This window comes from Ostrea edulis, chromosome 1, assembly GCF_947568905.1.
Source record: "Ostrea edulis chromosome 1, xbOstEdul1.1, whole genome shotgun sequence".
NCBI lineage: Eukaryota > Metazoa > Mollusca > Bivalvia > Ostreida > Ostreidae > Ostrea > Ostrea edulis.
Window position 1 is genome coordinate 11,018,716 of NC_079164.1, and position 72,089 is coordinate 11,090,804.

General features: G+C 34.7%; 4 protein-coding genes across 6 annotated transcripts; 3 read left to right on the forward strand and 1 right to left on the reverse strand.

The window, feature by feature from the left end:
* Window positions 1-834: 834 nt before the first annotated feature.
* Window positions 835-3,606, reverse strand: LOC125665480 (uncharacterized). The gene is made up of 2 exons (XM_048898128.2): window positions 3,562-3,606; window positions 835-1,347 (listed from the first exon to the last, which is right to left on the reverse strand). The coding sequence occupies exons 1-2, from the start codon at window positions 3,562-3,564 to the stop codon at window positions 928-930; spliced, it is 423 nt and encodes a 140-aa protein (XP_048754085.1). The 5' UTR covers window positions 3,565-3,606; the 3' UTR covers window positions 835-927.
* Window positions 3,607-24,873: 21,267 nt separating this feature from the next.
* LOC125665467 (uncharacterized) lies at window positions 24,874-26,838 on the forward strand. Of its 3 annotated transcripts, none has more exons than XM_048898108.2 (2): window positions 24,874-24,923; window positions 26,275-26,838. In XM_048898108.2, exons 1-2 carry the CDS (start codon window positions 24,900-24,902, stop codon window positions 26,683-26,685), a joined length of 435 nt encoding a protein of 144 aa, XP_048754065.1. In that variant the 5' UTR covers window positions 24,874-24,899; the 3' UTR covers window positions 26,686-26,838. The 3 variants fall into 3 exon arrangements, 1 of the variants encoding a protein (XP_048754065.1); XR_007366221.2 differs by lacking the exon at window positions 24,874-24,923 and adding an exon at window positions 25,515-25,763; XR_007366223.2 differs by lacking the exon at window positions 24,874-24,923 and adding an exon at window positions 25,515-25,539.
* A 23,638-nt stretch (window positions 26,839-50,476) lies between these two features.
* LOC125665457 (uncharacterized) lies at window positions 50,477-51,796 on the forward strand. Its single transcript, XM_048898097.2, has 2 exons — window positions 50,477-50,575; window positions 50,767-51,796. The coding sequence occupies exons 1-2, from the start codon at window positions 50,570-50,572 to the stop codon at window positions 51,277-51,279; spliced, it is 519 nt and encodes a 172-aa protein (XP_048754054.1). The 5' UTR covers window positions 50,477-50,569; the 3' UTR covers window positions 51,280-51,796.
* Window positions 51,797-58,280: 6,484 nt separating this feature from the next.
* Window positions 58,281-68,117, forward strand: LOC125664112 (uncharacterized). Its single transcript, XM_056152661.1, has 7 exons — window positions 58,281-58,385; window positions 58,915-59,037; window positions 59,143-59,384; window positions 59,575-59,674; window positions 59,765-59,887; window positions 61,159-61,243; window positions 65,881-68,117. Exons 1-7 carry the CDS (start codon window positions 58,283-58,285, stop codon window positions 66,470-66,472), a joined length of 1,368 nt encoding a protein of 455 aa, XP_056008636.1. The 5' UTR covers window positions 58,281-58,282; the 3' UTR covers window positions 66,473-68,117.
* The last annotated feature ends 3,972 nt before the right edge of the window (window positions 68,118-72,089 follow it).

Consider the following 72,089-nt stretch of genomic DNA (forward strand, 5'->3'; position numbering starts at 1 on the left):
TCAAAGGCGGTAAGAGCCGATCATAGGCCTAAATTTTACAGCCCTTTACTGGCAATGGTGACGTTTCCAAAGGAGCAAGAAATTCTCGAGCGCCCCGTGAAACAATATACAATCTATCTATCTATCTATCTATCATGACTTGATTCAAGGTTTCCGTTTAAGAGAGGAGGTGGCGTGGACCAATCTGCAGAGGCAATGGGTCTGAAGAGTTTGCCGTTATGCCTTCAGTGTGTCCATAGTTAAGCTCTGGTGGGGTGTGTGATGAAGCCCCTGATATTACAGAGTTAGACCCCCCCCCCCTCAGTAGGTTCCCAGACCTCCTCCAGAAAATCTACTTTATGCTTGGTTATTTATTTCTTTAGAAGACTTTAGGATAATGGAGGACCCAGAGGGGTATGTACTTATGTACGACCTATGTTGAAAATTCAAATTAATGTTATTCTTTATTCGCTATTTGATGAATCATCTATGATCCCATGAAAGTCCCTTTGTTGCATTGGTATTTACCATTTGTATCAATTTGCTGTGGGACCTGTTAAAATTGTATGCCCTGCTTTTTTGTGTACGGAATTCAATGTCTCCTCTGCGTTTTGCTTTAGCTGTTAATAATTTGCTACTCTGTTAAATGTTTCGTTCATTCTGAACATGTTTAGAACAGCTAGAAATGTTGATTAAGCATTTGTTTAAGGTACGTGTCCATATAAATATGATTACTCGGTAACAACCACACCTTGTTTTATTCATTCCTGCCTACAAGGAATAAAATCAAAAACTTCTAAAATATCAGCAGGGGTAGATATACAGGATAACGTTTAAGTATAAATATTTTTATTGCTTGAAATCAACAGACAAAAAAATGAAAGACAACGGCAAATGCATAACAAATAGTAGGAGTCACTCTACCATGAACAGATATAGAACTGGTGGTTAGCCTGAGTAAATCGCTACACATGCAACTGGGACTCTTTTTTCCACAAAACCTATTCTACATCCATTACTTGAGCAGATTACTTTTTCAAATTTAAGAGATTTATAAGCCTCTTCACACCGGATGTTGTCGTTGGTGACGTAACTGGCGCTTGGTCGGTCACATTGACATTCCGCTTCATAATAAAACTGTCCCCGTTCACTTTTCAGCTTATTTTCCCACGGACATAGACTGGCAAGATTAATGTTGTATCCTGTATCGTGGTACTCCTGTACGTTTTCACATTGCTGATTGTTTCGTTTAACCAGAATTGAAGACAATCGGTTCCCATTTGAACTTAGAATTTTCCCAGCATTCCTTGCAATAATTTCCGATGGAAATATGCACAGTGCTACTGTCATGCAGATCAGAAATTTTCCCTAAAATTAAAGGAAATATGTTATGAGTAGCGCATTACTATTACAGCAATAAGGACCAATTCAGGATAACAATAGGAAAAAATAAACTATTTACCAAGACAAACATATTGGGCCGGATTTGGTTTTAGTCTTTACAAAAAGTTCATCTACATTTGTATATTCGTTCAATTCTAGTTTGTGACTTTAGCCAAAACAAATGCAATAAGCTGTTTTACACATATCGCAATGCCTTTAATATGTAGACATAGCAGGGAAATCTTAACAGATCTCGTACTATGCAGCATGATACAGGAGTACACAGTTTTAGTTCCCTATTACCAAATCATATTTTTATATACTTACATACTTTGATCCCGTGTTTTTGGCAGAGGACATAGCCGATGCATACAATTACCTCTAGCAATATACATCCATTCATCAGTCATTATACAACAACAGAACTCAAGAAGGTTGGCAAACACGGCAATGTTCGCTGGACTTGGATTTTATACGCGGTACATGTACTTACGTCGAGTAACACAGAATCAATTATTATTGTCCTCGGAGCAAAACCTGGTACCTCCAGATATAGTCCCACTTAATTGGTTGCGTTCTTATTCAGAAATTTACCCATTCTCTACCTAGAGTTCCGTGCGCTACTCGCACTATGTAAGTGAAGCCTGCGTAACGCGCCCTCTGGTGAAATAATAGAATTTACCATTTGCTTTCACTTAAATGTCTTATATGAAGCATGATTATGCATTTTAGATTACTGAAATAACATATATACAAAATACAAACGAAAGTGTTGAAAAGGCGAAGTTTTAAAAAACATGTAAAAGTGTGGTGTTAAGTGGATTCGAACTATGACAATTAAAAGGAGCCCGGCGTGTAGCTACAGCGGTGTAGCGCAGCTCCACTTACTTTAAGAGCTAAGGGTATACATATGAACCAAAGTGTCAAAAACAAGTTCCTTTATATCTGGTTTATGACTGTTGTAAACGCTGAAAATAATTATCGATAACTATTTTGCATTAAAGCTACAGTTGTCGGAGCTTTGTCTAGCTGTTCTCTGCAAATCAACTTCTTTGCGTTTATGTGAAGATAACGAAAGATTTACGTTACTATACAGCCATAATGTCCATATCTGCTTGAGTGTAAACGAAAGTGCAAACTTGTTTTTGAAAAAATGGTATGCAGCACAGGTGTGTGATCAGCTCAGTGGGTTTTCCGAAATAGACTAGATGAGGGTTGATCTATCTCTCATCCGGACGAAGCCGCTTGGAGGGAAATGGCTGACAAAGCTCAGTGATTACATGCTAACAAAACCCGAAATCGTCCGAGATAGAGGGAAGCAGGAATATCTTCCAAATTGAGATTTAATTATAATTGCGACAGTAACTCAGAAACAGTGTAAATTGTTTCATTGACTGGATTTTTGCATTTAAAATTAAGAGTTATACGGGCAAATGCTGGCTTTTTTCCGCAATTCCTTCATAAGTTTAAATAATCGTGAATTACATTTTCGCTATGACATTGAAATAGTGAAAATTTTATTCACGTAAATTTAATATGCTGTTTTAGGTTCTGATTCGCGGACGAAAAAAAATCCTGATATACGGTACTTGGTAGGTACAGTGTATTTATTAAATTTTGACCCAAGGACGGAAATACTCCCAAAAATCATGTTGTAAATTTTTCTTAATATTGCTAGTTATCAAAATATCTTGATATCATTTAAAGGACAGGTCTGCTCTGAATCCCAATGCTAAGACATACGGAAACACCGTTAATGTCAACTTTGACGTCAGTATTGAAAATAATAATTTTTAGGCTTAAATTTGTAACAATTCAAACATATACGGCAAAAATGTTGATATTATTACAATGTGACTTTGTTCCGCAATCTAATTAAAATCAGATCCTAGAATACACTCACAATCGCTACAATAGGATCTGACATAACCCCATAGGGGGTCATGTCCGCATGACCTTTCGTTGGGATTATTCATGAGAACTATCAGCAGAGTATACGGCGCAGATCTAAGAAGTTTGATTTTAATTAGATTGCTTTGTTCCGGAAACTTTTTCTCCCTTAGGTCTTTTCTTTTGCTACTCTGAATTGATCTTTTATACTACATGGCTGTTAATAGAATACTATAGACACAAATAACGAAAACAAATTAGATTGTACCTGTCTGATTAAAGGGTTGCGAATATAATAGTAATACCTACCATTCTGACTTTATGCAAATGTTCTGTTGACTGTGTATTTCTAGTAATTAGAATTCCTTGTAAAGACATAACCGACGACTCGCTCTTATATACCCACCCCGTTCTTGAGGGGAGAACTTTATCTTAGTATAAGATACTATCCGGGTACTCTATTGGTTACCTGTGAAGTACTTCCAGTACTTAAAGTTTTACGTGGGGGCACTCGTTGACAATCACTAATACTAACGGGAACTTTTCCGTCTTCCTTGCAATTGTCTTCTTGAATAATAAAGGTATTGAAATAAGTCTTATACAGAGTTTTTAAATAAGAAATAACCCTAATTATTTGATCATAATTAAGTTCTTATCTTTATTCATGGATGAAATGTATCACAGGGCCGGGGTAAGGAGGTGGGGGGTGGGGCAGTCAAACCTTTCTGGACATTTGCACAGATTAGTTTGTACTAACGACCCGTACAATAATGTTTCTAAGCAGAAACGGTTTAAACATGCAGATACGCGTTTCACCTTTTCATGAAAAAAAAACCCTACGAGTGCAATGCTATGAAATTAAAATATGTAACCATGTTTTAATCATTCGTGTTTATATTCTCAATATGTCATGTTAAGATATCACCTAGAAATGTGCACAAATATCCGCAAAACCTCTTGTTTTTAAAAAAGGTTTTATTAAGATGAAATACATAGGATATGAAAAGATAGAAACTGTGTAAAAACGAATTTATACCGCTATAGGTTAATATCATACTGTGATACACGTGGGTTCAACACCATTCGTTGAACACCATTTTTCGTTTTTTTATGAGTAAGGTAAGGACATGCAATGGTAATTTAATATGAAGTATCTTTGGGACAAGGAAGACATCAATTGTAAATTTCAGGACTCCTGTACCCCTGGTATCATAGGGGCGGGGCAAAACTGTCACAAATATATACATACGGTAAGATAATTGAAGTTTTAAAAAGGCTGCTTGTCAACAAATTTACCTACCTATGAAATAATTCTGGAAAACCATGAAATGTGATGCAACCTATTTATGGGACCAATTTATTCGTAATTGGGTTTGGATGTTGTTGTTTTTTTTCATTACGACTGGCAATGGCTGTGGAAACATTCTCAATTGGGGAGCTGCATTAAACCTACGACATTTATAATAGTAAATGACTGTACACCTAATGCTAGTGACGACTCTGCATGAATGAAAGAAATCCTGAATGGGAGGAAAAGCAAAAAAAAAAAAAAAAGAGAGATAATAAAACAAGCATTCTGAGTGTATTACATGGCAATACATAGTCCCGATAGGGCAAAAAAAAATTGGTCCCATAAATAGGTTGCATCACATTTCATGGTTTTCCAGAATTATTTCATAGGTAGGTAAATTTGTTGACAAGCAGTCTTTTTAAAACTTCAATTATCTTACCGTATGTATATATTTGTGACAGTTTAGCCCCGCCCCTATGATTCCAGGGGTACAGGAGTCCTGAAATTTACAATTAATGTCTTCCTTGTCCCAAAGATACTTCATATTAAATTACCATTGCATGTCCTTACCTTACTCATAAAAAAAAAAATACCGTACCACAACAATATTCAACGTTCATCATATAGGTTATGGTAAAAGGGAAAATTGGGGAACCAGGATAGGAATGGGTGGAAATCAACTACTATTCGAGTAGAGACTAGACCAGGAAAAAAGACAAATTTATAATTAGGTTTAGGTCTTTAACCAAATCAATAAACTGTGACATGTACGTGATCATGAATAATTTAGCTATATTGATGCATTACTATGCTAGAAGTTTTAATGAGTGTAGTACTATTATTTACAAAGATAAGATACTTGCTAAGTCCAAGTGCCATAAATTAGTGAAAAATCAACGGACCGAGACGAAATTCGAACTTGATCTGTACCTTGGTATGGCAAAGCAACGTACCAAATATCATATAAATATCTGCAAGAACAGAAAAAAAGTGCGGAAAACTGAACTGACGAACAGACGGACGGAGCGCAAACCTAAAGTCCCCTTCGTCGGTAGGGGACTACTAACCATAAAATAAAATATTGAATAGGAGGTAAGGTAATAAAAAATAAACATTATTGAATGGAATGTAAAGCAATAAACAACAACAACAACAAGACCAAACAAACAAATACAACAACAGCATATTTTAACCCCCCCCCCCCCCCCACACACACACACAAAACCCCAAAATATTGAATGGGATGTAAAGTAATGAATAATGATATTTATATAATGCCTTATAGAAAACAAATTACTCTAAGGTAAGGAGAGCCACAATAAAACACAATTAAATGAAACAAAGAACATTATAACATAAGATCTTATATCTGTAAAATTTAAAACAATATAATTAAGATCGATTACTTAAAGGTTTTTTCCCCCGAATATATAGGAGAATTAAAGACAAGATATGCGTCTAATCATTTTTTCTCTGTTGATACAGCAGTGGAAATAACGTTAACAGAACATTTGAATTCATGGAATAACCTTCTTTTTTCGAGGCTTTACCTATGAAATGGCGAAGATAACACAAAGTGATCGTTGTCAGTACTCCTGTAGGGAATACAGAATACTGTGTATTGCAGTGGATATCTAACGAATCAGCACGACAGGAGTTATCGCATTAACTTGTTTTATCATAAGATGCTGATAAATTTCCCCCCTACCTCAAAGCGGGAATGTATGTCACATTTTATAGTCACGTGATTTGACCAGCAAACTTACAACTTCTACATCCTTGTGCATGATAATGACCAATTATGACAATAAACGTGGTACAAGTAAATTAATGCAAAACAAAAGGCAAACTTTACCATTTGTATAGGTTTTGGAATGTGTGTAATTCTCAACCATATTTATGCAACGTGTTCCTTGTTTTAACATTACCATATAACATTGCATGTTCCAGCAATCGCAATTTCATTGTTCCTATTTTGCATGCAGAAAGGTATAAATAAGTACTGCCGTTGCTGAAATTAATTTTTCTGAATAAGATAGTGTTCAGTATTAAGGTGGACCGATCCTCATGTGATGTCATAGGTTTTTGCAAAATCTTCATTTCATTAAATTTTGCACATGATACATGTAGAAATATATCTTCCAGAGGAATTTTATTCACTAGATAAAATATAAAAATTGCTAAACTATTGATACTGAAAAAGTTTATATTTTTCATAGATAATTAATTATCTATAATAAAAAAATATTGTCATGGTCAATAACTCCTCTGTTGGAATTTCCTCTAGTGCATGTCTGTTATACGATGATTTCCCTAATATCCACAATTAATTCTTATATATTCATGAAAGCATATTTTAAACTGTTGACATTTAAAATTTGTCATTTCAACAACTTTTTATCAATTTTTACTCTGTTTAACGAAAATGTGTGATTATATACTTCTGTTTTTGCATGTCTGACATCTTTAAAGAGGTAGCAACATATACTGAAGAGACATTATTTGTCGAAATGCGCATCTGGTGCATCAAAATTGGTACCGTATAAGTTTTACATTATGACCCCTGGGTCGAGGCCTCTGCTGGTGGACTGTTAGTCCCCGAGGGTCTCTACAGCCCAGTAGCTAAGTACTTCGTTACTAGCTTGAAAATACGGATGTATATTTAATTGCTGTTATAAAATTTAGAAATTCATTTCAAAATTAAGGATTATCTCCCTCATGCATAGCTCTTATCCTTGGACGAATTTGGCTCCACTTGTTTGGCACGCTGTTTTTGGCTATATTTAGATCTAAAACTTCATAGTTATTTCGGATTTCAAACATTTCGGTTGAGCATCACTGAAGAGACATTATTTGTCGAAATGCGCATCTGGTGCATCAAAATTGGTACCGTATAAGTTTTACATACATCTTCTTTGGTTATTGATTAAATTAAACTATATTAAGTGGAAATTAATACAGGGTTTTCACTTTCAACCATTGATATTGATAAGTCACATGAGGATCGATCCACCTTAAGTTGAAGTACGTAAGGATATGAACTACGGCGCTTCACGCCAGGATACTTCGTGAAGCGCGTTACCGCGTTCTGAAAAGTAGGCCGGTATGAAGCTTTGCAGTTCATACCTCATGTAATTTCAGAAATGAAGTTTATTTTGTATATTTACATTCTACTTTTATTTTTGTCGGAATTTCCATACCTTAGATTATACTTACTATATTTATCTGTATTCCTGCGCGCATATTTTACAACTACAATGCATTAGTTTAAACAATATTTATTCGTAAATAATTAGATAATGTTTACAAACAATGTCTTATACATGAAATAGATTGAGAAACAAGCCAAAAGGCTTATATTAATCTCGCTCTAAACAATGCATTCACGAGGAGGTGGCTATCACTATTATTTGTAGAGATATCAAGGATAAAACATTGGAAACGTAAATCTATCAAATTATGATGTGTTCAGTGAATCGCTTTATATTCTGAATAAACTTCCCAAAATAAGATTACCAAGGATGTATATTGATGTAAGTAATGAGAGCTTGATCCTAGATGAACAATTTTATACTTAAAGATTTGTCAGTCTTAATTCTTATTCATCAATCTACAAAAAGTACGATTGAGTACTAACAGTATTGATTATGTTAAACTGAAGGTGACTGTGTGATTTATATGTATATTTCAGAGTTAAATGTTATCTTTGTAATCTCTTACTACAGCCGCCAATGGAGCTCGTACAACCATTATAGTTCCTTAAACACAAAAAAACGACATCTATTTCACGGGAAAGAATCTACACATCAAAGAAAATAACCTTGATTAGAGTTAAATATCCAGATAAATTATCAGCATATTGACTGACTGAAATATGTTGCATTCATTGTTGCTTTTTGATCACCTCTCTTGGTTGTAAGTGATGGTGTATATCACAATGCATGTTAGATTTACATTCACGGTGTATATTTCCGAACCAAACACACTTAATAGATAATGCAGGTGGGATTTCAGAAGTAAAGTTGTTCCTATTGGTTTAGAAAATTATTTGTATCTAATACAATCCAAATAGAGCAGCCTGATTGGCTGAAAGAGCAAACAATGTTTACTAACAACAATATTATCTACGAAGCTCTTGTCTATCAACCGCTAAACCATCTTTTATCAGAAGTTTGTTTGCTAGCTTCCTTTTCAGATTACTTTGTGTAGTTTGATTGTTTTTATATTCTTCGCATTCTTACTTCCTAGTTTTTGATTTAACGGAAATGATACCGACTGTGATACCAGTGACTATTTTTAAGATGAGTTTATCGTTTTGTATTTATGCTGGTAAATTCGAGGGAATTTTATAAGATCAACGAAATCATATAAGTATGTCTATCTTCACTTTCACTTAAGTATTTCACTTGAAAATCAAGCATGGTTAGTACAATATGTTAAAAGAGAAATTACCCCAGTCTTAAATTTTACCTTTACACTACTTCATTAAAGCTACCATGCATACAGTTTTTAAATATCAATGAAATAATAATTGCTTCCTATGTTAATATTTTCTTATTTTATTTCTTTTGTGTATTTCAGAAGTCTGCAATTTCATTTCACATTGCTTTCATCCTGTTATGGATAACATTGGTTTGCAATGCTATGACTTTGCCGTCAACAAAGAGGAATATCAAAGAGGTCATATTTCACCACGTGCAGCACGATTCAAATCACACAATAGAAAAAAGAAATGCTCAGAGAATGTGCAGTCCATTTCAGGGGAATTGCAACACCGTGGACATAAACAAACTGTCTATCTGTCCGTGGACATTGCGGACAAATGTGAATAGAATGCGGAGACCAAAGAGAATCAAGGAAGCAGTATGTGACTGCGAAAGACCAAGAATATCAAGCCCTGTCCCTTTAGTATGCCGTCCAGTTTACAGAACCTTCTCCGTGAAGTTGATGGATAGAAAAACACGACGTTACAAACGCAAACTTCAGCGAGTGGCCGTGGCTTGTACGGCCATTCCCAACTGCTCACAGTCTTAACAACTGAGTAGTGTTAAGAATATCAAAATATCCAACAATACTCAATGTGTCACGGACATCTGGTTTTTTAAAAGTATTTTTATGACGATTTTATTTCATTTTTACATCCTTATTGGAAACTATTATTTATGTATTTGATGATTTCTCTATTTTTTGTTTTTATTTATACATATGTATTATGTATTGATTTTTTGCCTTTGTTTATTAATAAAGTTTTGAAATAAGATAAAATGTGATTTTCGTGGACTAGAGTACCTAGAAAATGATTATTTCTCTTTTACCGATCATTGGAAATAATTGGTGGAGGTGATAAGAGTGGTGTAGTCTTTCGAGAAATACTAAAAGCATATATTCCCTAGGAATATTAAAAATGATTTTGTAAAGTTATATGCTCTGCATACAATATCTAAGACAAATGAAAACAAATGGCAGACTACTTATATTTAATATCAGTGTCATTTACATATATCACGATGGCGGTTTTATATCATATCATATCAACGGGGGATGCTTACTCCTCCTAGGCACCTGATCCCACCTCTGGTGTGTCCAGGGGTCCGTGTTTGCCCAACTATCTATTTTGTATTGCTTGTAGGAGTTATGAGATTGATCACTGTTCGTTATCTTCACCTTGCATATCATACATCGATTTAGATTTCCACAACACAAACTTTCATAAATTACTTGCAAAGTATATACATGTAATGATTCAGACTTGATATTTCTATAAGGTATGTGAATACCCTGAACAAGAAATGAATACGAGGCTAAGCAATATACAGCTTCCCGTTTCCCCAGGGAATGTTGGAATTTCTCATCAGATAAAAATGGATGCACAAGAATCCAAATCGGGTTAGTTAGTCATGGTATCAGTAAGAACATACTGAAATGGTGGGTTGCATTGACCTGTTGGTCCTGTGTTTCACAAAACATAAATGTATAGACTTAGAGTAAGTCAAATACAAAAAGAAGACAAGAACATACAGTATTGTAATTTATTTCATTGTTTTATTTGTCAACGTGTTATAATTTGCTTTCATACAACATGAGTACAATAATTTTGTACAACGCACAATTAGATAAATTCACCTATAACAATTGAATTGCTGCTTAATTGTCATCAAACAGCTCTACATTTTATACCATGTGAATTGGCTTTTTAATCACCATCCAGGGACATGAAGGTCATAATGAAACAACTATTAACTTTAACGCAGTTTGATCTTGTATAAATGTGGAATGGTGCACAACACTGTAATCAAGCATTCACTGAATATAAATTACGAAGTAAAACATTGCATGGAATAACTAAGCTGAGCAAAGTGAATATAAACTAATGACTAACAATAACTGAGAAGGAATTTACAAATATAATGAATGCTGATCAATATTGTGCCACAACTAAAATTGAATTATGTTGATGTAACTAGAAGTTTTGAAAACTTGAAATATAAAATAAAATTAATAAAAAACTGTTTCGCGTAAACGAACACCGAAACAAATGTAAAATAAATCTTGTATTCAACGTTTAGAAAAGTAGCATCTATCTTTAGATATAATCTTTATTATTGTGATTTGTTGATTTACTTAATTATTTTGGATGTGGAAAATGCATACACATGAATGATACATGTAGTTTCCAATCACCATTTTTCTGTATAAACTGGGTGATAGTGTGGCATTCTAGTTTCTGAACCGCCGCAAAATGGCTGAAATACTGCCAAAACGGCGTAAAACCGTAATCAATCAATCAATGAATGAATCTAATGTTTGAAAAATTTTGAAACATTGAAAATAGGGGAAATAATGTCAAGAAAAACAAGAGACCTATAAGTCACAATGCTAACCTGAATCATCTTTGCCTATCTTCAGGTTTTTACAATCTCTCTATTCCCATTAAAATGTTGACACTAATTATGACCCCAACCTAGCCCCACAATGTCAGGAATTACAAACTTTAACCGAACTTTCCAGTGTAAAATTTTAATCCACTGTTGTGGCTCCACATCATATCCCAGTACCACGATTCAAATAATCTCCTCATCTGTTCAACCTGAGAATGATTGTATGATTATCACGGCCCTGTTCCTCTTGCGATTTTCAAATTTCTCCTCAGACATCCCCATGTAGAACAATGAAACCGTATCCTAGCCCTAATCTACCACCGGGGCTACGATTTGAACAAATTTGAATTTTCGTCAGATGCGGAATATCGAATATTAATATTACTTACCCTGTAGTAAGATATTTAAAGATTTTCCCCGATATATTCTGATGTAAAACAACGATCCCCACATTGTGACCCTATCCTGTCCCCGGCGGCAAAGTGTCAACAAACCTGAATGTACACTTGCTTGTATAACAATTATGACAAATTTTTGTAGAGGATATGGTATTTTGAAAATTATTTTCTATATACTTTGACCCATTATTATAGCCCTATGCTATCCTCTGGGACAATAGTTACTTTGACCCCCTATTATAGCCCCATTCTATCCTCTAGGACAATAGTTTTGAACAATTTAGAATATACACCATGTACATACAGTTATCCTTGACACATAAACAAGCACATTAATACCTATTTGTGTGTGTCTCAAAAGAATGTGAATATTCTAGAATTGTTGCATACAATGTATCATATCTCAACGCATCCTAAAATGTGAGAAGTTCTTTTTCAAATTTCTCTGAAACATTACACTTACAACATATATTATTGTGAAGCTTTTAATTGGTATGATTGATGAAATTGAAATCCTTATTGGAAATGGTTGTATATGTCGATGATATACAAGTACACGTTTATTGCCCTCAATTTCTGGAAACACTTTGTCATAATTGAAGGACATATGTTTTTTATTGGAATCATTATGTACTGATTTCCTTGGATACGGTTCACGTGATCACTATCTGTAGCAACAGAATATGTAATTTTCTCTGATAATTGAGTACGTAAATGTATATTTAAACTATCTAATAGGTTACCTTTTATTCTATAAATCCAAACATTGTGAACCGTAAAATAACTATTATAAATGACGACAAAATAAGATTTTCTTTAAAGATTAAGAATACAAGTTTCTGCAATATTGTAATTTTTAAAATTGATATACTACAATAGATCCCCTTCATTTAGCCATAACTGTTTACATAGCTCTTTTTGGAGACACATATCAGTTATTCATAACTGTGAATATAATTGTGTTTGGAAACGCGATTTCTTTGGTCCTAATTATGCATATAATGATTTGGAGATACCCTTCATTTAGTCATAACAGTGAAATTTGTACTACATCAGATGTTTTACGGATTTATATATATTTCAAAACCTGACCAATGAGATGTTTCGTAACATCCTTGCTGGTCCTTCCTCTGAAAGTCTTAACAATATTGAGAATGGAAGGATCTATTCTATATCGGCTAATATCTCTGTAAAATTCCGAACAGATTCAGTTCACTGACTGATGTATCAAATACATATAAAACGTGAACACGATGTGACCAACAAAAAAAAAGATGTAAATCTCTGTATTCTATGATTATCTGCCTTTGATGTATGTAATCAGCTGAAACAACTAAACAGAGGAAGATATGAAAGATAAATCTCAGCCTGGCCTCTGTTAACACAATCAACAAGCATATCTTTGCTAAAATCCACAATGAAGTAGTCTGTGTAAAAAATGTCATCTGACATATTCATATGACATGAAACCCGAAAGACTCGTGACACGAAAGCCCAGAAAATGAAGATAAATATTTAATTTTCGACAAATCATAAATAGAAAAGTTTCCATGTTTTGTATATATAAAGTGTAAATCATGAAATTATGCCCCATAGCCAAATCGAGTTATTCTGAAGACTCAAACTGAAATCATGTACATCTTCAGCAATTACAAGGTAATTAAAAACCACAAATATGCTTCTTAATATCATCGATTAATATTATTATGTATTATGTGGATATATATATATATATATATATATATATATATATATATATATATCGTTAGTAAACGTCACCAAGACGGGTGAAGGCCTTCAAATTCAGTATATATATATATATATATATATATATATATATATATATACTGAATTTGAAGGCCTTCACCCGTCTTGGTGACGTTTACTAACATATGAGTGAAAAATTATCAAGAGAGACGTTAAACAATATACAATCAATCAATCAATCAATATATATACACTGTTTATTGTGTCGTTTGTGTGCTCATGATGTTAACTTAAACTGTTTTGTTTATTGATTTCTTACTTCAACAAAAATGAATGCCAGAGATTTTTCGCATATGTTATTTTTATTGATCTCAAAGTTATTGAAGAAAATGCGTTATATACCGATACATCTATCAGGAAAATCCCGTTTTATAAAATTTCCAAACTGTCTAATTATATATGCAATTCAAACACAGCACTATAATTTATTTTTTAATTCAGGAATATTTAAATATTTTCTTCGCTGTCTTATTTCATTACTTACTTCTGTATCATGAAACGTTGCTCGATGATTCTAAAGTTCTGAATTATTAAAAGTGATCTTATTTCCCTCAATCTCAACCACTTTCATTCATTAAACACTGTAAAAAGTCGTTAGTAAGACGAAGTTTAACAGAACAGAGCAAAATAAGTGAGCACGGTTTTCATTACATCATATCTATTTTCATATTTTCATTATGCAGGTAATTTTATACGTCCATTTATGGATAGCCCAGCAAGCCTTCTATATGACAGATACCACAGCTATAAAGCAAAGAGATATCAGTAACGATATATCCACAAACGCCATAACAGATCAACGTAGAAACATTCTGTGTGGAAATTCTGATATCACAGGTGACATGGTGTTAATGGAGGAACTCTCGTTATGTCCATGGACGATGATAATTGACGAAAACCGCTACCGCCAGCCAATCAGAATTACCCAAGCCGAATGTGCCTTTGAGCGACCTACTGAGATGCCCGGATTAGTGTGTCGTCCAGTGTACAGAGACATGACAGTCACAATCCTTAACAGTAAAGTGATAGAAAGAGTCGCTGTAGCTTGTACAGCAGTTCCAATATGTATTTAAATTTATGTGTTCGAAACCAACAGGACGTTCATAATGGGATTACACGAGGTGTCTAATGAAAACCAAATATAGGAGTGGGGGTGTAATCTTTTTTCAGTCACCTGAATATAAAATATTGTCAATTTAAATGATATTAAATTCATGCAGCTATCAGTATTCTTGGATATCTTAAAAAGATTTTCATTTTATACCAAGAGATGGATAACAAGTCTAAATTTAGAATGACAAGATTGTAGGTTGTGAAACACAAACTTGGTGATTGAAATATTATGGACTACTTCAATGACGTAAACATTATAACGACAAAATGTGGACCTGTGTAGAAAGTCTTAACGAATCACGACCCTTGAGTTGATTTTAGGTTTCAGGTTTAATGTCTCTGGTTTGTTTTGGGGTTGATATAGGGGTCTCTGGTTTATTTAGGAATGATTAGTTGATATGAAGGTCTCTCGTTGATTAACGAGTCTCGGTTTCAAATGAAGGTGATTGTGGGACTTTTAAGGAATAACTGCAGAAATTGCCCTAGGTTTTCAATTTCTTTATATTTCATATACAAAACGATGCAAAATTCATTCCTTATATTCATATTATCTTATTCATGAGATTATTGGCTTTCCTATCAAGTTCAAATGTGACATGTGCGCCAAAGTCTACAGTATTTGACATAGTAATTTCCATACCCCAGGTATTTGTTGGATTAAATATGCGTTTTGTGTTTTACAATATCACCATCCCATATTATACCCCATTTTCTTTTTCATCTTATTCATTACCGGTATGTATGTAGATGCAGGCCACTGACAAACAAGTTGATGATGCAGTAGTTTCAACTTTTTCGTTTAATGTCAGCATTTCGCAAATTCGATGATCGTTATAACAATCTAGTTTGCCAATATTACCAATCATTGGGTCAAATGCTGTCTGACATGTTTCATATCGATTGTAAGGCCCTTCTTGGCACATTAATTTTGACTACGGATAACTCCATTTACCTGATTAAGATATATGGCCCAGGGCGGGTGTGACAGGTCGACAGGGTATGATTAATCCTTTTAGGCACCCGAGCCCATCTCTGGTATATCCAGGGGCCCGTGTTTGCCCAACGCTCTATTTTGTATTGCTTATAGCGAGCGAAGCTCGCGTCGTGAAGTGACCCGATGAGCTGGCTCCAGTGATTACGCAATTGAGTCACGTGATTTGCTCTTCATCAGCTGAAAAATGATGAGGACTACCCATAATACTTCCGGAAAAATGTCGCCCTCACCGCGGAATACTTCATTGACAATTCCGTAGATAAAACAAATAAATAGTTTGGAAAGTACCACAGATGATTTTAAATTCCAGACAAGCTCCCCCATATTTTCGTACGTTTTGTTGTGGATAATTGCTTGATTTGAAAGAAAAACAGTCGCAGCTAATGCTGACGTCACAGTGTACTGTTTACATCAACCGCGTTATATTTCCCGCGTTAAATGAATTGCCTCAAGTCGTGTTGTAAGATGTTATCGGTTCTTCGCTCGTCTCAACGGTCACACCGTAAACATATTAAGAGTTATGAGATTGATCACTTGTAATGAAACTGAAATTGGTATAAAGCGAAGTGCCATAACTGAGTCAACTTCGTGAATGGGGGTTCCTCTAAAGATTCATTGAAAGCAAACACTTTTTCAAAATATTTCAATTAAACTAGGCAAGTTAAATTTATATCTGGTAATTACATCAAAATCATTAATAACAGAAATATCTTTTAGATTCGAACTGTGCATGTTAAGTTTATTTTCTAAATACCCCGACTAATAACATGTGACCCTTAATACAATACTCAATGTTGTATGTCTGTTTGTACAAAGTAAAGAGAACGAAATGGGTTGCTAAACATCGATGTTTGACCTTCAATCGTCTTATCTCTTCAATTGACGGTCAAAGATTTAGAAAACCCAATCAATTTGTGTCAATACGTTTTGTACTAAATGCTTTAGATGTTATTATAATTAGAACAAAATGACTTAAATGTTTTAAACGGAATTATTTTCCAATTAAAGAACTATAGCATTCACTACTAAAGTTTAGATATGTCTAAATTGTAGTATTTGTTACTCATTTTAGGCAACTTTTTCTCTTAATGAAATCTTTACAAGCTCAAATCATTCTTCAACGGCATTTGAAATATATCACAATTTTTTTTATCCCTTGCAATGGATGAAAGGTAAAAATACAATAAGTGATCAATCTCATTAATGTTGAAAATCTCTCGTTGTCATGTCATGCAAACAGTAAATGTTTTGGCCAATGTTTACATACGGTAGAGCGATGAAGTTTACGAATTTAAACAAATACATGACAAAACAGTGATACCACCATAACCTTTGGAACCAACTTTTTACACTTCCTTCGTCTAAAAGGGGAATTCCCAGAATCACATGGAATCTAGATAATTGTTCAGAAGTTTGTAGCGACAGAAATGTTTAGGTTGAGTACCTTTTCTTCATTGTTGTTATATTTTCTTCCTCGCTCTTAATTTTGTTTGTTTCCGATTAGGTTTGTGGTTTTGTATATGGGAGGAGGTCGTGTTTTTATCTCAATTTTTCTTTAATTTATACACAAAAAATAAAAAAGGCATTAAACTATGTCTCTGGATCAGGACCAAGACACTTGCACGCTTACTTTTGATGTCAATCTCACTTTTATAAAAAGAAGATATAATGATTGTAGAAGTGAGCCTTAGATAAAAAAAAATAATAAGGTGGGCTGAAATGTGGCTATGACATTCTAACATCGGTGTTCAACGAGAGATAAAGAGAGTGCAAAGACTTAAAGAAAGAAAAAATAATGAAAAATAAAGAAGGGGGTGGAGAGAGAGAGAGAGAGAGAGAGAGAGAGAGAGAGAGAGAGAGAATTTTATAGGCGATCTAATGCTCATTAATATTAAAACAATTTAAAGGAAGTGAACATGAAAATGTGACAAAGGATTTCAATTTGTCATTTTGATGTATATAATGAATTCTGAAAATCATTAAGATGTAGCTTTCTTTAGTAGGGAGATATTTCATAAAGATTAACTAATCTTTTCAATCCTTAGGAGCTGCCATATTGAAAAAAATATTACCTCCCTGCTGGGTTATCTCTTAGCATCCACTAGAGGGCAACACTGATGCTGATGTCAGTAGGACACATTGTGCATTTTTGGCACATTGTAAGCATCAACGTTAAAATGTCATCAGCAGAAAGTGAATAAAATATGGGATATCAGTTTGAACCTGATGTTACAGAGGAAGAAATTGTTTCTCAGAATAATTTTTCATTACCAGCAATTGATTTTAATGAGAGAGGAATTATATACATTCATGATCAAGGGATGTCTTTGTTGTCATGAGTTTGAACATTTTGTGTCAGATTACATGGATATACACATAAAGCACGGTTCTCTAAACCCATATTTTGACATGGTGTGTCTAAGTTCTGTTATAATTGATACAACTTACATTTATCCATGGATTTATGTATCCAGAGAGGAAGGGTCTCAGAAGACTTTGATAACAACTTGTCAAACAAGTAAGAAAAACACAGAAATGAAAAATATCTTCTGTATTCACATGTATTAAAATCTAAACATAACATGACATTTGTGTGTAAATATTTCCAATTACACACACACACATGTGATAGAATACAGTAACAATTCTGTTGCAGGCATGCTATCAATTTTTATGGCCTACAGACAGTTTATCAACTAGGTCAGACGAGGTCAGCCTCTTGGGGGTAAACATCAGAGTAGTTTTAATTTACCCTCATTTGTTGTGACATAAATTAAGAGAGTATTTCCTAAAGAGCACTGCAATTATAAAGGATTTCTTAAAACCTCAGACTTTGATACAGATTCTGAATAAGTAATTTTTATTAGTGTATATCATTAATATAACTGTAAATTGCATCTCCGAAATTTATCTGTGGTCCATGTATATCAATTATTATAAAATATATAATTTATATACCTATATTGCAATAGTTTTATGTCACCTTAATTATCTCCAAATATTTTAAAATCTAATAAAATTAATTGATTTGGAATCTTGAAATATAACAGTACTAGTGCTTCTGAGTAAGTTTAGAAGTTGGAGGAGCTGGAGATATTTTGTGGGAGTGTTCTCTTCTTTTTATTAATGCATTGTAATTAGATTTGATTTCAATTCTTTTTGCTCCAAAACCTTATCCATGAATTCTAATATGAATCCATAAATTTCTGCTGTATAATAGTAACCCAATCAACAACAGCAATGTGCCTCATCTACGTCTGAACACAGATGCATACAGGGAAATAATGGATGACCTCCATAAACCTTTAACTTAGAGTGTTTAATTGATCAAATCTCGTAATAGGAACAAGCAAATTAGATTCAGGACACACTATGTAGTTTCAGGGGGTCTTTTAAGTTTATTATGCAACAAATATTGTTTTCATGTTCACTTCCTTTAAGAAAATTAAAGAACATTGTGTTATTTTAGATGTGTTTTCCAGAATTCATATAAAGCGTGTGCATGTACATGAAAGGTGAATATAACGAACAGTGATCAATCTCATAGCTTCTATAACGAATACAAAATATAGAGTTGGGCAAACACGGACCCCTTTACACACCAGATCTGGGAACAGGTGGCTAGGAGGAGTAAACATCCCCTTTCGACCGGTCGCACCCCATGTGAGCCCTATATCCTGATCAGGGTAATAAAGATATCCGTATTAAATGCCGTAAAGTATAATAATATAAAGGTTATATTGAGGTGAAGGGGTATTTTTGCCGATTCCCGTCGCTTTTGTTATGAGCGTTTTGTATGATAGCAGGGCTTAACGATGCGGATGTGACCTGTCGACAAGGGATGCTTACTCCTCCTAGGCACCTGATGCTACCTCCTGTGTGTCGAGGGATCTGTGTTTGCCCAACTCTCTGTTTTGTATTGCTTATAGGAGTTGTGAGATTGATCACTGTTCGCTATCTTCACCTTTCATTAAATCACAGGCTGATTATATTATCATCTTAATGATTCAAGGACAGTTTATCAAGGTGAAGGTTAGTGGTTTTAAAAAAGTCATAATGATACCAGGAAAGACGGTAGACGCTGAATTTTGACAAAACTCTTTCTTGCAATCAATCAGTCACAAGAGATCTGAACACTGGCCACTTGTCCAAAGTCTGAGTCAACGGTAAACATTATCACAAATTATAATTTGGTTTAAACCACAAGTGGTTAATGGAGACGTCTCCGTATGAGTGAAATGTTTTTAAGAGGAACGTTGAAAATATACAATCAATCAATCAATCAATCTAATCAGATTTTCTGTTACAGAAAAAAAGTAACAAACAGAAACAACCATTACAATATTCAGGTAGATTTATGCAAGGTGAAGATAACGATATATCGAAATGTCGAATTGAAGGCCACAGCGAGAGATTTTTTCTTCTCACGTAGATGTTTTTGAATAAATTCTGCTTCATATGAATATAGAAACAGGTCAGCTAACAAAGGAGCACAATTCGTGCCTATGGGGATTCCAACAGACTGTTGGAAGACCTGATCACCAAAGACCAAGAAGATATTGTCAATGTGGAACTCCAGCATATTTTTAATTTCAACTTCAGAATACTTGTGCGTGGTGTTTAACAAAGTAAGTTTTTGAATGACTGATCACTAGATATGAATATTTCCGTTTTCCATTTTTGTTGAAGAAGCACTGTCTATGATATCAAAAAGTCTAGTCTTTAATTTATCGTGCGGAATGGTCGTGTATAGTGTTGAAAAGTCATAGGTTTTAATGTTATTGATTTGGGGAAAATTCTGCGATTTCAAGTTTACTAAAAGTTGTTTAGATTTGTTTAGAATCCACATTTGATTAACACCACTTCTGGTATATATAGTCGCACAGTAAGTTTGAAGTATCTCCTTTACAGCTGTTAATATTTTCGTGAGGAGCAAAGATAGGGGCTTGGTAGAGCACTTACTGGATCCAGCAATGTATCTTTGTTTGTAAGGGTTTTTGTGTAGTTTAGGAATCCGGTATAGGCACGGTAAAATATTCATTCGACTCATTCACTAGGATATTAAATGTGTATAAAACTGAAGCATGGTTTTGAAGAATTTCATCTTTTAAAAGGGCATTTGGAGTATAAGTACGATTACCAACAGTAGAATTAATGCCAAATTAGTTGAAAATGCAGTTGTAATAATGAGCCTTACAAACAAAGACAATGTTGTTACTAGCTTTGTCAGCTGGAACCAAAACATATTCCTCATGTAACCTATCTAATTCTTTTATCACTTCTGGTTTACTAAACACAGAAGAATAGATGGTAATGTAAATGTTATCCCTGAACTTTGAACATGCAACACGTCGGCGTTTTGTTTCGTTATTTAATAAAAAGCTAAGTGAAAGATATGACCTATGATTAAACATCAGGTGCTTTAGTGACAGTGAAAAGCTTTAATAATTACAAGTCATTCGAAAATTAGAAATTAAAGTAGTTGTGATAGCTTTCATACATTGTTTGTAGATTTCCTAATACATGTATCTACAGGAAATAGCTTGAACTGATTGTATATTGTTTAACGTCTCTTTCGAGACGTTGTGATAGTTCTTTTACGGTAAGAAAGTTTGTTTTACATGCATGGGGAATGTGTTTTAAAAGTGAAGTTCGTTAAAACTTTCATGATAAAAAGACTGGGAACTATATCCAATTGCTTGTATATATCTTATCAGAAGATAATAAAGCTCAAATGTGAGAAAAGTAGATATTAGTATGTATCCTATTAATAAATTGAAAGATAGGAGGAAAATATCCCTTTAATTATAAAAATAGAAAAAATATTTTTCATTATTGGCAAAAGAATAAAAAGCACAGAAATATAGCTCTGCATTAAATCTTGATGGAAAGTAGAATCACGCTTCACGTCCATTTAAGTATTTCACCTGAATATCAAGCATGGTAAGTACAATATCTTAAAAGGATAGAAGGGAAAATATTCAAATTTTGATTTTTTTTTTACTTTTACACTAATTCATCGAAACGACTATATGTACATTTTGTAAATATTAATGAAATAATTATTTCTTCTTCTGCTCATTTTTTCTTATTTTATCTTTACTGTGTATTTCAGAAGTCTGCAATTTCATTTCACATTGCTTTCATCCTGTTATGGATAACATTGATTTGCAATGCTATGACCTTACCCTCAACAACGAGCAATATCAAAGAGGTCATATTTCACCACGTGCAGCACGATTCAAATCACACAATAGAAAAAAGAAATCCTCAGAGACTGAGCAGTCCATTTCATGGGAATTGTAACACAGTGGGTATAAACAAACTGTCTGTCTGTCCGTGGACATTGCGGACAAATGTGAATAGAATGCGGAGACCAAAGAGAATCAAGGAAGCAGTATGTGACTGCGAAAGACCAAGAATATCAAGCCCTCCTTTGCCTTTAGTATGCCGTCCAGTTTACAGAACCTTCTCCGTGAAGTTGATTGATAGAAGAACACGACGATACAAACACAAACTTCAGCGAGTGGCCGTGGCTTGTACGGCCATTCCCAACTGCTCACAGTCTTAACAACTGAGTACAGTTAAGAATCTCGAAACACCCAACAATACTCAATTTGTCAAGGACATCTGTTTTTCTTAAAAAGTATTTTTATGACGATTTTATTTCATTTTTACATCCTTTATTGGAAAATAATATTTGTTTATTTCATGATTTATCTATTTTTTATCTATACATGTGTATTATGTATTGATGTTTTGCCTTAGTTTATCAATAAAGTTTTGAAATAAGATAAAATGTGAATTTCGTGGATTAGAGTACCTAGGAAATGATTGGTTTTTTTTTATCGATCATTGGAAATATTTTGTAGAGGTGGTAATAAGAGTGGTGTAGTCCTTCGAGAAATGCTAGAAATATTCCTTAGGTATATTAAAAATGTAAAGTTATATGCTTTGCAAACAATATCTAAGACAAATGAAAACAAATGGCAGAATACTGATATTTAATATCAGTGTCATTTACATATATCACGATAGCGGTTTTATATCATATATATCGGTTTAGATTTCCACAAAAAATAAACTTTCATAAATTACTTGCAAAGTATATACATGTAATGATTCAGACTTGATACTTCTATAAGGTATGTGAATACCCTGAACAAGAAACGAATACGAGGCTAAGCAATATACAGCTTCCCGTCTCCGCAGGAATTACAAAATTTAACCGAACTTTACATTGTAAAATTGTAATCATCTGTTGTGGCTCTACATCATATTCCAGTACCACGATTCAAAGAAATTCCTAATTTGCACAACCTGAGAATAATTGTATGATTATCACGGTCTTCTTCCTCTTGAAAGTTTCAAATTTCTCCCCAGACATTTCCATGTAAAACTTGGAAACCGTATGATAGCCCTAACCTACCACCGCGGGTCTGATTTGAAGCAACTTGAATTTACGTTAAATGCGGAATATGGAATATTTATATTACTTACCCTGTTATAAGATATTCAAAGATTTTCCCCAATATATTCTGATGTAAAACTCTGATTCCCATATTATAACCCTATCCTATCCGAGGGGCAAACTTTCAACAAACTTGAATGTACACTTGCTTGTATATCAATGTTGACTAACTCCTGTAGAGGGGATGATATTTTGAACATTATTTTCTATATGCTTTGATCCCCTATTATACATGTAGCCCCATGCTATCCTCTGGGACAATAGTTACTTTGATTCCCTATTATAGCCCCATGCTACATGTATCCTCTGGGACAATAGTTACTTTGATTCCCTATTATAGGCCCCATGCTATCCTCTGGGACAATAGTTTTGAATAATTGAGAATATACACTATGTACATACACTTATCCTTGACACATAAACAAGAACCTTGATACCCATTTTTGTGTGTCTCAAAAGAAAGCAAATATTCTATAATTGTTTCATACAGAATATCACATCTCAACGAGGCCTAAAATGTGAAAATTTCTTTTTAAAATTTCTGTGAAACATTACTCTTACAACATATATTATTGTTAAGCTTTTAATTGGCATGATTGATGAAATTGAAATCCTTATTGGAAATGGTAGTATATGTCGATGATATACAAGTACACGTTTATTGCCCTCAATTTCTGGAAACACTTTGTCATAATTGAAGGACATATGTTTTTTATTGGAATCATTATGTACTCATTTCCTTAGATACGGTTCACATGATCACTATTTGTAGCAACAGAATATGTAATTTTCTCTTATAAATGAGGACGTAAATGTATATTTAAACTATCTAATAGGTTACCTTTTACTTTATAAATCCAAACATTGTAAACTGTAAAATAAATATTATAAATGACGACAAAATAAGATTTTCTTTCATTATTAAAAATACAAGGACAAGTTGCTGCAATATTGCAATTTTAACATTGATATACTACAATACATCCCCTTCATTTCGCCATAACTGTTTACATAACTCTTTTTGGAGACACATATCAGTTATTCATAACTGTGAATATAATTGTGTTTGGAAACGCCCTTTCTTTAGCCCTAATTATGTATATAATGATTTGGAGATACCCTTCATTTAGTCATAACAGTGAAATTTGTACTACATCAGATGTTTTACGATTTTCTATATTTCAAAAACTGATCAATCAAAGGTTTGGTAACATCCACACTGGTCATTCCATTGAAAGTCTTAACAATATTGAGAATTGAACGATCTATTCTATATCGCCTATTGTCTCTGTAAAACTCCGAACAGATTTAGTTCAGTTAGTCATGTATCAAATACATATAAAACGTGAACACGATGTGACCAAAAAAAAAAAGAGATGTAAATCTCTGTATTCTATTATTATCTGCCTTTGATCTCTGTAATCAGCTGAAACGACTAAACAGAGGAAGATATGAAAGATAAATCTCAGCCTGGCCTCTGTTAACACAATCAATAAGCATATCTTTGTTAAAATCCCGATGAAATAGTCCGTTTAAACAATTGTCATCTGACATATTCATATGACATGAAACCTGAAAGACTCGTGTCACGAAAACCCAGAAAATGAAGATAAAGTATTTAATTTTCGACAAATCATCTATAGAAAAGTTTCCATGTCTTGTATATATAAAGTATAAATCATACAATTATGCTCTATATCCAGATCAAGTTATTCTGAAGACTCAAACTGAAATCATGAACATCTTCAGCAATTACAAGGTAATCAAATACAAAAAATATTCTTTAGGCGTCAATTAATACCATTATGTATTATATGGACAAATGCGTTATATATACGCCACTTCTTTGATTATAATATATCTGAAGATGTAATGAAAGCGCCAAAGGTTTACGGAGGATTTCTGTGTTTTCTTTTCATATTTTTATATAATATATATATATATATATATATATATATATATATATATATATATAATAAAGTATTATTACTTGTGTGGATATTTACTTATATTTTGGATTTATATATATATATATATATATATATATATATATATATATATATATATATATATATTACAAATATTTACTGACTATTCGGACAATAGCAAGTTTATTGTCCCCCAAGACAGCAACTATTTCCCGAGGCGCAGCTGTCGAGGGGGACAATAAACTTGCTATTGTCCGAATAGTCAGTAAATAGGTGTTTTATTATACCGAAGTAGACTTTACTTGTGTTAGACATACCGAAGTGAAGTAAACTAACATTTGACATTAGCCTAAATGGAATCGACCGAGATAACCCGAGTGGTAACCTTATTAGAGTTATCAGATTTTGACGTCACAGAAAAGAAAACGCGGGAGAATATAGCATCTGGTAAATAATTTCGAGACTATTTCCCCTAAAGCAGATAGTTAAGAAACTATTTCACGGCTAGCGTTATCCAAAAGAAATAGCAAATTCATTCACCTAACATTTATATAGCAAAAACATTCTGAGGTATAATATATACGTATATATTGAATTTGAAGCCCTTCACTGTTCTTGGAGACGTCTCCAGACATATGAGTAAAACATTCTCGAGAGAGACGTTAAACAAGGTACAATCAACCAATATATATACACTGTTTATTTTGTCATTTGTGTGCTCATGATGTTAACTTAAACTGTTTTGTTTATTGATTTCTTACTTCAACAAAAATGAACGCCAGAGATTTTTTGCATATGTTTTTTTTTATTGATCTCAAAGTTATTGAAGGAGATGCGTTATATACCAATACATCTATCAGGAAAATCCCGTTTTACACAATTTCAAAACTGTCAAATTATAATTCAAACACAGCACTATAATTTATTTTTTAATTCAAGAATATTGAAATATATTCTTTGCTGTGTTAATTCATTACTTAATTCTGTAACATCAAACGTTGCTCGATGATTCTAAAGTTATGAATTATTAGATTTGATCTTTTTTCCTCAATCTCAACCACTTTCATTCATTAGAAACTGAAAAACGTCGTTAGTAAGACGAAGTTTAACAGAACAGAGGTAAATAAGTGAGCCCGGTTTTCATTACGTCATATCTATTTTCTTTTTCTTATCATTATGCAGGTAATTTTATACATCCATTTATGGATAATTCAGCAGGCCGTCTATATGACAGATTCCACAGCTATAAAGCAAAGAGATATCAGTAACGGTATATCCATGGAAGACGTTAGATCGCAAACAAACCCTATAGCAGATCAACGTAGAAATATTCTGTGTGGAAATTCTGATACCACAGGTGATATGGTGTTATTGGAAGAACTCTCGTTATGTCCGTGGACGACGAGAGTTGACGAAAATCGCTATCGCCAGCCAATCAGAATTACCCAAGCCGAATGCGCCTTTGGGCGACCTACTGAGATGCCCGGATTAGTATGTCGTCCAGTGTACAGAGACATGACAGTCACGATCCTAAACAGTAAAGTGATAGAAAGAGTCGCTGTAGCTTGTACAGCAGTTCCAATATGTATTTAGATTTATGTGTTTGAAACCAACACGACGTTCATAATGGGATTACACGATGTGTCTGCTGGGAACCAAATATATGAATGGGAGTGTAAACTATTTCCATCCCCCTAAAATTAAAATATTGTCCAATGCAATAATATTAAATTTACGAAACTATCAGTATTCTTGCATATGTTAAAAATTCTTGATTTTGTACCAAGAGATGGATAAGATGTCTGACTTCAGAGTTACTAGATATTTCTGTTTACAAACCACAAACTTGGTAATTGACATGTTAGTATACTACTTCATTGAAATATAAGTTATATGGACAAAATCTGGATACAACAATCTTTACGAATATTGGCCCTTAGGTTGATTTGAAGTTTCGGGTTGATATGATACTATCTTTGGTTGATGTTTGGGTTTTCGGGTGGATATGAAGATCTTTGGTTGATTTGGGAGGGTTGGTTGATTTGGGGGCCTAGGTTTCATGTGAAAAGTGATGGTGAGTTTTCTAAGGAATAAATGCAGAAATAATATGATTTTTTTGGGTTGATTTAGGAAGTTAGGTTGAATGGAAGGCCTCTGGTTGATTTGGAGGTTTGGTGTGGGGCCGTGTGTTGATACATAGCTTTCTGGTAGATTTTGGGGTGTTGGTTTGATATGATGGTCTCTGCTTGATTTTGTCGTTGTAGTTGATATGAATGTTTTAGGGTGTTGGAATGATTTACATGTAGGAGTGTTGGGTTGATTTGGGAGCCCAGGTTTCTTATGAAATGTGTTTGTTTTCTAAGGAATAAATGCAGAAAATTCCCCTTACTTTCAGTGTCTTTATATATCTTATAGATAAACGAGACATTTATTCCTTATATATATATCATTTTACTTGTGTTAATATTGGCTTCCATATCATGTTCAAGGGTCACTTGCGCGCCACAGCGCTTGCATCGAAAAATATTATAAATTGTTGCAAGAAAAAGATTATTACAACAAAATATTGGTCAATTATGCAAGTATTCTCTATTTAGTCTCTTAAATTTCTCTGTATTATTATCATTAAAGTAGATATCGTCAATACGTATTTCTTTCAAGACACTCTCCCTGGCAAAGCAAAGTAAAAAAAAAAGTACCTGGCTGTTGAAATGTTGATGCATATTGAATTGAGGATAACAATAGTAGTCTAGTCATTGATTTTTCATTGTATGGTGGTACTGAGCAGGGGCGCACTTTGAACTGTTTATGTTGTATATACCTTGTCTTTCATCGTCTGTTAAATACAGGAGTGCATATTCTACAGTACTAAGTGGTACACCCCAAATCGTCGCCCCATCCCAAGTCGTCGACGACGACGATTTGAGATGACATTTCACTCCAAATTGTTGCCCCGGCGACGATTTGGGACAAGATTGCACTATCATTAGGGGCGACGATTTGGGATGTACTATAGTACACTCTAAATTGTCGCCTGTCCTAAATCGTTTCCCGCCAATATTTTATTGACGTTTTTAGGATAGATTACACAGAAGTTATTTTATTATACCCCTTCTTATATGGGGGGTATATAGGTTTCACTTGGTCTTTTTGTCTGTCTGTTTGCATTCATATCTCTGGTGTTGGTCGACCTACTGGGCTGAAATTTTGTATGTAGATTACAAGTGGCCATTTGACATGTCTCCCCCACCCAAAAAGAATTCTGGAATGAGAGCTTAACTAATTTCGACTGTCACTCCGGTGTTTGTGAACCGATTGGGCTGAAATTTTATATGTAGGTTATATGGGACTAAGCACATAGCTTTTCGTTTATTTGTTTGTTTGCTTGTTTGTTCATTTACTTATTTAGAGCGATAAAGAAAGTGCAACGAGTTAAACAAACAATAAAGCGGAAGGGTGGGGGAGAGAGAGAGAGAGAGAGAGAGAGAGAGAGAGGGAGAGATATCAAGGAGTTAAACAAGTAAAAAAATATTGAAAAATAAAGAGAAAGGGTGGGTGTTTCTCGAGGTTTTCAGGCGTGTCCAAACGACGGGAACGTGTCCAAATGGCGGCTAACAGGCGTAATACAATATAATCTGAGGTCACTAACAAATATGCGATGCACAAGACCTTATAACCCCATGATCACCAGAATGACCCTACAACAAAAGGCTAAATGATTTATTGTCGGACTCTCTCTCTCTCTCTCTCTCTCTCTCTCTCTCTCTGGAGGACTGGAAGTAAAAATATTCATATAAAAAAATCAGGTGAAAGGGTACATGGTGTTTCTCGATAGATAGATAGATAGATCTTTCAAAAATAGGCAAAAATAGGAGAAGCTTTTGCGGTCATAGCTGGAACACAGAAGAAGAACAAGAAGAAAGAGGAGGAGAGGAGGAGTTCACAAACAGGGCCAGTTTGTATGTAAATGATGTTTCCAAATAGTTGCAGCAAGGGGGAGGACAATTTGGGGTGTGAGGTTATGCTCAAATCGTCGTAGGTGACGATATGGGACGGGCGACTATTTGGGATGTAACATAAGAAACCCCAAATCGTCGCCGGCGACGATTTTGGACGGGCGATGATTTGGATTGTAACACTAAGCGTAATATTTTCTAATTTCTATACGCGAGGTATTTGTTGAAACCAACGTTTTTTCCCCTCAATATTACCACCCTGTGTAATGGTAGTGCACATACACTATCCTTTTCTTTTTCATCTCATTTATTACTGGTATGTACGTACTTGTACTTATATATTGTTCCATCAATTGACCTCGTAGTAACACTGAAACACATATAAGTATACAGTGTAGTGCCATAAGTAAGTGAACTTTGGGGATGGGGTGTCCGTTTAATATTAATAGAAAACTAACACTTTTCTAAAGTATTTCAATTAAATTATCTAAGGTCAACTTTTACCTACTTTAAAATCATTAACAACGAAAATATCTGCAGTATCCGTATTCTGCATGCTTTTTTCTGAACGCCAATACAAATTATATTTGACTGTAAAAACACCATGTTCAAGCTTTTCTTTCTGAATTGTAAAAAGGATAATTAATTGAATGGGGTACTAAACGTCAGAGTTTAGCTTTGAATCGTTTTATCTCTGCAAATGAAGGTAAAAGCTTAAACATTCTTAAATGAATTTGCTTTCGAGATGTTTTGTAAAAAATGTTTTCGATTTTATCATAATCAGAAAAAATTACTAAAAGATTTTTTGAATGGAATTTTTTTCCAATGATGAAATTTAGCATACATTACGAAAGTTTATATGGATCTACATTGTAGTATGTGCTAATCTTTTCTCTTGATGGGTTCTTTTAAAAAATCAAGTTTGAACAAGTTTGAACATAATTCTTTAAGGTAGCTCAAGACACTATAGCTTATATACATGTACGTCATAAAATGACCATTTAAATGTTTTGTGAAATTATTTCTATCGATCGATTTTTTTTTCTTTCATCGTAGCTCAGTGGTTAAACCATTGGGCTGGTGAACTGCAGATCTCAAGTTCAAATCCGCCAGAGTATTTTGTTCATATGTGTTGAAATCAATTTTTGAAAATCATGTTTTCATCAAAATTTGCATATTTTATGCCTTTTACTTATTATATATCATCATATCTTTCATGATTAAATCAATTCGTACTGATTTGAGAAACAATTTCAGGGTGTAGTGAGCCACCTTAATAACATTCAAAATTAATGATACAACGAATGAAAGGCGGAGATAGCGAGCAGTGATCAATCTCATTAATCTATCGTATCTATATTTGTTTTGCAGATCGTAAATATTTTGGTCAAGTTTACATAAGGTAGAGAGAGGTTTACAAATTTAAACTAATACACGACAAAACATTGATACCACCTATAACCCGTGGAAGCAATATTGCACACTCCCTTCCTCTAAAAGGGGGATTCCCAGAATCACATGGAATCTAGATAATTGCTCAGAAGTTTGTAACGACAGAAATGTTTACGTTGAGTACTCTTCTTCATTTTTGTTTGCTTCCAATTACGTAAAATGTTTTGAGAGGGGTTGGTTTTATCTCAATATTCCTTTCATCTAAACACTCCCAAAATTAAATAAATAAAAGACATCAAACACTGTCTCTGGAGCAGGGCCATTAAACTTACACGTGCTCACTTGTGATGTCGATCTCACTTCTGTAGAAAGAAGATACATGAAATAGATTTTGGGCGTGAGGCTGAGATGAAAAATAGGGCTAAATGTAGCATAAATATTCAACACACATCAACACACATCAGAGAGATAAGGGACCTCCGTGAACGAGTGGTTAGAGCTTCGCGCTCAAAATTACACGGCCTCTCACCTTTGTCAGCGCTGGTTCGAATCCCGCTCGCGCCGTTAAGTTTCCCAGTTTACTTTCGGAAGGTCAGTGGTCTCTTCCCAGGTACATTGTATCTGGACTCTCTCTTCCACCGATAAAAACAAAAACTGGGCGCCACCAAATAACTGAATTGTTGAGTGTGGCGGAAAACATCAATCAATCACATCAGAGAAAGAAAGAGAGAAGTTTTCAATATGTGTTTGTATGTTACGAAATTTGTTTTATTTTTCATCTAATGCTCATTGATATAGACACAATAAAAGAAAACTAAACAACACTATATTCTTTTAGATGCAGTTTCTAGAACAAATTAAACACTGCATAGTTTAATAACACAGAGGTTGCATTGAGGTGGAGGGGTATTTTTGTCGATTCTTAGAGCTAATGCTTGTGTTATGAGTGGTTTGTATGGCAGCAGGGCTTCTGTAATTATGTGTGTCAACTTACAATATTTGTTCAAGTAAAAATAAACAGAAATGCTATGAATTGTTTCATCATTATAACATATTTTAGATATTTCATAACTCTAATGAGTGTAAGCTTCATTTCATCTTTATTACATGTTTAACCTGTTTAACAGGTATAACAAATATATTGCATTTAATCTCCTTTCTGTCATTGCTGCATGTAACTCGCCCATGGATTTTCATCAATCAAAATACTTCATGAAATGTCTTTAAACATGTCTCTAAACGAGAAAGTTTACAACAATGTTACTGCATTTAAAGAATTACTTTCTCCAGTAGTGTTGATTTTAAAGAGGTATGATACACCAGAGAGATTTGATGTAGATGAAAAGTGGAGGATATGTACAACAATATTTTGAAGTTGAAAATTTTCAAATTTACTTTATTTTGTCAAAAAATACAGTTTTAGTAGAAGGTAATCTGAAAAAAATTTAAAACCCCTGCTGGACTCCAACCTGGGACCTACAGTTCAGCAGTCGGTATTCAAGCCTACTGAGCTACTCGGCTAGGTATTTAAATGGAAAAGGAGAAGACAAATATTGCTGATATCGATTTTTTCATCCATGTTTTTTAAAGGAAGTCAGCCATTATGACGATGTAGAGTACTACCTTAATAAGCGATTGGTGCAAGACGGATGGAGGCAGTGATAATGAATCGGGTATTTGAATCCCAGTCACGTCTTTTCGAATACAGTAGTACATCGAACTCTTAATTTAAAAAGCTTTATGGTAAAGCATTCCCTTCACGCTGCAAAGTGAAATTTAAACAGAGTTCCTATCATCTATCATCAGCAGTGGATTTTATGATTTTCGATTTATTTTTTATCATTTATTAATTATTATTTATAATAAATTATCCTTACTTAGTCCCCCTATTTATTTTTTTTCCCCACGTTATTCTATACTTTAGATCCCGTGGGGGTCCGGGTTAGAATAGGTCCTCAGTACCCCCTTGCTTGTCGTAGAAAGCGACTAAATGGGACGGTCCTTTGGATGAGACCGCAAAAGCCGAGGTCCTGTGTCACACCAGGTGGGGCACGATAAAGATCCCTCCCTGTTCAATGGCCATAAACGCCGAGCATAGGTCTAAATTATGCAGCCCTTCACCGGCAGTGGTGACGTCTTCATGAGTGAATTATTCTCGAGAGGGACGTTAAACAAGATATAATCAATCAATCCAAAATGAAATCAATCATGTACCGCTTGAGTATACTGATTAGTTAACTCGTTCTTTGTCTTTAACTTTATCTAGCGTAAAACATTATTAGTTCAGTTCAGTCATAACCTGCCTCATATCAAATCGATAGTTTAAGTATTATGTAGACGTTTTGTTTCTTATCTGCTTTTGTAGTTTACTTTTAGTGTTAGTTTGGTTTTTGTTTTCCTTTCTATGTAAATATTCAATCGTCCTGAAGAAGGGACAGGTCATTCCAAATATTGGATAAATCACTGTTGTTCGTATCTTTGGTCATAATGGTATTTAAGAATATTTTGAAATAATCGGTTCCTCTGCTTGGATAAGAGAAACTAAAAACATATAGTGAAACTTAGAATTTGCAAGAGCATGAAAGATAGTGATAAAACTGATCGTACTCTTGCAACAACAAACCAAAATGGCGCGAAACCCAAACGGGGTAGACCTCCCACCTCCAACAGAGGTTCAAGAAACAACTCATGGTCTAGCCCAAGCTCCCCAGCAATACTATCGCCAAACAAACTTAGTATCTTACAAACAGAAAAAGATGAGTAAACTTGGATGTGTGAAAATTGTAATAGATTTTTGCTTCTAACCCTGGAGCGAAAATGCTTGAATACCAGATGTGTAGACTACACTACTGCACTAAGTGCTTAGATAAATCTGACGTGGAATATGACATATTAAGCAAATCAGACTCAATGCGGTTTTCTGGTCCATGCAAAGGTATAGGCGAAGAAACCATCTTAACAGGCTTAAAAATTGAAACTAGGTGTAAAGAACTAGTTCAGGAATTTGAACAAAGAATAGCGTCAATTAAGAATGATCTACTTACAAAATGGAACGAATCAGGTGTCCGCAAAATTGTTCGAGAAGAAATACAAGCCTAACCAGCTGTAAAGAGCTTGTTCTGGGTATAGCCAGTTTTAAAATCGAGGTAAGCTACTGACAAACAAGTTTATGGTACAGGGATTTCAACAGTCTCGATTGAAGTCAGCATTTCGCAAATTCTATGGTCGTTATAACGATCTAGTTCGTCAATACAACCTCGCATTGGGTCAAATGCTGTCTGACGTGTTTCATACCGATTGTTAAGCCGTTCTTGGCACACTGATTTTGACTGCGGATAACTCCATTTACCTGATCTGGATATGGGGCTCACGGCGGGTGTGACCGGTCAACAGGGGATGCTTACTCCTCCTAGGCACCTGATCCCACGTCTGGTGTGTCCAGGGGTCCGTGTTTGCTCAACTATCTATTTTGTATTGCTTGTAGAAGTTATGAGATTGATCACTGTTCGTTATCTTCACCTTGCACAGAAGCAACTGGAGGTGCCACGTCCGACACAACTGTCGACAATGTAATCTCAGAGATGAATGAAAGGAACTGGGGGGGGGGGATAACTTGATCATTCATGGTGTAGAGGATAACATCTCTGAAAACAGAGATGAAAGAAAAGAACATGATGCGAAATTTGGTCAGGGAAATAACCAATACATGTGACATAGATACAAATGATTACAAAATTGGAAAAAGTATTTGGCTAGGCCAATTCAACAAGGAAAAATATAGAACACCAATGTTGGTACAAAGTGAGACTTCTGATTTCAAGATAGACATTTTAAGAAATGCACATCAACTAAAGGGAAAAGAACAAGAATATGGTGGTATATCGCTGAGCCATGATATGACGGAAAAAGAAAGAGAAGAGGAAAAAGTTGTACATGAAGGCAAAACAATTATAATTTGGTTTAAGCCACATTTTAAAGTCAAAATACGCTCTACGGATTCACTTTGAAAATCTACGATTTTCCACGAATCTGAAAAAAAAAAATCAGTTTCCGAAATTTGCCGATCGGTATAATGAAGCTTGTCAATTGAATTAAACTGATTCCCAGCTGATTGGTCCTACACAAAGGAGAGAAGCGAGGTCAATAGGGAACCAGTTTAGTCAATTGAAGTTACCATTGTTTAAAGCGCACCATTAACATTGATTTATGTGAAATTTTTGAATGGAGGCTAAACAATTAACAAAGAAAAGTCGGGAAAGGCAGTTTAAAAGGTTCGGGGTACTCCGGGAGCTAAAAGAATTGTAGAAGTGACCAAATGAAGAACAGTAGAAGGAGACATTGTACAGATGTAAATAGGAATGTAAATTCTAAATAGTTTAACCTGTTTTTATACAAACGCTAATCAGTTTAGACTAGAATAAAAAACTATAGGCCAATGATCATTGGAATTACAGAAATTAAGGCAACGAACATCCATTATCAAATGAACCCGGCAGAGTTCAACTTGGAAATTGTTGGAGATCTTTTTTCATTGAACATTGACACAAAGGTCAGTAGAGGTATGTTACTATATATACACAAAACTTTACAAGCCAAAGAAGTATTTATGGAAATTGAGTACAAAGAGAAATATTTGTCAAGATGAAATTGTTAGACCGTTCTTGGTACACTGATTTTGACTACGGATACCTTCGTTTACCTGATCAGGATATAGGGCTCACGGCGAGTGTGACCAGTCGACAGGGGATACTTACTCCTCCTATGCACCTGATCCCACCTTTGGTGTGTCCAATGGTCCGTGTTTGCTCAATTATCTATTTTGTATTGCTTATAAGAGTTATGAGATTGATCACTGTTCGTTATCTTCACATTTCATCATCTCAATGAGTCAGTTTATCAAGGTCAAGGTTAGTAGTTTTTACAAAAGTCATAATGACAGCTGGAGAAACATTTGACGCTCATATTTGAAAGAAAAAAACTTTCTTAGAATCAATCGGTCGCAAGAAATCTTAGCACTGGTCACTTGTCCAATGTCCGAGTCGGGATTAAAATATTATTAGAAATTATAATTTGGTTTAAGCCACTAGTGTTTAATGGATACTTTTAACAAGCACTGTTAATATCTTTTAATCACACGAAAAATACAAAATATAGCAAATAGAAATAACCTTTACAATATTCAGGTAGATTTATTTGAAAAATGTTATGAACCTTGACCGTGCAACATTTCGGGAGTTTGTTTGGTTGCATTATATTCAAGTAAGCGATATGACCTATAATTATCTCGTTTAAATAATTCTTAATCACACAGTGGGTACCTTAGTGACGAGAGAAAATTTAATCATTACATGTCATTCGAAAATTAGAAAGTAGTAGTATTATCTTTTGTAGATTGCTTAATACATGTATCTACAGGAAATAGCTTGAACTGGAGTGATTCTTTTACGGTAGGAAATTTTCATCTCACTTTTACAGGGAAAGGTTGGTGGTCTCTTCCCAGGTACATTGGACTGGGTTCTCTCTTCCACCAATAAAAACTGGGCGCAACCAGATAACTGAAATATTCTTGAGCGTGGCGGAAAACAGCAAAACAATCAATCAATCATGTCACTTTTACATGCAAGTGAAAGTTCGTTAACACGTTCATGCCAATAAAACCCGGGAATTATCTTCACCTTTCATCCAATTGCTTAGATATATCTTATCACATGATAATAAAACTCAAATGTGAGGAAAGTAAATGCTAGTATATATCCTATCAATAAATTGAAATAAAGGAGGAATATATCCCCTTTAATTATAAAAATAGAAGAGTATTTTTCAATATAAATAGCAATCACAAAAAGAATTTAAAATCAGATGAATTTATCTTTACGTTGTATTTTAATGAAAAGTAGTATCACGCTTCACGTTCACTATTGTATTTCACTTGAAGATCAAGCATGGTTAGTACAATGATTTAATAAAGGGTAAAAGAGAAAATACTCAAATGTTAATTTTTACTTTTACATTACTCAAATGAACATATACACAATTTGTAAATATTGATGAAATAATGATTGTTTCTTATGCTAATATTTTATTTTATCCCTACCGTTTATTTCAGAAGTCTGCAGTATCATTTCACATTGCTTTCATCCTGCTATGGATAATATTGGTTTGTAATGCTATGACATTACCCTCAACACCGAGCAAGAAGAACGAGGTCCTATTTCACTACATGCAGCACCATTCAACACACTCAATAGAAAGAAGAAATCTTCAGAGAATGTGCAGTCCATATCATGGGAATTGCAACTTAGTGGACATAAACAAACTGTCTGTCTGTCCGTGGACATTGCGGACAAATGTGAATAGAATGCGGAGACCAAAGAGAATCAAGGAAGCAGTATGTGACTGCGAAAGACCAAGAATATCAAGCTCTCCTTTGCCTTTAGTATGCCGTCCAGTTTACAGAACCTTCTCCGTGAAGTTGATTGATAGAAGAACACGACGATACAAACACAAACTTCAACGAGTGGCCGTGGCTTGTACGGCCATTCCCAACTGCTCACAGTCTTAACAACTGAGTACAGTTAAGAATCTCGAAACATCCAACAATACTCAATTTGTCAAGGACATCTGTTTTTCTTAAAAAGTATTTTTATGACGATTTTATTTCACTTTTACATCCTTTATTGGAAAATAATATTTATTTATTTCATGATTTATCTATTTTTTATCTATACATGTGTATTATGTATTGATGTTTTGCCTTAGTTTATCAATAAATTTTTGAAATAAGATAAAATGTGAATTTCGTGGACTAGAGTACCGAGGAAATGATTGGGTTTTTTTTTATCGATCATTCCAAATAATTTGATGAGGTGGTAATAAGAATAGTCTATTGCTTCGAAAAATACTAAATGTATTCCTTAGGAATATTTAAGATGGTCTCACATGCAAAATCTGGAAAAAAATAAAAATAAGTAGCAGAATTCTGATATTTAGTATTTAGCGTCATTTACATATATCACGGTAGTAGTTTTATACCATTCTATATATCGGTTCATATAAATGGTTTAGATTTCCAAACCGCAAATATTACAAGCTAGCTATATACATGTACTTGACACTTCTATCAGGTATCTGAATACCCTGAACAAGGAACAAATATGAGGCTAAGCAATAGACAACTTCCTGTTTTCCGAGGAAATTTTGGGATTTTCTCTCATCCGATGACAATGAATGCACAAGAATTCAAAACGTGTTAGTTAGACACGCTACTAGCGAGTACAGACAGAAATGGTGGACTGCTTTGACCTGTTAGCCCTGTATTAGACAAAACATATAAATATATAGACTGAGATTAAGTCAAATACAAATATTAAGACAAGGGTATGCAGTGTTGTAATTCATTTTATTTGGCAAAGTGTTGTAATGTGCTTCATACAAAGTACAATGATTTCTGCGCACAATTAGTTAAATTCAGCCATACGAATTGAATGACTGCTTGTGATCAAGCAGCTCTATATTTTATACGATGTAAATTGGTTTTATAATCACGACTATCCTGGAACATTTAGTCTACAATGAAGCAGCTATTAAGCCTTTTACGCAGCTAGTTTAAGTTTGTATCAATGTGGAATGATAAATAACATTGTGATTGTGCTAATACCATTTATTCACTGAAAATAAACGATCACTAGGCTGAGCAAAGTAAATATACATTAATGACTAGTAATAGTTGAGAAGGGATTTACAAATAGATTTGATGAATGCCGATCAATTGTTTGCTACAACTAAAATTAAATTATATTGATGGAAAAAGATGTTTTGAAAAATTGAATGAAAATAAAATCATTAAAAACTTTCGATTTTTATACATGTACAACGAACAGACAATAACAGGAGATATGAGATTGATCACTGTTCGTTTCTTCACCTTTCATGATACTGGTATTAAAAGGTTGGAAAAATAGCATGAAAGGTGAAGATAACGAACAGTGATCAATCTCATAACTCCCACAAGCAATATGAAATAGTTGGGCAAACACGGGCCCCTGACACCAGAGGTGAGATCAGGTGCTTAGGAGGAGTAAGCATCCCTAGTAGACCGGTCACACCCACCATGAGCCCAAAACGGAGTTATCCGTGGCATTTATCCTTATATACAATCTTAATGAATTGTACTGTAATTTGTAAATATACGCTTAGTCAATACCAAGAAAAACAAGACATATCACTTACAATGGTAACCTGGGTACCATTCCGAGAAACTCTCTAGCTGCATTACCTTAGAATGATTGCATGATTATCATGGCCCTGTTTCTCTTAAGGTTGATTGATCCTCATGTATATGTCATAGGTTTTTGTAAAAAGTTTTATTGAATTAAACTTTATGCATGATAAAAATATATCTTTCAGAGGAATTTTATTCACTGCATCAAGTAAAATATGATCCTGAAAAAGTTTATATTTTCCATAGATAATCAATTATTTATATTTTCAAAAACTGTTGTAAAAGACAATAGCTCCTATGCTGATTTTTTTCACTGCATGTCTTTTATACACTGATTTCCCTAATATAAACAATCAATTCATACATATTTATGAATTAGCAGTGTTTTTAAACTTGACATTTAAGATAGGCCATTTCAATAAGTCTTTGTTTATCTTTATCATTCTGTATTTACGAAATTGTGTGATTTTCTGATGCTGATATAGTCTTGTGTTTTCTGTATGTCTGACATCTTTAAAAAGGGTTTTCCACTTTCAGCCAGTAATATTGATAAGTCACATGAACATTGAACCACCTTAAGATGTTCAAATGTTTCTCCATATATTCCCACGTAAAACATGGGATCAGTACCAACCCTACCGGACCACTGATTTGAACAAACTTGAATTTGTGTTACCTGAGGAATATTACGTGTTAGTATTACTAACCCTGGAATAAGATAGTTATTCCAATATATTCTGATGTAAAACTCTATTCCCGGGGCAAACTTTCAACAAACTCAAATCTACACTACGTGACGATGCTCGCATATCAATATGACTAATCATGGCGTGGCTGTTCTTGCAAAGAAGACGGTATTTTGAATTATTTTCTCTATACTTTGATCCCCTATTATAACTCCATGCTATCTTCTAAGACAAAAGGTACTTTGACCCTCTATTATAGCCCCATGCTATCCTCTGGGACAATAGTTACTTTGATCCCCTATTATAGCCCCATGATATCCCCTGGAACAATAGTTTTGACAATTGAGAATATACACTATGTACATACACTTATCCTTCTCTCAAAAACAAGAACCTTGATACCCATAGTTGTATGTCTCAAAATAATGTATATATTTTATAATTGTTGCATACAGAATATCCTATCTCAACGCGTCCTAAAATGTGAAAATTCATTTTAGTTTCTCTGAAAACACATTACACCTACAGCAGATATTATTGTTAAGCTTTAATTGGTATTGATGAAATTGACAATTGGAAATGCTGGTATATATCTATATACAAACACGTGTTTATTTACTTCAATTTCTGAAAACACTTGAAGCACACAAGTTTTTATTAGACAATGGCTATTTATAGCAACTGTCTTATTCTGCCGCTGCAGTGGGCATTCCTGTATATACACGGGGATTCTTCCGGAGGAAATGTGCAGACAGAAAATCAAGAAATTGTTGTTGTTTTTATTATAAGAAATAAATATGTATGATTGTAAACAGTCTTTTAAGCCTTTTCAATAAAATGTGCTATATACGCGAAGATAATCCCAAGTTACTGTTAAGTTACATTCCTCGATTCATTCATACATGTATTCATAAGATAACGGCGTTGTCACCAACAAGAATACTGCACATACATTGGGCGATTCATCCATATTTATGTTACATGAATAACATTTACATGTACATTTGAGTACTTATTCATATTTAGATAAAGTATGGGCCACAGGTATATCCCTAAAACACGGAACACCGAGCACCAAAAGTCCAAGCGTAGGCCTACATAGTAGTCAGGGCCTTTGAAGATGCAGTTTCTGCGTTGGCCTCTGAAAGCGAAGTATAAAATTGTATTCTCTGAATGTAAAACTTATACGGTACCAATTTTGATGCAACAGATGTGCATTTCGACAAATAATGTCTCTTCAGTGATGCTCAACCGAATTGATTGAAATCCGAAATAACAATAAACTTGTAAGAAGCTATTTTAGGGAAAAACAGAGTACCAAAAAGTGGAGTCAAATTCGTCTAAGAATAAGAGCTATGTATGAGGGAGATAATCCTTAATTTTGAAATGAATTTCTAAATTTTATCACAGCAATTAATGTGCCGTATATTTTCTTGCAAAATATTGATAAAATATTGATTACCTAAAATTTAAAGATATATTTTCCATGGACATTTTAAATTATTTGAATGAGGTGATTTCGTGTTCCAACTTAATTTTCTTAATTTTCAAATTCTTTGTAAGGAGTATTCATATTGGTATTAATTGTCGCTGGTCTTAGTACAATACTTACAATTTGTTTATTGGTTTGTTCATCTAGTTGAGAAAAGTGAAGATAATGAACAGTGATCAATCTCATAATTCCTAGGGGGCCTCCGTGGCCGAATGGTTAGAGCATTGCGCTCAAAATCGCACGGCCTCTCACCTCTGTCAGCGCGGGTTCGAATCCCGCTCGCGCCGGTAAGTGAGAAAGTTTCCCAGTTTACTTTCGGAAGGTCAGTGTTCTCTTCCCAGGTACATTGTATCTGGGTTTTCTCTTCCACCAATAAAAACTGGGCGCCACCAGATAACTACAAAAATTGTTGAGTGTGGCGGAAAACATCAATCAATCAATCATAACTCCTATAAGCAATACAAAACAGAAAATTTAGCAAATTCGGACCCCTGGATATACCAGATATTTTATTTAAAAATTGAAAATACAATGATAAGCTTCCACAATATTTAGAATTAATAAACTAGAATAAATCCCTTCATTTAGCCATAACTGTGAATATAATTGTTTTTGGAGACCCCGTCCATTTAGCAATAATTGTGAATATAATTGTTTTTGGAGACCCCCTTCATTTAGTCATAACTGTGTACATGTATACAATTGTTTTTGGAGACCCCGTTCATTTAGCCATAACTGTGTATATAATTGTTTTTGAAAACCTTTCATTTAGCCATATTTGTGTATATAATTGTTTTTTGGAGCCCCCTTCATTTAACCATAATTGTTTTGGAGACCCCCTTCATTTAGTCATAACTGTGTATATAATTGTTTTTGGAGACCCCCTTCATTTAGCCATAACTGTATACCTCATTGTTTTTAGAAACCCCCTTCATTTAGCCATAACTGTGCATATAATTGTTTTTGGAACCCCCCTTCAACATAATTGTTTTTGGAGACCCCCTTCATTTGGTCATAACTGTGTATGTAATTGTTTTGGAGACCCCCTTCATTTAGCCATAACTGTGCATATAATTGTTTTGGAAACCCCCTTCATTTAGCCATAACTGTATAGAATTGTTTTGGAGATACCCTTCATTTAGTCATAACTGTGAAATTTATACCACATCAGATGTTTTACGGAGTTTTATATTTCAAAACCTGACCAACGAGAGGTTTCGTAACATCCTTGCAGGTCCTTCCTCTGAAAGTCTTAACAATATTGAGAATGGAAGGATCTATTCTATATCGGCTAATATCTCTGTAAAACTCCGAACAGATTTAATTCACTGACTGATGTATCAAATATAAAACGTAACATGATGTAAATGTATGTATTCTATAATGATCTCCCTTTGAAGTATGTTTGTAATCAGCTGAAACGACTAAACAGAAGCAGATATGGAAGATAAATCTCAGCGCGACCTCTGTTAACACAATCAACGAGCATATCTTTGTTAAAATCCACAATGAAATAGTCCGTGTAAAAATTTTGTCATCTGACATATTCATATGACATGAAACCCAAAAGACTCGTGACACGAAAACCCAGAAAATGAAGATAAAGTATTCAATTTTCGACAAATCATATATAGAAAAGTTTCCATCTTTGGTATAAATGAAGTATAAATAATAAAATTATGCTATATATCAAGTTATTCTGAAGACGCTAACTGAAATCATGTACACCTTCAGCAATTACAAGGTAATTTAACATAACAAAATTGGTTTTTAGGCTTTCCAGTCAATGTCAAGTGGGGAGTGAATTAGGACATGTCCTATTCGTCCAAAGAGCTGATCCACAATGTGCGAAGCCGTAATGATAGACTCAATTAATCCAAATATGTAAATATAAACTGTTTCGTTAATACATTGGATACTTCAATGATTCAGTAACAAAAATGTGCCACGGAATGTCAGAGTGTATACTCAAATGAGTTCCCTATCTCTTTCCAATCGATCTCAAAGTTGTTGAAAATAAAATGCGCTATGTATCTATCAGGTAAACAGAGTTTTACACAATTTCAAAACTTTCTAAGGGTGTATAAAATTTACACAGACCACCATATGATAAGCTTGCATTCTTTTAATTGAATCATATTGAAACATATTCGTCGCCGTCTTCTTCTATCTCTTCTGTATCACGAAACTTTGATCAATGATTCTAAAGTTTTAATGTATTAGATTTGATCTTTCTTTTCTTTCCCTTAATCTCAAGAACTTTCATTGATTAGAAAATGAAAGAAGTCGTTAGTAGAATAGAGCTCGATAGAACAAAGTTAAGAAAGGTACCAAGGTTTTCATTACGTCATATCTATTTTCGTTTTTTATTATATAGGTAATTTTATACGTCCATTTATGGATAGCCCAGCAAGCCTTCTATATGACAGATACCACAGCTATAAAGCAAAGCGATATCAGTAACGATACATCCACAAACGCCATAACAGATCAACGTAGAAACATTCTGTGTGGAAATTCTGATATCACAGGTGATCTGGTGGTGATGGAGGAACTCTCGTTATGTCCGTGGACGACGAGAGTTGACGAAAACCGCTACCGCCAGCCATTCCGAATTACCCAAGCCGAATGTGCCTTTGAGCGACCTACTGAGATGCCCGGATTAGTGTGTCGTCCAGTGTACAGAGACATGACAGTCACGATCCTTAACAGTAAAGTGATAGAAAGAGTCGCTGTAGCTTGTACAGCAGTTCCAATATGTATTTAGATATATGTGTTTGAAATCAACATGACGTTCATATTGTGATTACACGATGTGTCTACTGGACACCAAATATGGGAGTGGGAGCGTACACTATTTTCAGCCACCTGAACGTAAAATTTTGTCGATTTGAATATTAAATTCCTGTAGCTATTAGTATTCTTGTATTGTCTTAAAAAACATAAAATATCGTCCATTTTAATAAGAGCTCATTAATATAACAATTGGTACTCTTGCACATATATACTTAAAAAATCCCGATTTTATACTAAGAGATGGGTAACAAGTCTATCTTAAGAAAGACAAGACAAGATTGTAGCTTGTAAACCACAAACTTGGTAATGGAAATGTCAGTGGATTACTGAAATGAAATGAAAGTTATATCAACAAAATCTGGACTAGTGTAGCAAATCTGAAAATCTCGATCCTTGGGTTGATTTCAGGTGACAGGTTGATATGAATGTATGTGGTTGACTTGTGAGTGTTGAATTAATTTGGCGGCCTCGGTTTCAAATGAAGTGTGATTTTTTAGTTTCCTAAGGAATAAATGCTGAAATTCCCCCATGCTTTCAATGTCTTTATATCTCTTTTAAAAACCGAGATGTTAATTCCTTATATTTGAATTATTTCATTTAGTCCCTACCGACGAAATCGAAGGGACTTTAGGTTTGTGCTCCGTCCGTCAGTCCGTCTGTCTGTCTGTCTGTCCTGAAAATCAGTTCCCGGACTTTTTGTATGTGCTTGCAGGTATTCATTTGATATTTGGTACATTGCTTTGCCATAACAAGTTGCATATCAAGTTCGAATTTCGTCTCGGTCCGTTGATTTTTCACTAAGTTATGGCCCTTGGACTTAGAAAAATAGCATGCAATGTCAGTTTTCCGGACTTTTTTATATGACTGATTTATTTGATATTTAGTACATTACTCTGCCATAACAAGTTAGAGATCAACTTCGAATTTCATCTTGGTCCGTTAATTTTTCACTAAATTATGGCCCTTGGACTTAGAAAAATAGCATGCATTATCAGTTTTCCGAACTTTTGTTTTATATGCTTGCAGATATTCATTTGATATTTGGTGCATTGCTTTGCCATAACAACTTACAGATCAAGTTCGAATTTCGTCTCGGTTCATTGATTGTTTACTACGTTATGACCCTGGGACTTAGAAAAATAGCATGGAATATCAGTTTACAGATATTCATTTGATATTCAGTACATCGTGATGATTGCCTTGCCATAACAAGTTTTCCTTGTACCTGAATAGTTGTTGATTTCCAACCATTTCTATCCTGGTTTCCCAATCTTCCCTTTTAAGGTTAATCGATCCTCGTGTGATGACATAGGTTTTGGCAAAAATCTTTATCAAATTAAACTTTGCGCATGATAGAAATATATCTTTCAGACGAATTTTATTCACTGCATAAAATAAAAAAATGGGTAAACTATTGATATTGAAAAAGTATATATTTTTCATAAATAATCAATTCTTTATCATTAAAAAATATTGTCAAGGGCAATAACTCCTATGCTGATATTTCTTCTACTGCATGTCTATTATACATGATTTCCCTAATTAATATCCACAATCAATTCATGTATATTTATGAATTAACAGTTTTTTTTAAACTGTTGGCATTTGAAATGTGTCATTCCAACAAGTTTTTATCTATTTCAATTATTCTGTAAAAGGAAAATGTGTGATTTTCTGATGTTAACATATCCTTCCATTTTGTTATGTCCGACATCTTTGAAAATGTGGCAACATACACATTTTCTTTGGTTATTAATTATATTTAACTATATTGAATGAAAATTAATACAGATTTTGCATTTTTAACCATTAATATTGATAAGTCACATGAGGATCGACCCACCTTAACATAACCTTAGTTTAGTCTCATGATGAACGAATATTGTTGAGGTCCAATAATTTCCCCCCTCCGGTAGGGGACAATGTATTGCTATGCAATACTCTCAGAATGCTTGTTTATAATAATATTGGCTTTCATGTGAAGTTCAAAAGTCACAAGCGCACCACTGTGCTTATATCCAAAACATATAATAAATCGAAACAGCAAAGAGTTTATTAGGGACAAAATATTGGTCAATTATGCAAATATTCTCTATTTGGTCTCGTAAACCTGTCTCTATTCGTATCATTAAGGTAAACATTGTCATTACAGATTTCTTTAAGACGCTATCACTGGCAAAGCAAAGTAAAAAAAAAAAAAAAGGGTGCATGAATGTTCCTCAAAAACTTCATTGAAAACAAACACTATTTTAAATCATTTCAGTCAAATTAGCGAAGGTAAACTTATGCAAGATAATTACATTAACAACAGAAATATCTGCTATATCCGAAACATTAACAACAGAAATATCTTCTATATCCGAAACATTAACAACAGAAATATCTGCTATGTTCGGACTCTGCGTGCTAAGTTTTTTTCTAAATACCCCAACAAATTATATATGACTGTAAAACACAATGATTAAGGTTTTCTGTCTGTTTGTACAAACGATTGTTAACATAATGCGATGTTAAACGTTGGAAGTTTAAAGTTTGTCTTTCAATCCTCTTATCTCCGCAAATGATGGTCAAGGTTTGAAAATATTAAATGAAATTTGTGTCGAGATGTCTTATAACTAATGCAAATGATGGTCAAGGTTTGAAAATATTAAATAAAATTTGTGTCGAGATCTCTTATAACTAATGCAAATGATGGTCAAGGTTTGAAAATATTAAATAAAATTTGTGTCGAGATCTCTTATAACTAATGCTTTTGATTTTATTTTAAATAGAACAAAAATAAATTAAAGAATTTTTAAACGGAATTATTCATTTATATGAAATTATAGCACATATTTTAAAACTGTATATGGACCTACATTGTATTATTTGCTATATGGACCTACATTGTATTATTTGCTATATGGACCTACATTGTATTATTTGCTATATGGATCTACATTGTATTATTTGCTATCCCTTTTTAAATAACGTTTAACCTTTTCTCTTGATGAATTCTTTACAAAATCAATTTTGAACTTTTAATGACATTTAAAATAAGTAATAAACCTTTTATTCCTTATAATGGATTTATTGTTGTCTTGGAAACAATAAATATTTTGACCAATGTTTACATACGGTAGAGCGAATTTTATAAATTCAAACCAATACACGACAAACCATTGATACCACCAATAACCTGTGGAAGCAATATTGCACACTTCCTTCGTCTAGAATGGAGATTCCCAGAATCACATGGAATCTAGATTAGTGTTCAGAAGTTTGTAGCTATATAAATGTTTATGTTGATTAGTGTTCAGAAGTTTGTAGCTATAGAAATGTTTATGTTGATTAGTGTTCAGAAGGTTGTAGCTATATAAATGTTTATGTTGATTAGTGTTCAGAAGTTTGTAGCTATAGAAATGTTTATGTTGATTAGTGTTCAGAAGGTTGTAGCTATATAAATGTTTATGCTGGTTAGTGTTCAGAAGTTTGTAGCTATATAAATGTTTATGTTGATTAGTGTTCAGAAGTTTGTAGCTATAGAAATGTTTATGCTGATTAGTGTTCAGAAGTTTGTAGCTATAGAAATGTTTATGCTGATTAGTGTTCAGAAGTTTATAGCTATAGAAATGTTTATGTTGATTAGTGTTCAAAAGTTTGTAGCTATAGAAATTTTAATGTTGAGTACTTTTTCTTCATTTTGTCGTGTTTTATTCCTCGTTCTTAATTCCTTTTGTTTCCAATTACGTAAGATGTTTCCTGGGGGTTGGGATGTTTTCATCTCATTTTTTATTATCGAAACACAAAAAAGACGCACAAGACATTGAACTATACCTCTGGTGCAGTGTCATGAGACTTACACGCGCTCACCTTTGATGTCGGTCTCACTTTTATAAAAAGATGAATAAATTGTAAAGTGAGGCTGAGATCAAAAATGGACTGAAATATGACTAAGATATCTTAAAATTGATATTCAACAACACAAACAGCTGACAGAGAGATCGATCGAGATCTTATGGACTCGGAGCATGGTTTTCACTGCGTGTGTGCGTATGCGTGCGCGCGTGTGTGTTACTGAATTCGTTTTATGTGTCATCTAATGAACATCAGCATTGAAAAAATAAAAGACAATGTTAAACATCGTTCTTTTAGATGTAAAACTTATACGGTACCAATTTTGATGCACCAGATGCGCATTTCGACAAATAATGTCCCTTCAGTGATGCTCAACCGAAATGTTTGAAAGATGTTTGAAGATGCATTTTCTAGAATTCATATAAAATGTGTATATGAACAAATTTAACACTGCACAGCATAATAATGCATACAATGTTGGTTACATTGAGGTGGAGGGGTATTTATGTCGATTCTTATCGCTAATGCTTGTGTTATGAGTGGTTTGTATGGCAGCAGGGCTTCTGTATGTGTGTCAAATTACAATGTTTGATCAAGTCAAAATAATAGGAAATGCTATGAATTGTTTCATCATTATAACATATTCTAATTATTTCATAAGTCTCAATAAGTGTTAGTATGATTAAAGGCAATCTAATTAGAATTAGATCCTTTAATCTGTTCACGTATATCGCTACACAAGAATCTAAGGAAACCGCATACGGAGGTCAAATCTAGTGAACTTTTAGTCTAACCAATCAGCACATTGGCTATCAAATCGACGGTGTGAACTCGGTTCATTCGGAACATTGAATTCTTACTAATATCTGCCGAAGTATTCCGGAAATAGCAACGTGCCAGACACGCTGAGGACAACACGAAGAGTGTATAGTTTGACAAATATTTGTTGTTTGTGTTGATTTTCATTTGTTGTAAGAGAGATCGACAGTGAAGGAAACTCTCAAATCAAGAAGTTACAGAAATTGAAATGAGGAAAAGATTGATGTGATTCGACAGATGATTAATTTACCGCAGCGCGCGGGGTAGGAAAAAACTGCCATGTTACATTACGTACATTCTTCATTATTCAGAACAGCTATTAACACATCTTTCTGTTCCTCTTTTAAAGATTGAATCTTGCAGTCTTTCAAATCTTATAATGTGCGCCAATAGTCGGTCGCCATAATTGTTGTTGTCCCGATATTTTCGTTTACCGAATGCAAATATAAAGAGTTCTCTGATTGGATGAACATATCGATGAATATGCATGATTAAAAGGTCACTAGATTTAACCTCCGTTTGCGATTTCGAATAAAATCCTTGTGTAGCGATATAAGTGAGCGGATCAAAGGACCTAATTTTAATTAGGTTGGATGAAAGATGAAGATAACGAACAATGATCAATCTCATAACTCCTATAAACAATACAGAATAGATAGTTGGGCAAATACGGACTATTGGATACGCCAGAGGTGGGATCAAGTGCCTAGGAGGAGTAAGCATCCCCGGTCGAACCCGCCGTGAGCCCTATATCCTGATCAGGTAAACGGAGCCACGAACCATCACTCGTACCAAGAGAAGTGATCACATAACTCCAGTGCTGGTTTCTTTACATTGGCTTCCTATTGACAGGCGCAGCCAATACAAAATTATCCTCTACGCATACAAGGTGATTCAAAAGATGGCACCAAAATACTTGGAGGAGGTGATCACTGTTTAACAACCGAATCGTTTCCTAAGATCTGAAAATTCACTGACATTAGTTAGACCTAGATGTCAAACCTCCACATATGGAAACGCGCTTGGATGTGGCAGCAGCTACACTCTGGAACTCTCTGCCTAATACCCTCCGCCGTTGTCAGAATTTGAACACTTTTAAAAACATTTTAAAACACATCTTTTTAGACTTGCATATTATTAGTATTATAGGTGGGTAAATATCTATGGTTTCTTTACCATCATTTTAACATGACTTTTTCAAGTGTATAATTGTATATTTATTTCAACTATTGCATTTTATATATCATTTGAGTGTACGGCGTGGAACGTTTTTCATGCATATCATGTTTTAGATTTTAGTAATTTTACTTCACATTATTGATGTTTTTCTAGCATTGTTTTGATATTATCTGTCTTCATGCTATTATAAGTTCCTTTAACTACGTTTATAACATGCTGTATAATTTTTATTGTGTACAGCGCTTAAGAGTGGTTATTTACAGTAATATAGGACGCTATATAAATAAATATTATTATTATTTATCCGTAGTCAAATTCAGTGTGTCAAGAACGGTCTAACAATCGGTATGAAACATGTCAGACAGCATTTGACCCAATGATAGGTTGTATTGACGAACTAGATCGTTATAACGACCATATAATTTGTGAAATGCTGACTTCAAACGAGACTGTTGAAACTCCTGTACCATCAAATTGTTTGTCAGTAGTTTGCCTCGATTTAAAAACTCATCTATACTAATGTTAAAGAGGTTTAACACCTTTAACAAACATATTGGTTTTAATCTGTATTTTGCACTTCCTGCAGGTAATTTGCCCATGGTTTTAGTTGATGAATCGTCTCTAAAGAGATGGTTTACAACACCATTATTGAATTGAGATGATTAGATGATGCCTCTCCAGTTGTGTTGACTCTGATAAACGATGGGTGCAAGACGGGCTGAAGCAGTGTTAATGAACCCAGTACAATTTTGTTGAATTTCATTCACGTCCTTTGAATGCATTTGTACAACAAACTCTACCTAAGCAGTGAAATTTCAACAGATTTAGGGTGAAACATTCTCCTTACACTGCAGAGTGAAATTTGAACAGAGTTCCTATCGTCTGTATAGTGAAACAAACCATTCAAACTGTAATACAGTATAATACCAGGGTTTTATTGAGGCCTTGTTTACGAGGTTGTTTGGACCACTTTTTACAAATGTACGTGTCACAGATAAGCGATTCAGTATCATTGCCCCCTAGTGAATGCACTTCCGTTAAAGAGGGATATAAAAACGCTCGGAAGGAAGCTATAACAGTAGTTGATACATATTTCAAAATGCAGGTAAGACGTTTAATCCATCGAGAAAATAGGAAATCACATCTCCACTTCAAAATTCTGCAAAGCGATGTTAGGTTTTCCTTAAACGTTATATACTAGCACACACCATTTTGCAATTATTTAGAGATTCTTTAATCTATCTTCATTCCCTTTCTGATGTAAATCAACTGATACAAATCATACATCTTTTGCAGAAGATCTTGTCAACCATGCTGTTAATTGTCATTATAAAAGCGGCTCATATCCATCCTATCCATGCTTTGGAAACAGAGTACGAAAATCAAAGTACCAATAATGATCAAATCAGGAAAGTGGACAGTAGATTACTCACTCTAATCAGTAGCTTTATTAAAACTGAAATTGATAATTCAACAAGTCATTCATTGAAAAGAAGACACGTGAACACTCTCTGTTCAAAAACCCTGCGAAATAAATGCCAGGATTCGCAGTCTCTGGATCAAACACAACATTCGTCTATAGCGGAATATTCTCTTTGTCCTTGGAGGTTGAAGGTCAATCAAAATCGCTACAGAGAACCGAAGCAGATCATGGAAGCAGAGTGCACCTGTCCCGGAGACGTGGAAATGACGAACGTTGTTTGTAGAAATGTGTACAGAGAAATGGAGATTAAGATATTTTTAGACGGATATAAATTGAGGAGTGTACAGGATATTTCGGTTGCATGTGTTCCATTTTTGTTGAATTGATTACCATTATTATTATTTACTCCATTTATATTTATTCAATTCTGTTTCATTCTGTTCGGAGAGTTCGTAATTACAACATTTGTAATACATTCTTATATTTTTGGTTAATGATAATTTTTGTTAATGGTCCATATTTAAGATATTGTGTAAGTTTGTACATCGTTTTACTTGGTGTTGATCAATGTTAAGCATAAGTATACGGACCGTACTCCATCTCATATTTTATATTGACTACCTTAGTCGTTCAGGTAACCTAGTGATGTCTGTTTTTTGTACATCAGCGTTTGTTATACGTTACGTTAAAACATTTTTAATTTCTCAGAAGCTTATATTTTCTCAGGGTTAGACTAGCGTTTATAGGATAATTAAGGCCAGTAACTCTGTAAATTTCCTGTTTTTCCAACCCTCAATATCTAAGTCGTAACCTACAAAATTGATGCAGTGTTGAAATAATGTATATTCTCTGATGAGCAATGTGAAATAAACACAGTTGTGTGTAAGTAAATTTTGAAATTCATGGACTTTGGGTCAAGAGGTTTGATTTTGTTATCAACACGAATTTGGCAAGTGGACATTCGACAATCAATGTATTCCAAAATCATGCCATTCATTGTCCCTGATCTAGTGTCGGGGTGAAAATCTGCATCATTATGACTTGTATAGTGGAATAGAACTTAGAATTTTAGTTTTAAAAAATTCCTATTGGAAAAGGAACATCCGGGTGCCGCGTGAAAGCTTAGATGTTTAACATACATTCTGTAGGTAGTGACTGTTCTTTCTCCAAGCGTCCTGCATCAGAAGTGAAAGTCACAGGCCTCTCAGACATGTCATTTCACGGTTATGACCTTGAGAGCCATGCATAACTCAAAATGTGTAACATTCTACTTACAACTGGTAACATATCTTATTATCTTTGTTTAATACTATTCGAGACGTCATTAGCTGATAAAAGTCAGACCTCTCCTGGCACAAGGAGATAGAATTGTCACGGATTTTAGCGAGTATTCAGACGAAAATGTATACAATATCTAAAAATTTATATATATACAATGTCATAACAAGTACATTGTACTCTTTTTGTAAAACTTGTTACAATCTGAAGAGCCGAACTACACGGTGAAAGCGCTATGTGTAATTAATTAAATGTGGATCATGTGTACTTAGTCATCGTTGGATATATTTTTTCTACCTATGACTTCTACCATGGACATTTTGTGCAATTTTAATATATATATATATATATATATATATATATATATATATATATATGGACAATTGTCACAAGTACTGCTAACCTCTTTTAATCACACGAAATATAATTTAATAACAAAAAATAAACATTACAATATGCAGGTCGACTTATTTGAAAAACGTTAAAAACGTTTTCGCTGAACTTTGCCCGTGGAACACTTCAGTGTTTGTTTGTTTGTATTATACTCAGGTAAGCGGTATGACCCATGATTATCGCATTAAATCAATTTTAAATCTCACAGCAGGTGTATCTCTGTAGTGACGATAGAAAGGTATGATTACAAGTAGTCATTCGATAATTAGAAACAAAAGTGTTATCTTTCATGAAAAGGGTTATCTACAGGAAATAGCTTTACCTGCATTGGTTTTCTTTACATTTGCAATTTTCATCTCTTTTTAACGTACAACGGAAATGCGATTTTAAAAGTGAAGTTCGTTAACACGTGCATGATAAAAAGACTGAGAAGTATGGCTTAGACATATCTTATCACAAGATAATAAAACTCAAATGTTAGGAAAGTAGATACTAGTTTGTATCCTATCAATGAATTGAAATAAAGCTGGAAAATATCCCCTTTAATATTAAGAAGAGAATACTTAATCTTGATATAAATAGCAATCTGTAATGAATCGATATGAATATGCATTTAGCTCTAAGTTGTATCTTTATGAAAAGTAGCATCATTTAGTTTTAGCACAATTGAATTTACGATACAACAGCATATTGGCTAGGCTATTGATTTCACTGTAGCAGAACTTTGTTCTTTCACAATGTTTGCAACCAAACAACAGCAAGACATGTTGGTACATTGCAGCATGAAAGGTGAAGATAACGAACAGTGACAAATTCCACGACTCTCATAAGCAATACACAATAGAGAGTTGGGCAAACACAGACCCCTGGACACACCAGAGGTGGGATCAGGTGCCCAGGAGGAGTAAGTATCCCCTGCCGACCGGTCATACCTGCCTATATCTTGATCAAGTAATCGGAGTTATCCGTAGTCAAAATCAGTGTGTCAAGAACGGTCTAACACGTCAGACAGCATTTGACCCAATGAGTTGGGATTCACAAACATTTCAAGGTACCTTTGCGAGAGACATTTCAGACATTGGTTGTATTTTCCTCGATATTGTACTTCAGAATTAACCCTTTTCACTGCTTTTAATGATTATAGTGTTCGAATGATTAAATCATGATCAATTCGTAGGATAGTGTCACATATAACAAAGCAAAAAAAACAGTTGTCGCGGTAGTCTAGTGGTTAGAACGATCTCTTCGCAGCTGATGGACCTGGGTTCGATTCATGACCCCGGTACCGCGTCAAAGAGAAGACGTTTAACATATTGACTGTTTCTTCAGCAGGCACTTAGCAATACAAGGAAGTGCATCGGGTTTTTAGAACGGATTGCAAGGTAAAAGTCGGCACGATGATGAACCCTAAGTGCTGGGACAGTAAGCACCATACATATATTAAAATCTGTATCACTTCATCTAAAGCTGGTAAAGTTCCTATACAAGTGAAAAATTATCTATATCTATCTCGTATATCTATATCTATACTCGTATATATTGTAATGCGTAGCCGCCATCCAGCCAAGTGCTGATCACGCTCGATACTGCGTAACTAGCGTGATCAAGAGAAAGACTCTATCACATCACTAGAAAAGCTAGCTCACCAGCGAGGGAGTATAAGTTCACTTTTATACTGTCCGTTACACTTCCTCCTGCTCAGGAAAGCTTCGCCCCGAAGCTTAGCGTGAGTTCTATCTGAATAGTTGGTACCTCTGGACACACCAGAGGTGGGATCAGGTGCCCAGGAGGAGTAAGCATCCCCTGTCGACCGGTCGCACCCGCCCTATAAGATAAGTCGTACATTGAATTAAATTCGATTTAGAGATTGATCACTGTTTGTTATCTTAATATTTCATTTGGATTAATCACTGTATAGGAATACAAAATTACATGCATGAACAATACAATAATGATATGATTTGAAAACTCAAGGCCGAAGGGAAGTTATATGAGTTGTGCTTGAATTGCAGCTTCAAAAGACAGAAATACGTAAAAAAAAAATTAAAAAAAAATTGATTCAATAAAGGTACGCTTTCGAAACACAACGTCAATACTCAAGGCCGAAAGGAAGAAAACTGAGTAAGCACGCTGGGGGGAAAACCAACTGATTTTGAAGACATTTACGTTGAAGAATTATATTGTCGCGGACAGTGTAAGAGGGAATTTCTACTGCCTTGCTGCTGAGCTAGCTTTTCTAGTGACGTGGTTTCGTCCGCGGACGCCGGGTGGTTGTCGTCGGTAACGGCGGATGCCGGGTGGTTGTCGTCGGTAACGGCGGATGCCGGGTGGTTGTCGTCGGTAACGGCGGACGCCGGGTGGTTGTCGTCGGTAACGGCGGATGCCGTTGGTGAAGAGGTCCGTGTTTGTCCGGCCCTTCATTTACATTTTATTATGAAAACTTTTTCGTTTCTCCTGAGGGAGGGAGGAGGGAAGGGTCGTCCCTAGAACTTATGGAATTGTTCGTGCCGTTGGTCATATCGGTTCTTTTTGATAATTTTGCAATGACCTTGGATCCACAATGTAGATCAGACGACCTTGGATCCACTACATATTTGTGGATCAGACACTTCTAGGTATCGGGTGTTGTTGAATTTTAGTGTTGTTTTATATATAGTGCGGATATATGATCAAATTTCTGATATCTATATGTATTCTGAGTGTGTATGTATAATTAAATTTCTGATATCTATATGTCTTCTGAGTGTGTATGTATAATTAAATTTCTGATATCTATATGTCTTCTGAGTGTGTATGTATAATTAAATTTCTGATATCTATAGATATGTGTTAATGCTGGGAATTCTCTAGATATTCAGAAGTGTGTTGAGATCTTGACATGCTTTTTGAAAAATTCTGTTAGATATGAATTGAAACCCGACAGTGTGTACGTATATAGTACAGTGCCTGACACTTACTAAAGGTACAGAAATAAGTACATCGGACTATTTTTATTAATTTCAATGTACGTAGATCAGTTCTTATGTATCTGCAGGCATGTTCACGAAGCTATCTTAGGACTAAGTATGTCTTAGGACACGTCTTAGTCTTAAGTCAAGTTCACGAAGCTTTCTTAAATTTAGGATACGTCCTAACTTCATCCTAACTTTAGGACAGCATAACCCTTGTCCTAAGATCATCTTCAGTTTATATAAACATCATTACATGACTACAGCCATAATAAGGAGGCGAAGAGCTCACAGAAATCGTGAAAGAATCTTTAGAGACACAGACAACCCGCAAGATTACTTATTAATTGTGAGTAAGTATAGATTTTTGTGGGTGTTTTTTCCCCATAGCGTCCCCCCATGCTATTGGCAATAGGAAGACCTGTGAGTGAATAAACGAATAATATTGATTTATATCTAGACTTGCCTAGATGGTCGAGCGGTCTAGCGCGCAGGTTACATGCTGCTAGGAGATTTGGTTCAGCAGGTCGTGAGTTCAACCCCGGGTAGGGGCGGAAGTGAGTATCCAAATAAAGTGAAATTTCCTGTGCTTTATAATAAATATTTCTTCACTTAGGACAGTTATGTTCATTTAAGAGTCCATTGCTATTTCCGTGCCTTATATATATATATATATATATATATATATATCACTAAAATCCAACAACACTCAACATCGAAAGTGTCGGATCTAATAGTAGATACGAGGTCAAATGAAAAAGGATATAAAAAGCACTAAAAATTACCGACGACACGAACAACTGTGAATTGTAATAGATTATGTTTTAACGTTTGGAAAAACGTGTTATGAAGGGAGTGTAGCGTGTTGTGTGTTCATATATATCTTGCAAAATGTTTAATACATTATTCGCTTCATGGTAAAAACACTATTTTCTTTGAACAAAAGAAAACCACTCTCCACATTAATTCTATCATGCTCAGTCAAATGCAAATTAAGTTGTCTATACGAATCTCCACATTATCTTAAAATTGGACACGGTGTAATTTTATCGGAGTTTTGTCTGTACCCACAATGGAGAAAATAATCTACATACTTTAACAGGCTTTAGAAATTCAGATTCAATATCACTTCCTGGTTCAGATATACCTTGACAGCGGAATGCGCCTCATGGATAGAATCACTTTAAAACAACCATCAGCTTTACACGTCCTTTACAGGGCAGTTCCATTTCACTGAAATCCCTTACGATATTATTTACACTATTACGTCAGTAAAGTATTAATGTGGAGACGCGAGTATCAGACTGGAAAAAGGGAGACCTGAACAACACTGGCCGGATGGTGCGCCGAGGAGAACAGACGAATTTGTATATTTTCCATGTAAACATATACCCATGAATATATCGCTGCCGTAATGACTACTGCACATTTGGTTTATACATGGCAATTTTCAAAAATTTGATAATGCTTTGCATTCTGAAATAGACATATATAATGATATACATCTGCTATTTGCGATTTGTCACACAATGTACTTTTATATAATTCTCCTCGGAGAACATACCAGTCTCGACTAGTAGGTGATGTTTTGTGCATAGAATTGTACGAGAATTATTCTGAATTTTATGGACATATTTAGGTACTTGTTTTACGAGTATCGAAACTCATTTTGAAAATTCTATATAATCTATCTGGGGGTGAATTACAAATGTCAATGAACCACCTTTGAATAGATAAACTAGTCCTTCAACCTTTGTTTCACAATAACAGTAATTCATTTTACATCTATAAACCCTGATTGACACAGTGCGTTTGGTACCATGCATGTACTTAAACATTGTATATGTACATAGTTGTACAAGATATTTACCAGTGGCGGATTTAAGGGGGCGCAGCCGGCGCTCCCCCCATAAATTTTCAAAATTAAGGTAAACCGTGGTCTCATGTTTAGGAAAATGTAAACGGTAAAAGAAGCAATAATTTCTTCCACTCTCAGAGAAATGAATGACAAAATCTTTTGATTTATTAAAAAAAAAAATTATTGGGAGAACTTACATTTTTTCCAAAAATCCTTGAAATTTGCATCATTTATTAGTCTCACCTTATTAAAATGACAGAAAATAGTAAAAAAAAAATTAACATGACTACTTAGGAGACATATTTCAGGCCCTATAAAATCTGTAAAATCCAGGACCTTCCGGGGGGCTTCCTGGGCCCCCACCAGGGATTCGTCCTTGCCTCATAAACTTGCGCCCCTTAACCACAAGTCCTAGATCCGCCCCTGTTTACTACCATGGTTTCGGTATTTTAGGATAAACAAGTCATTCTGGTATATACATTACTATATAAGGAACAAGGTGTGTTTGTGAAACATAAATGCCCCCGATAATGGCCAATTCCAAAGATGTCCAAGGTGACAAGGACAAATATATTGGCATCTTGTCGCAAGAAATGTTCGTGTGCAATGTGAAAGCTCTAATATTTACCATTTAGAAGTTATGATCAATATCAAGTTTTTTAAACGTAGGTCAAATGCCAAGGTCAAAAGGTTTAGTGTCCAAGGAGAGGTCTTGTCACAAGGAATATTTAAATAATTTTAAAACATTGATGGATTTACTGTATTACAGAAATGACTTCAGTTATTGTTTAAGATAAATTTAAGTCAACCACATGAGTTATAGATTCACCGATACAGACGCGCTCGAATTCAAATAACACAGGGTTCACCGATGGCATGTTATTTCTGAAAGGACTCTAGCTATTTTTAAAGATGAAATGCCTCAGCGCATTCCCGTTTCATTTAAATATGGCGATCAGCTCAACTTTGGAGTTTGTTTTGTGGATAGGTTTGATTCTTAGCTGTGTGGGAAAAGGTATGCACAACGGCGTAAATGACTTATCAAATAATAACTTGTAGAGAATTGCGAAATTAGGAATGCCAGTTAACATGTACAATGTTGCTAATTGATGTGGAAATGTTATAGATTTGCCGACTGTTTCTGCATATTGGATGCGGGTCGTTGCCGCCGTTTATTTCCATTTAATTGATCCGTTCAATTTTAAGGAATCGTTTATTCACGACGCATTTCTGGAACATACGAAATATGTTAGGATTACATAAACTGATTAGTTTGTTAGATATATATTCATGACGTGAAGAAAATCGAATATATTTACTTTTTAACACGGAAGTGAAATGATGGCTCGTGAATATGACGTGACACCTTGGTCGTAGAAATATCTCTTATACAAAGTTGTGAACTTATAAATATGCTTTCATTACACATAGCTTTCACTCTTCTTTCTTTTCAAATAGATGTATGGTAATTACTAAATCCACGTGTTATTGATGTTCAAAGTTGAAAAATAAAATCTGAAAACTGTGTACTGCAATTGTTGTAGTGGAGAGTATAGGGTGTGGATTTGAAAATGGGGATGTTTGTGGATGGACCAACGACAACTTCACCGTGTACAAGTACAAAAGTCCGCTCCAGAATTCAGGACCAGACAAGGCTTTTGAAAAAGGTTTGTTTACAATAACAAAATCCAAACATAGCATTACAAAATGTATATGCTTGGACATAAACGTCAAGTTTTTAATATTTTTTTTTTATTTTTTGATTCGATCAGATTACTACGCCTATTTCTATGGAAGCTCTGCTGAGTCTCCTGGTGCATTTTTACAATTTTCTTTATCGAAGAGCGATGGAGATTGTTTATTTATGGCTTACCATATGTGGGGATCCCAAATGGGAAGCCTCTCCGTGTATGTCATAGAAGGTGAGAAGGTATCAGTGACTGCATTTTCTGGTGACCAAGGAAACAAGTGGCACTGTATAGGGATCGACCTTCTGCTGCAGGGCCCATCCACGGTATCGTACTAGTACTCAGAAATCCTAATTTCTCATAAGAACCTGCAACAGACAATTTACATTAAAATGTTTAATTGCATATCATACGTACCTGGGTTACAAGCAAATGAAACATTTTCTTTTATGAATTGACTGTATATGTTTCTTGAGTTCATTGAATTCATGTCTTCCTGATAATCGGTTTACTTAGGTCACAATACAGGCCATACGAGGGACTGGACTACTCAGCATCATAGGAATTGATGATATTCGCGTTTTCCATTCCCAAGGGATCCCATGTAACAAATACAGTAAGTACACCTATGTGAATCTTTGTTTGTAAATGTCAATGTATACTTCACTCTCTTCAATAGCACATGTATTTATTATACTTTTTATAGACTGCACTTTAACGCCAGCTAAAGATGACATCACAACACAGACGTCGTTGTCACCTTCAACATCTCTGCCAATCGACATCACAACAAATACTCGTGTGACTACGACTCAAAGCTTTTTCACAGGTACAAGTATGGTGTCCGGATAGGACCATTTGCAAAAGCGTGACTGCGCGTTAGTCACAACACGCCGTCACGTCAACAAGCAACGCGCCTTCGCGCAGACAAGCAATGCACTTTCGCGCTCTCACGACAACAAACAACGCGCCTTCGCGCTCTCACAACAACAAACAACGCGCCTTCGCGCTCTCACGCCAACAAGCAACACACCCTCGCGCCATCACGCCAAAGTGTTGCTTGTTGGCGTGACGGCGCGTTGCTTGTCTGCGCGAAGGCGCGTTGCTTGTTGTCGTGAGAGCGCGAAGGCGCATTGCTTGTTGTCGTGAGAGCGCAAAGGCGTTGTTTGTCTGCGCGAAGGTGCGTTGCTTGTTGGCGTGAGAGCGCGTTGATTGTTGGCGTGACGGCGTGTTGTGACTAACGCGCAGTCACGCTTTTGCAAATGGCCCTATCCGGACACCATATACAAGCAACCCTTGATAATGTACACTGACAGTGCGCAGCTTCCTCAGAACTTCTAAATGGATTCAGGATATAGGGCTCACGGTGGGTGTGACCGGTTGACAGGGGATTCTTACTCCTCCTAGACACCTGATCCCACCTCTGGTGTGTCCAGGGGTCCGTGTTTGCCTAACTATCTATTTTGTATTACTTATAGTAGTTATGAGATTGATCACTGTTCGTTATCCTGACCTTTCATTCATAAAACTTTTTTTAAAATCAACTACTAGCTTGTCTAATTACTGACGATTCCAATATACCAACCCAGGGAAAATGAGACGCTGTAGTCTAAAATGCAGTTTTTCTTATTAATGCAATACTAGCTCTCATGTTGATGTCGAATTTTATTTTATTATTTTTTTGTTTTGCAAAATTGTGATTTACTATTTCAATGACAGAAAAAAATAAGGTCTATAAACTTTTGTTATCAATACGTGTGTTAGAAAACCTATCCGGAGGCTCTGAATGAACTAAAATTAAATTATTGTATTCCCAGACAACAATTAATATCTATATATTAATGCTATATACCGGTATTCAATGGAACCGACATTTTTATTTTGATTAAATCATAAACTTAATATTAATTTCGTCAGTGATTATGGTTAAAGTTACATATAAAACTATCGTAAAAGTACATTTTTACAACAAAATACAATTTTCAGATTTAGAATTTTAAAGATCCCTGTAATTGTTTCGTAGACTGTAATTGTGTTTACGTGGCGATATTGTTTGTTTCTGAGGGACACAAACCGTCATTTCTTCCATTCTATCCACAGAGAACTTACCACTTATAGCAGGCGTACCGGGAGGCCTCGTCGTCTTCGTCATAATCGCGGGCATCTTGATCGTTGTTTGTCGAAGGTGAGTACTAAGAATGTGATCGCTAGACCTTATTTGAGTAATAATTAAATCATTCTCAGTACTGCTAAATCATACGGTATTCAGAATAGATTATTGTTGAATCATTCTTAGTTCTCACCTCAATAATTATCAATTAATTCTCAGCACTCTCTTAATTAATTGTTAAACCATTCTCAACATTATTTGAATAATTGTTAAAGCATTCCCAATACTCACTTGAATAATAGTTAAATTGTTCTCAATACTCACTTGAATAATGGTTAAATCATTCTCAATATTTACTTAAATAATTGTTAAATCATTCTCAATATTTACTTAGATAATTGCAAAATTATTTTCAGTATGACATTGAATAATTGATATATTACAAGGTTTTTTTACACAGTCAAGAAATATCTAAAACTAATTTGAACGATAGACGTTTTCCTATTTTAACCTGGAAATGTTTTAATCATTCCGAGTAATAACTTCAATGATATTGATAGCACTACATTTGAGTAATTTACATTAATTACTTTTGTCTGTTGGTGTCAACAATACACAACCAACACATGCAAATCATTGCATTAAAGAGATTGATTCACGATTTCCCCCAAAGTTCTGTCTTTCAATTTTAATGATCAAAATATACTGGCTAATGTGTTTGGAAGGTTTCATAAAAAATAGGGTGATACATCATGACAGAAGCTCATCATATTTGTTGTGTAAACAAAGATTTGGGTATGTTATTGTATACAACAGCTTGCAAAAAGGTATGGTTATTGATCTAAGGTTGCGATATATCACATTTCAAGTATTCTTTAGGTAAAATATGCAATGTAAACGTCGGATTTGTGTCTGTGCAAAATTAGGACGTTTTAAGTTACAGCATTCCAATAGTTTGTTAGCATAAACTAAGCTGAGGCTTGTTTACATAACACAGAGTTAAGACTAAAATATTGCTCTTATCCTTGCATCAGGAGGGTCTAAAATTTGGTTGTCAACTTTCAATGAGTTATATTTTTAATTTTCGACATCAAATATATCTATTTCAAAACATGGGAACCAATCCATTCAAATAAATGCAGAATAATGTATTCTAAAATCATGGACATGTAAATGTTTAATTTACATACAAGCATGTAGATTATGTATCAATGATAACCTTTCTGCACTTAAAATACACAAATATTCATCATATAGACATTTGGAGTGGAAATGAACAATCTATGGTTATGAAATGCAGGTGTTTTTAAAAATCAGTGCTTTGTTGAAAAATGAAAACCACATTAAATAATTCACAATTTAATCACTTCTATTTTGACATGGTAATGGCATGGATATTGGCAGTTTATTAGATGAAATAGAAACTGTATAACCATGCAGATATATCTTATTGATTAAAATATCCTTCGGCTACTAAATAAATTCCTTTCCAAGCCATTTCTGAATTTGAATTGATATAATAAATGTTAACTGGACACAGTTAAGTAACAATTATACAATACATTTGGAAAAGCATTGAACTAGTACCTACTTACAGTATTGATAGCATCTTATTCTCAAAGGCCGGGGAGCTAGCTTCCTCTCAGAAACTGCAAATGTAAAAAAAAAAAAAAAAAAAAAAAGCATTCTGTAGCTGAAACATAAACTGTTGATTGCGTTCAATCCCTCCTTTTGGGGGCCGTCGGGGTATAACTTTTTAAATAGTGAGATTTAAAAAAAAATCTAATCTTTGCCCCGGAATATGAAAAAGTGAAGATAAAAAGCAATGATTAATTCAAAATTCCTATAAAGAATACAAAATTATGAGTAAGACAATCACGGATCCCTTGACATAAATGAAATGAAATCAAGATCCAAGGAGGAGTAAGCATCCCCTATTGACAGATAAAACCCGCCCTATGTATTGATCAGCTACACGGAGTAATCCGTAGTCTAAATCGGTATGTAACTAACTGTCTAACAATTGGTATGAAATATGTCAGACAGCATTCAACCTCATGTCAGGTTGTATTTCTCAATTAGATCATTATAACAACAGTACAATTTGCGTAATGCCGACTTTAAACGAAACTGTTGAAACCCTTGTAACATCAACTTCTTTGTCAGTAGCCTGCCTTGATGTAAACACTGATCTTGCATAAAACAAGCTCTTGCGTATCGAATCAGTCGAGAGACAGAAACACCACATGCGGATAATAATAGAATATTACTACATCAATATGGGATGTTGACGATACAGAAGTTGAAGTCATCCCGTTTGTCATAAAACTAAGTAGTTAGTTTGCCGTCAATATATATGTTCAATAAAATATCTAAATATGAGTTAACATAAAGAAGAATGATCGTGTAAACGGAGTTATCCGTAGTCAAAATCAGTGTGCCAAGAACGGTCTACCAATTGGTATAAAATACGTCAGACAGCATTTGACCCAATGATAGGTTGTATTGGCAAACTAGATAGTTATACCGACCATAGAATTTGCGAAATGCTAATTTTAAATGAGACTGTTGAAACCCCCACACCATCAACTTGTTTGTCAGTAACCTGCCTCGAATAAACAAAAAACTGACCATACACAGAACAAGCTCTTGCGTATCGAATCAGTTGAGAGATATAAACATGTAAAAATTACATATTGGTTTCTACCAAATAAAATGCCCTTGACTTATGATTCCCACGACAAGGGTTCAGTAACTGGAGCGAAGCTATTTTGGTACTACTTAGAAATGTAGGTGAAAAGTGGTCATATGGTTGTTGAGGGTAAGAATTAAAAGACAGACAATAGACGACACACATCGATGGAAGAATGCATCTAGCAGCGTATCACATTTGAATTCAATATCCATAAAATTTTCATAAAATACTTATGGTAGTTAACAACATCGTATATCATTGTAATAGTAAAATTGTTCAACTTGGAGGATTGTTGTCAGATTGATGAGATGTGTATCAGGTACTGCGTCAGAAAAATAATCTGTTAAGGGTTCAGTAGAAGTCAGGAAATATACAGGATTACTAGAAGTCAGGAAATAGGAGGATTGTTGTCAGATTGATGAGATGTGTATCAGGTACTGCTTCAGAAAAATAATCTGTTAAGGGTTCAGTAGAAGTCAGGAAATAGGAGGATTGTTGTCAGATTGATGAGGTGTGTATCAGGTACTGCTTCAGAAAAATAATCTGTTAAGGGTTCAGTGGGAATGATGCAAAGCCTTGGATCGAAAATATTAGCTCGAGGAAGTTATGATTGTTAAGAGATAGAGATGGTATTTAACATTTGTACTGTGGACTATACACAAATGTCGCTATGATGCAGACAAAGTGAAAATAACAAACAGTGACGAATCTCATGTATACCAAATTCAGAGTAAGGCAAACACAGACCCCTTGACACCCCAGAGGTGGGATCAGGATTTTAGGAGGGCTAAGCATCCCTTGTTGATCGGTATCACCCACCGTAATCCCTATATCTATAAACAAAACATTAAAGTATTTATCATTAGTCTGCTTATAAAGATAAACGAGGAAATTAAACATATATAATTCATCAATTAATTATACAGAAGCTAAGACTGTATTGAAATATTCGTGGATATGGAGACAACTCAGGAGAGGACAATTTAGGGTCCACAAGAACTACTAAATTACAGCGTCCGGTAAGAGCAGTAGAAACGCAATCCCTTTGGACCTTTCCGACCCGGATTCGTTCCTCGTTATCACCGGTGGGCCTATGTTACAGATTTTGGAGGTCGTTCACCTGGGTACCTGGGCTTCCTCCGGTTTATTCCTCTCGGAATAGTTCCCTCACTCCAACATATGTGCCATATTAGATCAAAACCCCATTCAACATAACTTATCGAACCTAAATGGGGTATACTGGAACACATTGTTTTCCATGTATTCCTGACATTTATCTATATTTGGTAGCCGTTGTAAACCACTTTCATACGATTCCTGATTAATTCTAAACATCTTAGTAAATCTAAAAATTCATGATAATTTCCGTCTTGCACCTTTATGATTTCAACTTATCCATCGTCAACTTACCGTATTTATGTACAGAATGTAGCAATATTCCATTTACCACCTCAATATGGTGTCTATATCTCTCAACTGATTCGATACGCTAAAACTTGTTCTGCGTATGAACAATTTTTAAATCGAGGCAGGCTACTGACCAACAAATTGATGGTGCAGGGGTTTCAACAGTCTCGTTTAAAGCCAGTATTTTGCAAATTTTACGGTTGTTATTACGATCCAATTACTAATACGACCTATCATTGTGTCAAATGTTATCTGGGGTTTTTCATGCCGATTGTTAGGCCGTTCTTGGCACACTGATTTTTACTACAGGTAACTCTGTTTACCTGATCAGGATATAGGGATCACGATGAGTGTGACCGGTTAACAGGGGTGCGTCTCCTACTCAGCTCCTGCTCCCACCTCTGGTATGTCCAGGGATCCGTATTTGCCTAACTCATTATTTTGTATTCCTAGTAGGAGTTAAGATTTTGATCACTGTTCGTTATCTTCTCCTTTCATTCAAACACTCTTGCCTTGAGTTTAGCCCTTTGCCTCTGAGACTTATCAGATATTTATCATACATTATTCTAACTTGAGATCAGTTCATTTTGGATTTCCTTTTCTTTAACAGAAATAAGGAAAAGGAAGAGGATAAATTTCCTGAGATGGTGCTGCAAGGTCAACAAGCAATTATTAATCGATATCGATCGCTCCCGAATAATCGACTTCATCCTGATGAAGAAGTCTATGATGAGATAAAGGAAGGTCCTGAATATTCATACGCTGACACGCGGGAAGTGTTAGACAACAAAGGTTACCTAAAAAATGAAAGTGTGTCCAACGATTATTTGCATCCCATTAGCGACGGCTATTTGACTCCTCAGTCTGTCAACGATATGGGTCAAAATGGTGACCCGTATCTGAAACCACTCTCTCGTCAAGACAAAAACACGGGCAATCGGGACGAAAATTACACCATTCTTCCCGCCATCACACTCCCCATTGACAAAGTCAATGCCGGTTATACAAAAAAGCTTGCTTCGTCAACAATGAGCAATGACTATGTGGAAGCAAAGAATTTAAATATTCCTCATAAACCTGGCAAGAAAATTTCAATCAGCGATCAGGGAGATGTTATGTACTTTGACATTTCAAAAAACATGTCGCACAAGAACGTAGATTCCGAAAACGGAATATACTTGTCCCTGTCCCAAATGAAGTGAGAATTTCATTAACGATATACATGTATACGCGAGAGTTTGTACATGTATACGCGAGAGTTTGTACATGTATACGCGAGAGTTTGTGACAACAATATTTCGGTCAGACTCACAGTACTTTGATTGGTAAATATTTGGCTGTTAATTCGACATTTGATTTGATTCCACAATAAGTGTTCATAATTTTGACAAGTGTAACTGAAAAGAAAAAAGTTAAATGGCTATTTCTTCCGAAGACATTCATGGGTCGTTGTGTGATCTGCTTGCTTTTCTAGATACATAATTAGTACTAACATACTGCATAATCACTAACATTACTACTAAAACGTAGACAATGTTAACGAGATAAAAAGGGGTTTATGATTGAAATGATAATTTACCATTTTAATAAAATATGTATTATATATTGTATGTACCATACATCAAGGAAGACAATTTCAACTACTGTAAACAACTTCTTATTTGTACAAATCAGGCATACATCATGATATACATTCATAGACACGTGTCTGATTAATGCAAATATTAGATTTAGGAACTGTATACAGTGAAAGTTGACATGCAACGGGAGATAGATATTTTGTCGTAATAAACAATGTGTCGAAAAAAACAATGAAAAATATCTATAATAAGTTGATTGATTGATTGAATATTGTTTAACGTCCCTCTCCAGAGTACATAAATTTCACTCATATGGCGAAGGGCTAAAAAAATGCAGGCCTATTCTCGGCGCTTATGGCTTTTGAGCAGGGAGTGATCTTTATCGTGCCACACCTGCTGTGACACGGGGCTTCGGTTTTTGCGGTCTGATCCTAAGGTCACCTCTTACGACAAGCAAGGGGTACTGAGGGCCTATTCTAACCAGGATCCCCACGGGATTAAGATATGGATCAAAATGCTTAGTGAAACGGATTACACAGATGTCGGAGTAGGTAGTTTTCATTGTATTTGTTTATATTGATATTATTATCATTTAGGTATCGGTGTGATTCTTTAGTGATGGTGATAGATTTCTCACCACTAATGTAAATTGTATGTATAGTACAGGGAGGTGGTCCGTCTGAATCAAGAGTATTCTATTTCATACAACTGATCTATATTAGTTGTCACGGGCACATGCTCAGCTCACAATACAGTGTACCATCTGGTATATCAAACCCGATGTAATTATATAATGAGATTCACTACGGTATTTCATGATGTGCATCTATCTACTGGGCCAAGAATCATTAAAAAAAAATGACATCATTGTCACGAAAGGTGAAGAAAACGAACAGTGATCAATCTCCTATAAGCTCCTGTAAGCAAACTCCTATAAGCTATACAAAACAGATAGTTAGGCAAACACGGACCCCTGGATATACCAGAGGTCATTTCATGTTCTGTAGTTCTATACTCTCACGGTGATGATAAATCATACACATTCATTGCTTCTTTATCGTTGCATGTTGAAGCAAATAGAGAAATACTCTATGGAAAGTTGTCAGTGATATAATTGTTGAGTACAGCTACAATTTATTGCAATAAAGACCTAATTATATGTATAAACTTTTATATGGAATATCTGCTGTATATCATCGTGTAAAGATTGTTTTTATAACGTGTCTGATATTAATGGTGGAAAATTGCAAATAAAAAGGTAACAAATTTCAAGGTCTACGAAGAATACAAAATTAATAGAGGGACAAAAACGGACCTCTGGATATACCAGAGATGGGATCATGAGCCTAGGAGGAGTAATCATCCCCTGTTAACCGGTCATGCCTACTGTGAGCCTTATATCTTGATCAGGTAAACTACGTAATCCATCCTCAATATCATTAGGTAAACAAAGGGCTAACGATGGTTTAAAAAGCCTCAGACAGCATTCCACTTAATGCCAGACAGATTGTAGTCGCTAATTGTGTCATGTAGCGACATCAGAATTTCCAACATGATGACTTTAAACGAAACTGTTGAAACCCCTGTAACCTCAACTTATTTGTCAGTAACCTACCTCGATTAAATAACTGTTCATATGCATAACATGATTTCGCATATCGAATTGGTTGTAAGATTAATGCAGGTGTTAATGGAATTTTGCTATATAAATATTGGAAATTGACGGTGGCAAAGGTTATGAAAGGTGAAGATAACGAACAGTGATGTCATCCCATTTATCATCAACTTGAGTTGTTAGTTTACCATTAACATGCCCCGTGGGGATCCAGGTTAGAATAGGTCCTCAGTACCCCTTGCTTGTCGTAAGAGGCGATTTAATGGGCGGTCCTTTGGATAAGACCGCAATAACCGAGGCCCCGGATCCCTACCTGCTCAAAGGCCGTAAGCGCCGAGCAAAGGCCTAATTTCTGCAGCCCTTCTCCGACAATGGTGACGTCTCCATATGAGGGAAAAATTCGCAAGCGGGACATTAATCAATATACAACCAAACCAACCCTTAACATGTATGTTCAATGAAATATCCAAATATGAAAATAGGTATGGAAAACTGTAGTGTCTTATTTATAGATCATTTGCATATATCAAATTGTTATAAAAATAGAAATGAGTATTGATAAATAAAACGTCGTCGATAGCTTAAGACCCAATTTTAAGTTAACGCCCCCAAATTTTACTTGTATTGTGATCAATGCTAAACCGCCTGTCAATCAATCATTTAACAATAGATCTCAGGTGGAGTGACATCAACAGATACTGTGGTCTGTAGGTACCCAAGAGAGGTGTTTTGATAGCAATAACAGCCAATAATTACCGACATTCTTTAGATCTTGAGAAAGCCCAATATACCAGAGTTTTGATAGCATTGGCATGTCCACAACTGAGAGGAGGTATTGACCGTGTGTCAGCTCATTATACAAACACAGCGACCACATAAACTCTACAGACAGCCTGTGTATATCAAAAGTATACACGACACCCTGATCTTTTGGCCAGGTAAATTCCAGGTAGATAACAATTACCATAGAGAATCTCCGCCCACATCCAATGATCCGTGAAGAAACCGTACGGTATTATTTTTAAGTCTTTAAATGTCGAATTGAAGGTAACAGTAAGGGATTTTTTTTTTCTCAAACAGAATAGAATAAATTCTGCCTGATAAAAGTTAATTATAGCAGATGATAAAAGAGCACTATTCGTGCCCATTAGAATCCCAACAGACCTGATCACAAAAACTACTCGGATATTGTCAATGAGGAACTCAGTCATCTTTTTAATGTCCATCTTTGAATGACGTAAGATCAGAGTAGTTTAAGCAAAGTAGTCATATTAAAAATGTAATGATATAATCTATTTTGAACACTGCCAAAATTTATTTCTGTCTTTATAATGATCGTTTTAGTGTTACCATAGTTATATTGAATTTACACAAAATCCCCAAAACCTTTACAAAGAGAGATTTTGTGTGTTTAATAAATGTTCAGCTAAACCCTTATCTTTAGTTATCGTGAATATATTGACTGTGAGGCAGACTCATCAGATGAATTGTCACATCATAGATGAGAAATGTTGTAAACCATGAATGGATTCTCAAAAATTCCAAACAACGTTTAGTAATCTTGAAATCATAAAAGTTTTCCAAAATCAATAACATCAAAACGTACGACTTTTTAACACTTTACACGGCCATTTCTAACAATAATTCAACGAATACGCTTTCTGACATCATGGATATCTCCATTGATAAACATGGGACTCAAAATTATTCACATCTTGTGATCATTCATCTAAAAATTTACTTTGTTAAAAACTACTCTACTTCTACGCACAAATACTTGGAAATTGATGTAAAAAAATTACAGGTACTGGGATTCCTTTTGACAATATCTACGTAGTCTTCTTTTGGTCTTCCAACAGTCTACTGGAATTCCCATCTACACGAATTGTACACCTGTATTAACTCCGATGTTTTCAAATTCTTATTAGGCAGAATTTATTCAAAATGAGAAGAAAAGATCTCTTGTTGTACCTTCAGCTCGACACCTGGATACATCTGCGACGTTTTGTGTATATTTGTTTGTTCTACGTCCATTCAAGAATATTTCACTCATTTTAAGACATAACTATCTTTAAGTGAATTACCAGAAATGCAATCCTATGCATAGCATTCGAGCCGTAGCAATGATGGTTCTTTAAAGTTCTGCGACACGGGGCCACCGATTTTAAGGTCATTTCCCAAAAGACCTGTGATTCTCACCTCTGAATGCCGAGGTCTGAGCGAAAGAGCAATCACTACCTATGTTTACGTCTTTAGTTTGACACAACCATGACAAAAGCGGGGCTCCAACTCACGAATTAAGACTCCTGGTTACGACGCAAATGCTCTATCACTAAGCCAGCGCTACATGACGACATTTCATTAATACTGTGGTATATCAACAATATTCACTTTCATTAATACTGTGGTATATCAACAATATTCACTTTCATTAATACTGTGGTATATCAACAATATTCACTTTCATTAATACTGTAGTATATCAACAATATTCACTTTCATTAATACTGTGGTATATCAACAATATTCACTTTCATTAATACTGTGGTATATCAACAATATTCACTTTCATTAATACTGTGGTATATCAACAATATTCACTTTCATTAATACTGTGGTATATCAACAATATTCACTTTCATTAATACTGTGGTATATCAACAATATTCACTTTCATTAATACTGTGGTATATCAACAATATTCACTTTCATTAATACTGTGATATATCAACAATATTCACTTTCATTAATACTGTGGTATATTAACAATATTCACTTTCATTAATACTGTGGTATATCAACAATATTCACTTTCATTAATACTGTGGTATATCAACAATATTCACTTTCATTAATACTGTGGTATATTAACAATATTCACTTTCATTCTTATGTTGATTCGATATATCCCAGTGAACCCGAAATAAACGACACCAGAGTCGCCCATATCTGCTTCATATGTAGATATCTTATTGAACATATAGATGTTAATGGTTCAGATACCATATGTAGATATCTTATTGAACATATATATGTTAATGCTTCAGATTCCATATGTAGATATCTTATTGAACATATAGATGTTAATGGTTCAGATTCCACATTGGATTTCTGTGGATTATACAATGAAATAGATAAGATTAGATTTAAACATCTGAAAAGGTTGAGAAATTTGAATTAAATGTAAGTTGTGAAAATGAATCATATCTTTCAAAATCGTTTATCTATTTTGAATAGCATGCCCTGGGTACATGATGCGAAACACCAAGGTCTCATCTAGATCACTGTGTTCATTTCAAAGAACGGTCTAAATTGAATACAAAGGAAGAAAGGTATTGGTTGCAGAAACTTTATTCTTCTCTCAGTGAATATTCATGTAATATCAGTTACATTTTCCGACACGGAGACAAACGTCATGCTTGAACATATAAGTAAAAGGATGAATACCATAAACAAAGTGTGAAATTACACGCCACGTCAGTATGTATTACTCTCTACTACACGCCACGTCAGTATGTATTACTCTCTACAAAGTGTGAAATTACACGCCACGTCAGTATGTATTACTCTCTACTACACGCCACGTCAGTATGTATTACTCTCTACAAAGTGTGAAATTACACG

Coding starts and splice junctions, on each gene's coding strand:
- LOC125665467 (XM_048898108.2), top strand. CDS start 24,900: ATGAACATCTTCAGCAATTACAAG. Junction 24,924..26,274: donor ACATCTTCAGCAATTACAAG/GTAATCAAATAC, acceptor ATCATTATGCAG/GTAATTTTATACATCCATTT.
- LOC125664112 (XM_056152661.1), top strand. CDS start 58,283: ATGAAATGCCTCAGCGCATTCCCGTTTCATTTAAATATGGCGATCAGC. Junction 59,888..61,158: donor GACTCAAAGCTTTTTCACAG/GTACAAGTATGG, acceptor TTCTATCCACAG/AGAACTTACCACTTATAGCA. Junction 61,244..65,880: donor TTGATCGTTGTTTGTCGAAG/GTGAGTACTAAG, acceptor TTTCTTTAACAG/AAATAAGGAAAAGGAAGAGG.